At 27.6% G+C, this 72,089-nt stretch overlaps 2 protein-coding genes and 1 long non-coding RNA gene across 5 annotated transcripts in view; 2 read left to right on the top strand and 1 right to left on the bottom strand.

Moving 5' to 3' along the window:
* Positions 1-30,560: 30,560 nt before the first annotated feature.
* Positions 30,561-31,007, bottom strand: LOC136075801 (52 kDa repressor of the inhibitor of the protein kinase-like). Its single transcript, XM_065789239.1, has one exon. The coding sequence runs from the start codon at positions 31,005-31,007 to the stop codon at positions 30,561-30,563; it is 447 nt and encodes a 148-aa protein (XP_065645311.1).
* A 4,595-nt stretch (positions 31,008-35,602) lies between these two features.
* LOC136076369 (uncharacterized) lies at positions 35,603-37,284 on the top strand. Its single transcript, XR_010636210.1, has 2 exons — positions 35,603-35,829; positions 35,915-37,284. It is a non-coding gene; the product is annotated as an uncharacterized LOC136076369 (long non-coding RNA).
* A 21,806-nt stretch (positions 37,285-59,090) lies between these two features.
* LOC136076711 (uncharacterized) overlaps positions 59,091-72,089 on the top strand; it is a 30,036-nt gene continuing 17,037 nt past the window's right edge. Inside the window, exons 1-2 of one of the 3 annotated variants that reach the window (XM_065790080.1) lie at positions 59,091-59,246; positions 68,323-69,229. In XM_065790080.1, coding sequence (XP_065646152.1) covers positions 68,347-69,229 — 883 coding nt within the window. In that variant the 5' untranslated portion in view covers positions 59,091-59,246; positions 68,323-68,346. Of the gene's footprint in view, positions 59,247-59,505; positions 59,589-60,367; positions 60,566-68,322; positions 69,230-72,089 lie in introns of those variants that run through there. The other 2 variants (XM_065790081.1, XM_065790082.1) reach the window with 2 other exon arrangements.

Consider the following 72,089-nt stretch of genomic DNA (forward strand, 5'->3'; position numbering starts at 1 on the left):
ACTAGATGAACATATTAGATGAACATGTTAGATGAACATATTAGATAAACATATTAGATGAACATATTAGATGAACATACTAGATGAACATATTAGATGAACATACTAGAGGAACATATTAGATGAACATACTAGATGAACATACTAGATGAACATACTAGATGAACATATTAGATGAACATACTAGATGAACATATTAGATAAACATATTAGATGAACGTATTAGATGAACATACTAGATGAACATACTAGATGAACATACTAGATGAACATATTAGATGAACGTATTAGATGAACATACTAGATGAACATATTAAATAAACATATTAGATGAACATATTAGATGAACATATTAGATGAACATACTAGATGAACATATTAGATGAACATACTAGAGGAACATATTAGATGAACATACTAGATGAACATACTAGATGAACATACTAGATGAACATACTAGATGAACATATTAAATGAACATATTAGATGAACGTATTAGATGAACATATTAGATGAACATACTAGATGAACATATTAGATGAACATACTAGAGGAACATATTAGATGAACATACTAGATGAACATACTAGATGAACATACTAGATGAACATACTAGATGAACATACTAGATGAACATACTAGATGAACATACTAGATGAACATATTAGATGAACATACTAGATGATCATATTAGATGAACATATTAGATGAACATACTAGATGAACATACTAGATGAACATAATAGATGAACATACTAGATGAACATACTAGATGAACATACTAGATGAACATACTAGATGAACATACTAGATGAACATATTAGATGAACATATTAGATGAACATATTAGATGAACATACTAGCTGAACATACTAGATGAACATACTAGATGAACATACTAGATGAACATACTAGATGAACATACTAGATGAACATACTAGATGAACATGTTAGATGAACATACTAGATAAACATACTAGATGAACATACTAGATGAACATACTAGATGAACATACTAGATGAACGTACTAGATGAACATATTAGCTGGAAAGAGCATATCAAGTTGTTAGAAAATAAAATATCTAAAGGCGTTGGGATTATGTATAAAAATAAGTATATTTTGAATAAAGTAAAACTAAGTATATTTTAAATGTCTGAAAAGTTTATACTTTGCATTTGTTCATAGCTACATTAGCTTCTGCAATGTTTCCTTGGCAAGTACTTACCAATAAAAACTAACCTTAGTCTATAAAAAAGAAAAGCATGCCGCGTATTCACAAATGGATTTGCTAGTACTAAACAAATAATAAAAGAACTGAGAGTTCTTTATATTTTTGAACGAAACATCTATAGCATCCTTCAATTTAGGTTTAAATTAAAAAATAATTGGATTCCAAAAATATTCCATAATTATTTCCAACTTATTGATCATAAATACGAAACAAAACTTTCTAAGCAGAACTACTATATTTCAAAAATGTCTTCGAGACAATCTAAATTCTTAATTTTCCAAATTCTCAAAATTTTAGAGAAAGAACACAATTGTGGAACTCACATCTCACAAATAAGTTTAAAACGATAAACTCTTTACAACATTTTAAATGCGTTGTAAAACAACAGTTACCTGATCTCAACATTACTGAAACAATCTCTTATTTTTAAAAAACTTTTACGCATCTTGAAACTTTTTATTCATTTACACAATAGCTGGAAATGTTTATAATTATATTTATAAAAATGCATTTAATTGTATTTATATTTATAGAGATACACTTGGCTATTTTAATTATACGAGTTTTATATATCTAATATGTGCAAATATATTTTTATTTATATGCTATAAATATCTTATAACTTGTATTTATCTTATATTTAATTGATATTGATTGTAAAATATAATTGAAATTACCGGGGTAAGATAATAAGACCATCGTCTTCTGCTTGCTTCAGCCAATTTTTTACGTTAACAATTTTGTAAAAAATTATAAGTTGACGAAAAATATTATATATCTATCTATCTATTGATCTCAACATAATTGGAGTCACCACACCGTGCAAGCTAGTTGAAACAAATGGTCCAGCTATTCTCTACGGTTTTTATCTCGACCAAGGATGTTCCGATAAAGCAAGAAAAAATATCGCCAATACAATTTTTGGACTCTGCAATAAGGAATGGAATTGAAAGCGCTTTTTAACGAAAATGAAGCCAGAGCAAACGGAGGCTACTTAAAAAAAATTTATACTAGGCTATAGTGTCGTTAAACACTATAGCCTAGTATAAATAGACGTCTGTATATATCTGTTATAGCTCTTTGGATTAATGCTATAGAAGTCAAAACTGACGCAGCCTACATTCCTGCTGAGCATAAAAAGGGGCAGCCTCGGTTCTTAAATCTGCGTGATTTAAGTTTTCTGAAGGGGTTTTTGGTGGGATGTAGTAGGCGCATTAAAAATGACAGAAAAAGCATTATCAAAATTGAAATCAATAAATTTCGATGAAACTCCACTTGCATTTCAATCATTCCAATTTCAAAATTCCAGTATGCAAAAGAACTATTCTTTTAAACAAAAAGACTACTGAAAAAGAAAATTTGGACGAGGTAGACGCTTCAGTGCCAGCGCGATTTGTTTAATTAATTAATAATCTTATTGATTTAATATCTGAATTTAAATCAAACTGTATGATTCAAGGCCCTTTAGCTATCGAAGCTGCTGTACCAGGAGCTGATAAAACTTATCTCTTTAAAAGGTAGCCTGATCGCGCTCAGCAAAAAGATAACGTTGTTTTTGTTTGCACGTGGAACGCGTTTGTTAGTCAAATGTAAAAGAAGAAGGTTCCAGAGCTATTACTTTTCATAAGCTTTGCAGGCGTAGTGGAGAAAACTATAAAAAAGCTTATAACCTTGAAAATATAACCCATATGCATTTTGAAGAAGCTTATTTATCCACCAAATTGGCTGGATGGATGATTTTATTTCATAAAATTCTAATAAGATGAACCTCGCAGTGGCTGGAGACCTAGACCTGCCAAAACCAGTCTCACAAAGTTTATCTGTTAATAGGGATACTTGATATGAGCAAGCCTTCGCAAATCTCTTCCCACGAAGGATTTGTGTCCGCGTGAGTAAGCGGGTTAACTATCCAGCAGAACGAGCAAAGATTTTGCAACTTTGCGATAAGCTACGCGCAGAAAGCCAGTAGCCGTTATTTTTCAAGAAGCTAAGTTAAAAATTGTTAAATTTAAAAATCCTAGCAAAGAAGAAGCGTAATTTCCAGAAATCGCTGTTATGAGATCAACTATGAGTTGATCACATTGGAATGATCACTGGGTCCACTCGAGAAACCCTGTAATTCTTGCTAATTGGTCTCGATTTTCATTCAAATTCTAATTAGCTTTCATCTGAGACGAAGCCTCTGCGCAAATAACTTCAAAATCTTTAAAATTCCTTGATGAAGACTACGCCCAACAAGAGGGATTCGTTGAGAATATCTTGCTGATGTAATTTATTTGAAAGATTATGTTGGTGTTAACAAAAAAAGAGAGTGTATTTTAACTCTCTTAGAAGTAAATAGCCGCTATATTTATGCACGCAGCCTAACCAAAGCAACCTCAGCAAAAACCGTTGAGGCCCCAACTAACATTTTAAAACACAAAAATTGATTCTCGCAGCGGAAAATTTGCGCTAATTCTACCCATTAGAAGCATGGACCTGAATTTGCATAAGATTTTGCGTGACTTTTAAAATTACTTAACATTAAACCCGAAAGAGGCCAACCTACGCCCGATTTGGGCGATTAGATTGATACCACGGTTTCTTTCGCCATCAGATCGGAGAACATGCGTAATAATCACGTTTGGATAGATACTCTTCAAGATCTCGTCAATAATCACAACTCAAGTCCTTCTCGAGCTTTAATTTCAGCAAGGCGTTATACTTTACCTTCTGCTATCGGACCATCCGAAGAAAAATTATTGCAGTTAGCCGACTTAAGTCATGCAGCAGCACTAAAAAAGCTTGACACTCATAACATCAAACATCAAGATAAGGTACAACTACTTACATCTGCTTTAAAAAAAGCTCCAAAATTTGAAAAGATCTAAATAGTTTTTTGCACCTGTAAAAAATACAGATATAAAATATTTTTTGCACCTTTAAAAAAATGAAACTCATAGAAGCCCATATCTATTTTTTATCTCGGGGAAGTGGTCCCTTCTTTGTAAAAATTTTTTTCTCACTTGTAAAAAGAAGCTCTACGTAAAAAGTGAAAAAAATAGCTTAAAAATAAAAAATATAAAATAAGACATTTTTTAAAATCGTTGCCTTAGAATCTAAAGCAGGATCGTCTCTTAACGACGAGACATACTTCTGTCCATACTAATGTTTTACATCATACTTACATACATACATATCATGTGTATGTTTTCTTTAATAGTCATCGTCAAGTATGCTATTACATACATGACTTTTTACATGATTTTGTTCTTATTCTTTTTTGTTTTTATTTATGTTTATTGTAATTTCTAACAAAATAAATATTTAGTAAAATTGTTCAAAAAACAGATAAAAGAGCTGTATTAACCGATAAATAAAACTAGTAACTAATAATGTAATTGCATCTATATCTGATTATACTTTATTTCAACAAAATGGAACTTAAAGTCCTGGTAAATATGATATATTGATTAATAGTATTTTAATTGAAAATTTTGGATTAAAATAGTTGATGTGTCCACTCTACCCTTTGAGGTTTTGAACTTTTTTAAGTTTATAAATTTTATTTATCTTTTTAAAGTTAAGTAAAATCGGTTGTTGGCTATACATTATATTCTTTTTGAATTTGAAAAAATTTAAATAGTGTTTATTATAAATATAATGATTAAAAACTATTTTTTGAAAAGATTCAGTGCTAAATATTTTTCCTATCTAGCTATTACATAAAACTTTTAACAATAAACAATAAACATAATTATTAATTTAACAATAAATCGTAATAAAAAAATAATTCTTAAACAAGATGGTAGGTCCACCATTAGAGCCAAGGTGCATCATCAGATTTTTAACTTCTTACGTTTTTAAATTTATACGCAAATTATAATTTTAAAAATTTTTTACTTTTCACATTTAACTTTAAATTTATATGCAAATTGTAATTTTTAAAATTTTTTACTTTTTACATTTAACTTTAAATTTATACGCAAATTGTAAACTTATAAGCAATAACTAGCGGGTCTCATCTAATTAAAACGCTAATCATTATTTTGTGTTGTTAAAATTAGAGTTGATAATGCCGCCCGGCGGCAAAGTAGCTTTCTGCCAAAAGGTCAACGTTTAAGAGAGGTGGAAGCTGTTGGCGGCGGCCTCCCAATCAATTTTTAGCGGCAAAATGTTCTTTCTTCCGCCAGTAGCTTCTGCCCTTCTATTGGCGGCCGCAAGCAGAGTTATTAGGGTGGCGGTAGCCATTGATGGCCGCCTTCAGAAAAAATTGTAGGGGCAGAACCATTTATATTTGCTAATGTTTATTAAAAATTTGCGACCACGCTGTATAACGCTAACAGTTTTGCCGAATTACAACAAAAAAAAAAAAAATAATAATATATATACTTTTATAAACATTATTTATACTTTACGTTATACTTTTAAAACGTTTTAAAATATAGACTCACCTACTTTTACACGTTTTAAAGTTTTAAGCGATTAAAACGTTTAAAGCGTTTAAAAGTTAAAAATTTATTCGAAAGTCCGAGAAAAACAACCGCTCTGACAAAATTAAAAATTTAATTTTTTAAAATAGTCAATAAATAGTCATATAAAACAAAACTTTCATGTCAAATATTTAACATTTGTTATCAGTTAATTTTTTAATTTCTCGTTAACTTAAAGACAAACGTGCAATTATTTTTATTACATCCGCCGGCTGGAGGCGAATATTTCCGCCTCCAAATCGGCGGCAGCAGCCAGCTGGGAGGCAGAAGCTATTGAAGGCGGCCTTTAAATGGTTTTGCCTTCAAAAATTCTTTTGGAGGCGGCCACCATTGGTTTCCGCCTCTCTATTTGCGTCGGCCTTGAAAACATTTTGCCTCCAAAAAAAAACTCTTACTGCGGCCGCCAATAGAAAGGCGGAAGCCACTGGTAGTGGAATAATGGAAATTTTGCTGCTAAAAATTATTTGATAGGCAACCGTCGTCTGTTACGGAAGAAAAGTGGAGGCGAGAATATTTACAACTTGTAATGATGATATTTTAATCAACACTGATTAAAATAACATCATTACACATAAAAGAACCTGTGGCACGAAATCTTGGTGTTGAAATATAGATATTTAAAAAAAAAAAAGCTTATTGGCTGGCAGTCCGTTCCATTTTTGTTCGGGAAACAATTTAACAAAACATTTATTTTTGACTTCATTTTAAAGATTTTTGTGTAATATGAGCATGCTCAAATTACCCATGCGTTTTTCTTTGAAAGTACTTTAAAGTTCTAAAACTGCTGTGGTTTTAATTGCTTTTTAAATAAAAACAAAACGTAGTAACAAAAATTTTAATATTTTAACAAAATTAAATATCTTTTTTAATTCAAATAAAATTTTTTTGTTTTGTTTAAAGGTTTGAGTTGATAAAATTAAAAAAAACAAATTAATTTTTTTGCGTAAACAAAGTATTGTTTCCATAAAATGAGGCCTAAAATTTGATCTTCTAATGGTTTTTGTTAAAAGCAAATCATTATATTCCCCAAAACAGTTCTAATTGTCAGGTTTGCATTTCTTTTCTTAAATAATATTATTTTTTTGAGTTATTTTAAAGTGCTCATACTATGAAGTGGTCTGGATAATATTATCAAGTGGTCTAGGTAATATGAGAACTGTCGTTATTTAAAACCTTTGTGTTAATAAGAAAATATTTTCGGTGCCCAAATATCTAAGTGTATCATGAGCAGTGATCCCTAAAAATTGCTTGTTCGCAAAAATTGTGGATCCAGCATAATTATTTTTGAAAGTATTCGAATTTTACTTAAGTTGCTCAATATACCGTAATCTACACTATGAGCTATTCAACGTGATAAACAACTGGCTGACTGTTGTAGTATTGATTGTTGTTATTTTATTACGATCTGTTGTTGTACATGAAATTTACTAAAAAATTTTTTTTTTTTTTGCTTTTATAATTACGATAAGTGGCTGAAATACAAGAAAGTGCTTTTGACAATGCGAGATATCGATCACCATTATTAACTTCAAACATTTTTCAGACTATTGAAGTGAAATATTTTACTATTTTGAGGTGATTTTAATACTGTAGCATTTTTTAAAGCGGGAAATTATTTAGACTGTGCTCTTTAATTGAATTGCTGTTTTTATCTGAGACAAAAATGTCCCGGGTTATAGTGGATAGATTACTCATGTTTTCGTTACCCAGGGTTATAGTGGATAGGTTGCTCGTGTTATCTAATACAAAAATGCCCCGGCTTATAGTGAATAGATTACTCATGTATTCGTTGCGTCAACAAGAATTATCAGTTAGAGGAAATAAAAGAATGATGTTATATTGAAATTATATATATATATTGCAAATTAATTAATACTGCTTTTATACCATGCCTAGAGTTTTGTTTATAGTTCAATAAATTGTGTCACAAATTCAACTCCATAAAACTTAACACCATAAAATGTATTGCAATGAAAGGGTAATATATCTTAAAAACGTGGATTCCTAGTAAATCAAAGGTGCAGATAGCAAATTATTTATCACAACTTTTATACCATGCCTATAGTTTAGTCTATAGTTCGACAAATAGCGTCACAAATTCAACACCATAAAATTTTACTGTTTTTTTGTAGGGTATATATCTCCAGAACAAAAAGTTTTTCAGTATTGTTCTGTTTTCTAAAGGTTCTACATACTAATATAATGTGGTACTAATATAATATGGATAAAATATAATATGGATAAAATATAATATGGATTTTTTTTATTTTTATAATTGCATCATTGAAAAGAGCATTTCACAAATAATGAAAACCATTTTGGAGAGAGTTTTCCTATGAACTAAAACCATCAAGTTTTTATAAGCTTATAGGTCTACAAAGTCTTTGATATTTTTAAAGCGATATTAGGGTCCGTAAATTAACTTGGCGTGTAGAGCTACTTTAAGTAAATAAGTATATTTTTATTCTACAGACAAATCTCTCTATTTAAATTCAAAAGTTTAACTTACATTTATTACTAACATTGAATAGAATTATTAGAAGACGAAAATTAGAATTGAAAATAAAACAAGAGCCATTTTAAATCTACATGCTTTGTTTATTTGTATTTCATTTATTTTTCTGTTTAACAAAAATAGTTAACATACATATATATATAAAAGGAAAAAATATGTCCTTAAAACGATGAATAAAATCTTGTGCACAAGCACCGTTTATGTATATTTCTTGTTACAATGATCTTTTTAAATAAAGAATTAAATAGACAGGGGCTCAAGGAAGATGAAAATGACAAAAATACAGTTAAATCCTTTTTTGATAAATATTCCATATACTTGGATCTCGATATGCAATGCTATATTCAGTATATTTATAATAGTTTTGAGGCAGTTTATATGTGTTTCTTATATTTATTCTTAGATAACAGCTAAACTTATTTTAAACTTGTTGTTAAGGTTTTCAGATTATTGTTGAATACATAAAAATTAAATTTTATTTGAATACATAAAAATTAATATTTATCTTAAAAATATCTTATAAAAGTATTAATAATATTAATAAATCTAATATAAAATTTTCATATGATTCATTAAAGCTTTAGCGTGTTCACGCTTATTTTTAAAGTAAATGATTATGCACGCATGTTTTTGTAAGCTATAAATTTTTTTAAGTTTTGATGGTTGAGTACTTGCCCATAATATATTTGCAAAGCTGATGAAGTAATGAATTAATCCAAAGTATATTAGTTTAAGACTATCTTTATTGATATACGAACGAACTCGATACATCATATCAATTTTGTTAGCCCTAAACCAATTATTTACTTTATTTAGTTCAGTATTCATTCGTTCAGTAAAAGAACGACGGAAATAAGGAAAAAGTTGTTTTCAGAAGCAAAAGAGTCTTATAAATTATCTTCGAATCTAAGAATTTTCATCAATCACAAAATTATTTGTTTGGAAAAAATTTAGAGAAGTTGTTTCAAAAGAGTTCCGAAAGATAGGAAAGTTGCAAAGGTTATTTATAATAAATTAATTACGCGTGAGTTTTGATAGAAATTCTTTTATTTGTTTGTTAATTTCTAATTTTAACTAAAATGGCTTCGAGTAAACTAATTTTTAAAACAACTTCTCTAAATTTTTTCCAAACAAATAATTTTGTGATTGATGAAAATTCTTAGATACTTTATATGAATCTTAAATAATTTATACGAACCCAAAGCCCTTTGTTTGTGGCACAGGATACCAATTTAAAAAACGTCTTTAAATATATATACAAATATTAATTTCAATAAAGTTAAATAAAAGCTTATCTAAGTGTTCACTAGGCCGAGAAGTTAACATTACAGACTTCAGAAGTGGAGACCTGAGTTCGATTCCCAGTTAAAGCTATTGTATTTTTTTGTTTGTTTTAATGACAAATCAAAAAAAATGGCGCCCATAGAGGGAAACTCTACTCCCTTTACAACACATCTTTTTGTGTCGACAAACTAGGATCTTTAGTCAAAAATTTTAACTTTTCTATTGAATAGCTTGTTAATTGCGATAAATTAGAAAATCGAAGTACGTACTTTTAAATTGAACCCCCCCCCCCCCCCCTTCCCCCTCCCTACGGTTTTGTACGCTTTTTTTTTTTTTTTTTAGGTCCTCCTTACGGTCTTATCACGGAGCACCATGGGAGTGCATTTAACTAGAAGTTCACGACTCCTTCCTTACAAATGTCGCTTATTTGGCTAGAGCCGGCGTCGAACCCCGGACCTCTGGGTTCTGAGCCAGAATTCTAACCACTGCGTCACGGCTGCTCTTTTTAAAGATCATAACGAACAATATTTTTAATCAATCTTTTAAAAAAGGAATCATTAGGCCGTGTGAAAAAATAAAAAGCATCTGCTTTTACTCAGTTAAAGCAGATGTTTTTTTTTTTTTTTTTTTTTTTAAATACTGAGTAAAAGCAGTTGCTTTTTTTTATTCACCCGGCATATTAAATGCGATATCACAGATCATTTTCCGATTTTTTTCTCCATAAATACAGATACTAAATTAATACTAAATAAAAAATAACTTTTGTAAACGCATTTATAGTAAAGCAAATTTAGCATCATTTAATGACCAATTATCAATGCTTCATTGGCAACATATTGATCATTCTCAAGACGCAAACTTAGCTTATAGCAATTTTCTTAAAACATTCTACGATATTTATGACGCAAATTTTCCTAAAATTGAAATAAACCAAAAATTAAAAAAAATAACATCCCAATGGATAACCAATGGACTAAGAAAATCTTTCAAAATTAAACAAAAATTATATATTAAGTACTTGAAATCCAAATCAGTTGAAAATAAAACCATTTGCAAAAATTATGCTAGAGAATTCGAAAGACAAAGAAAAAATGAAAAAAAAAATACTTGACTTACTTGAAAAAAACAAAAACAACTCAAAACGCACTTGGCAAGTTTTAAGAGAAATCACTTAAGCTAAAGCTAAAAATCAGGCGCTAAAAGCTAAAGCTAAAAATCAGGCGCTAAAAGCTAAAGCTAAAAATAAGGCACTAAAGCTAAAGCTAAAAATCAGGCGCGTAGGTAAAGCTAAAAATCAGGCGCTTTGCTTAAAGGTATTAAAGTTAATGGTAAAATTTTGTACGTTTCAAGCGATATTGCAGTTGAATTAAATAAGCATTTTATTTTACCAGGGCCGAACTTAACAAAAAATATTCCATATACTAGTAATTATTTTGAACTTTTACCTCAAAAAGCAACAAATCTTAATTGCATTGAAATATCCTTTAAGAAAATTAAAGCTTCAAAACGATTTAAAACGATTAAACCAAATAAAATATTCAAAGGTATCAACGGAAACGTTGTTATAAATTCTTACAATTTTATTAAAAATATTCTATTTAAAGTCTTTTCGTCTTGTGTTTGCCATGGAGTTTTCCCTGACCAACTTAAAACTGCCAAAGTAACGTCGGTATTCGACGGTGGGGATGCAACAAATGTAAATAACTATCGCTCTATCTCTGTTCTTCCTATATTTTCAAAATTTTTAGAGCAAATCTTATATCACAAAAACAACACTCATCTTTCTGTAAATAAAAAATTTATTTCATATTCAATATGGTTTCAAAAAAATAACTCCATCGAACATGCAATACTTCAGTTTACACGTAGTATAAACGAATCGTTCAATAAATCTGAATATGCATTAGAAATTTTTATTGAATTATCAAAAGTTTTTGATACTATTGACCATCAAATTCTTATTAAAAAGCTCGAATTATATGGAATCACAGGAGTCGTTTTAAAATGTGTAATGAGTTATTTAAATAATCGTGCTCAATTTGTATACATTGACGATAAATCACCAATAACGTTACTTAACATTTCTTGTGGCGTGCCACAAGGTTCTATACTCAAACCTCTTTTTTTTATATATATATATATATATATGTCAATGATTTCCATAAAGCATCCAGCCTGAGGACAATAATGTTTGCCGACGACACAAATTTAATTTTATCGCACAGCAACATTACAATATTATTTGAAATTATGAACTTAGAACTTAAAAAAATTTCCGACTGGTTCAAAATAAAACTTTCAATAAATATTGACAAAAGTAACTGGACTCTATTTCAGCCACTTTCCAAAAAAAAAACAAATACTATACGAAACGCCATCTTTATTCATTGATAATATTCAAATAAAAAGAGTAAAAACTACTCAGGTTTTAGAAATCTATATTGATGAAAATCTTACATGGAGACAGCACATTAAAAATTCAAGCAACAAAATTTCAAAAAGTATTGGAATATTATACAAATCAAAAAGCAATTTAATGCAACTGTATTATTTACTTATTCACTGCCATATTAGCTAAGCAAAAACTGCGTGGAGCAGTACTAACAAAAGTAAACTTGAGCCTTTTCATCGTCATCAGAAACATATAGCACGTTTAGTCAATTCTTGTGACCGACGAACTCATTCAAAAGCCTCTCTTAAATAAAATGAATATTTTAAACATATATCAACTTAACGTATATAATATTCTTTGTTTTATGTACAAATGTAAAACGAAATTATCTACGTCTCTTTTTTATAGTTTTTTTAAACAAAAAAAAAAATGATCTACGAAATGATGATTTTTCGCAACCATTTTTGAAAACTAATCATTGTAAATTTTGCATATCATTTTGTGGACCGAATCTTTGGAACAAAACTGTCTTAAATAACTTTGATTTTTCTTTAGAATGGAATTACATATCTTTTAAAAAAATGTTTAAAGAAGTATTTTTTGAAATTGACAATATACAAATGTACTTTTAAAACCTTTTGAAATTCTTTTTATCTATTATTTATATGGGCTTATATAATTTGTTATGTATGATTTTAGTTGTATATTTGTATTTCAATCATTTACGATCTACAAGCCTATATTGCTGTTATATTATCTGTCAAATTATCTTTAAGAAATTTTTTGTGAACTTTTTACTTTTTATAAATTTTTTTATTTAAATCTTGTTCTTTCATTATTGCAAAACACTTTTTGATTTACTACGTAAAATATTTAACATGTAAAAATGCTACGTCTTTTTATAGCGGTACTCGACGACAAGACCATACTGTCTTCTACGAGTTTCCACGTTCTTTTTTTATATATATATTAAATATCTTCACTTGTAATCGTTTATATATATTTTTTTTAGCTTGTAAATTTTATGAAATGTTAACGTAATGTTTTAAAATGTAATAAAGAACAAACAAAAAAAACAAACAAAAAAAAGTGCCTTGAAGAACTTCACGTAAAACATTTAATACTGGAGTATTGTATATTACATACATATTGTTTTCTATTGGTAAGATTTATCTAATAGTTATTTATTAATTGCAATTGATCAACTGTGTCAAATGCTTTTGATAAGTTAATAAAAACTCTTAAGTTAAATTTATTTTGTTTAAAACCATTAATTGTTTAATCAACTTATTCAATGATTGATATTCAGTTGAGAGATTTTTTGAAATCCAAACTGGTTTGGGTAAAATAATTTGTTTTTTGTGAAGTGAAAATTGCACTTTCGAAAAGTTTTGAAAATACAGAAAGTATTGATATAAGTCTATAGTTGGTTATGTCCCAATGTTCATTACTTTTAATTATAGGAATTACTAAGTCTATCAGGGAAAATCCCAAAAGTTATTGAGAGCTTCAGTGTATGGATCAGAAGTCTGATTTTGTTGAAAATAACTATATCACTAGATATTTCATCAAACCCTGATGCTTTCTATTTTAAAAAAATATGAAAACTCTTCTTCAAATTCTTTATATTTAAGTTCATTATTGCAAATATTGTACATATCGTACTTATCGATAGGGTTATCTGTGGGTTTTAGGAAGTTTTTATATGAATCAGATGTTGAAATTATTTTATTAGAAAAGTTAGGACCAGTATTTATAAAATATTTGTAGTTTAAATCACTTGCGGTATTTTAAAATAAAAATCAATGAATGTTAGAGAATGTCTTTGAATTGAATTTGATTTGATTGATGTAACTGATTCTACAGTTTAGTTTATGTTTATGTTATAGTTTAATCAGTTGAATATGGTGTTTTGTTAAGACAAGTTTCCACTCATCCTTTTTTCTACGGGAATGGGAAAGGAAAAATAATCACGTGAGCATGCATAATAAAAGTTTTTATTTGTTTAAAGGAAAACTGCGCATGCTCACGTGATTATTTTTTGTTCCCTTTCCCGTTCCCTTAGAAAAACGGATAATCGGAAACTCACCTTTATAATGTACAAAACATTCAATCATAAAATCTGCTTTATTTAAAATATACATTGCTAAAGTGACGTAGCAAAGGTTTTTGCAACTGGGGCAAAAATGAAAAAAGCACCTTTTTTACAATAAAATTTTAAAAACTTTTAATGTTAAAATTAGCTTTTTTAGTTTTTGCTCCTCAATTTTTTTTGGGCCCCTTAAAGCCTTGGTGCCCGGAGCCATTTCCTCGATGGTCTTCCCTCGCTACGCTAATTTTTAAGAAAACCTGTTGCAAATATTCCTTTTTTATACATCGATATATGCACTGGAATGATAAGTAATGCTAATAAATATAAAATCATATTTAGTAGTCAAATAAAAAATGAACTACCATCACAAATCTGAAAAATATAAACTCTACTTCAAAGTTATAAATTTTCAGTGTCTTCAAAAGAGAAAGAAAATCAATATCATAATGTAGAAGCTAATTTCAGCAATAACAAAACCTTGTTGAACAAGTTGTAAACTTGTTAACTCACGCTTAATCACTATATTTGGGTATTGTTTTCAAATGAAATAAAAAAATTACACGACAAAATTCCAGTGCATCAAAATAGCAGCAACCATAAATATTGTTATATTAAATGGCGGCAATCGGACAACAGTATTGACTCTGATTTCACTGTCAATATTATGCTTCTTCAGAACAATAAAATTAGGAATCACACTGGAAACAGGTTCTTTACCAATTTTAGATGTCACAAACAAGTTGGCGTTGTAGCAAATGGCAATTTTTTGGTCATTTTAGAATTTATGAGCCATTATAATTCTGTCTAGGAAGAACATCTGAGCAAAGTTATGAAGTTGCAGAAATTAAAGAGAAGACGACAAGTAAATTAAATTTCACCGAAAATTCAATATGAGTTTACAGAGTGTTGTGCCAAAAAAAGTATTAGACGTTTTTCTAAGTGAACGAGAAGCAGCAAGGTATTATTCAATACTTGTTGATGCAAACCCTAATTCAGCGCATCTGGAACAAATTGTATTTAAATTGCGTTATTTTCCTTTAAATGAAGAAAATAATCTCTACAAAGTTCAAGAGCAATTTTTAGAGTTTGTTGACTTTAATCTTAAAACGGGAAAAGCCATTGCTGAATTAATTTGCAGTGTTATTAAAAATACAAAATACCAATGATAGAGTGTCGCGATGAAGATTATGAAAATTGCAGCAACATGAGCAATAAGTATAAGGGAGCTCAAGCAGATATTATTAAAAAGAAACCATTGTCAGTTTAATCTCCATGTGCTTATCATAGCTTCAATCTATGTGGTGTCTATACCACAGAGTGCTATGTAGAGGTTATAAACTTCTTCAATGTTGCGCAAAAGACTAATAATTTTTTCAGCTCTAGCTCGCGAAGATGGCAAATTTTATAAGAAAACATTGGATGCTCTTTGCATAGCATGTCCGATACACGTTGGTCAGCTAGGATTGACAGTGTTAAACCTTTTGCAGAAAATACTCCTGGTTTATAGAGTGCTACCTAAGACTTAAAGAAGCTAAATCTGACTGCCGAGACTCGGTCAAATATCAAAAGCATTGAAAAATACCTGGGTTCATTTGAGTGCATCATAATCGCGAGCACCTAATTTAAAGTTTTAACAACCATCACACAGTTCTTCAAGCCAAAGAGGTAATTTTAAATGTGGAGGTTTTAAATTTAAAAATTGATGGCCTCTTATTATTGAGATACAATTGGAATTCAATTTTAAATGAATTTAAACTTGTTGCCAAAAAAGTGCTTAAAATATACATTTTTTGTTTATTTCCTAACTTAGATACAGTTTCAAATTTTTATTTTATGAAATTGGTGATGACTACAGATTGTAAAACTTTTTTATTTTTGCACTTGTTGAAAACTTTTGTGTCATTAATGGAAATTGTGTTATCTACATCAGTAGAAACTAGGTAATAAACGCTTTGACTAATGATGTTGTTCTTTGTAAGATTTGTTTTGAGCAAATTTAAGCGTGTTTTTTTGGTTTTTTTTTTACATTCGAAATACTGTAAATGTATTTCTTTCTGAGGGAAGCTTGCTGGGTTGTTTTGTTCTTCCCTAATGCTAATATTTGACACTTGTTCCATTCTATTGAAATATGTACCCCTTTCATATTCAGAGAATCAAATTTTCCAGTTATTAATTATGCAGAACAAAAACCAAGTTTTTTGTTCTGCATAATTAATCCATCATATTTTTGTTTAAATGAATCATACTGCTTTATACTCCAGCAGTCTGGAAGTTAATGTTCTTGCTTAAAAGCGTTGGGAGCTGAGGTGGTACTTATTTCTTCCTGCAGCATAATATCCTGAGATGAATCAGCATTTTTCTCTTGTAGTCAGGGCCGACTCAAGGGTATATGACGCCTGTGGCCATCTTTTAATTAGCGCCGCCCCCCTCGTGTCCCCTCCCCCTCCTTCTTCCCTCCCGTATAAAAAATAAATAAATCGTATTATGGACATTCGTGGTGAACTTTCAATATTTATTTACAATTGAACCATTCTTGCTTTTACAAAAGCAAATAATTTAATCATATCTTCTAAGTCCAATTCTTTTTCAATTGCTTGTTCTATTGATAACATTGCCAGACCATCCATTCTATCCTGTGTCATTGTTGAGCGAATATACGTTTTGATTAATTTCATCTTGGAAAAGCTTCTCTCTGCTGTTGCAACAGATACAGATAGAGTTAAAAGTGTTCTGAGAGACAAATAAGTTTCCCAAAGATGCATTCAAATTGTTTGAACAAATAAAGTCTAAAATATTTCTTGGAGAGTAGTTTCCCTTATAATGATTTTGCAAATATTTCATCTCTTCAAACAAGTCAGTTCCAGAAATATCTTTCAACTCATTGCGAAATAATAATTTTTCTAAATCCATGCATCTTTTTAGTAATTCATCTTCAGTAATGTTCTTGGCATTTAAACTGTAAAGAAAGTTGAACTGATTATTGTGCTGCATAAGCATATATACTCTTTTTTTGGTACGACCACGCTTTTTTCAAATTCGGGCTCAATATCTAGCTCAACAGACAATTTTCTTGCAGTTTCTGACATCTTTTGAAGTTGTTCATCAGTTCTATAATCTTTAACATACTCCAAAGTGTTGGAAATTAATGAAACAGCCTGAGGGATATTTAAATTGACTTCTTGAAGAGATTTGCTTCTTATCTCAATCTGACTCAGCACATCATACCAAGTGATAAGGCAGCAAAAAAATTTAAAGTCAATATTCTGCAGTAGTGCTTTGGACTCAGATTTTTTTTTGGTTGCTGTTACTGAAGATACAGGTAATTCGATATTCCAGAAGCTTTCTAAAGCTTGTATTATCTCTCTCAGTTGATGTCTTAATGGTTTTAATGCATCAATTCTACTTACCCATCTGGTTTCACAAAGTCCTTTCAAAGTGAAACCTTTGACAAATTGCCTTAAAACGTTCCATCGCTGAGCTGAAGTTGGGAAAAATACAAACAAATCTTGCACAATGTCAGAGAATGTTACTGCGTCTAAACAGCTTCCAACAGCATCATTGACAACTAAATTCAGTGAATGAGATGAGCAAGGAACATAAAAGGCTCGTGATTTAAGAAGAAGGATCTTAGCTTGAACTCCTTTTTTTTTGCCTCGCATGTTCGATCCATTATCATACCTTTGTCCTCATAAACCTTGCATAGAAATTCCATGAGAATCCAAAGTTTCTAATATTTTTTCAGTCATTCCAGCGCCTGTAGTATCAATAATGTCAATAAAGCTTAAAAAATGCTTTCTTATATCAACGTAGCTTTCCTTTTCATCTGTTCAAAATAGGAAATATCTGGGGTACAGTCAATAACAATTGAATAGTATTTGCTTGCCTTCAAATCAACTACTATTTTTTCTTTGACTGCTTTAGATAAAATTTGAATAATTTCATTTTGAATATTTTAACCCAAGTAATGACTGTAAATTTGTTTGCTTTTTATTCTACTGATATGCTCTTTCATCACAGAATCAAACTTGGCAAGCAATTAAATTATTTTCAAAAAGAAACCATTATTGTTATCATAAAGTTTATCTGAAGTCCTCGCAAAGCTACATTTTGGGACCCATGAAATTTTATAATGGAAAAAAGTCGCTCTAAGACATGCCACCAGTGTTTTATAGTTTCGTCCATTTGTCTCTGCTGAACTGCATTAATTGTAGATGATCCTTTGAAACTTTTATTAAGATCATGCTAGCTCATATAGCAATTCAAATGATCTAAACTTGTCTCATGAGCATTCAATCTGTTATTTAGGTTTTTCCATTTTGATACGCCTTCACCAGAAACCTCAGTAACCTTTTTAGAAAAGAGCTTGCAACAGAAGCAAAAGGCAGCGTCTTTTGTTTTGGAATAAACTAGCCAATCACGTTTATACATTTCCCTATTTGGTAGCATCATTCCGAAAATAATGACTTATATTAAATCTTCGCTTTCTTCCTTCTTGACCAGTGAAAGGAAAGTCAAAATCCATTATTTGAATTGGACCAATAATGACCTGTAGATCTGTCAGTGACACTGTATTTTTAGGGCAGCTTCCAACATCCAAGTAATTATCAGTGATTTCTGGTTCAACTGCGTATGTTGTAGACTCAATGACGACGCCCATTTGGCTGCTTACTTAAATTTTTACTGCTTACTTAAATTTTTTAATGATATTCTAGTCAAATTTAATATATGATGAATTGTTAAATGTTTGGTTTTCTTACCTAAATGCTTTGAATACTTTTGGAATTAATAGATGGTACTGACACAACTTCTGAGCAAGTTTTTAAATACTTCTCCAAACTTCCCTTATACTTTAACAGGGTAACATCTTTTTCTTGTTTTCTTTTTAGGTTTTGAGCTCCTCATAATTTTTTCTTTCTAAACATGATGGTTGTTTTTATATCCTCTTTTGAAACATTTTTTTGTTCACTAAAATTTGTAAAGAGTAAAAAATGTAACATGCATTGATTTGAGTTTGCTTTATAGACAAAAACTTGTTCAATGTGGATTATACCAGTAGTACTGTATAAACTGGTTTTTTAGAGTTCCCACGATTATGGAAAATTTTCTTTCAAAAAATTTTTTATAAAATTGAAATCTTAACCTAAAAACTATTTTATTTTTAAATAATATTTATTCTTAATTTTTTCTTGTTTTCGAATTTTGAATTTTCTATTCTTTTGGCGCCCCCTTTGAAGCGGCGCCTGTGGCCAAAAGGTGCTTGGCCATGCTGTTCAGCCGGCCCTACTTGTAGTACTGCATTAGGAACTAATATGGTATCTGTTTCTTCTTCTACCATAGCGTCATGCAGGGATGCAGTATCAGTAACGGGTGATGCGGAATTTATCGGACAAATCCTAATTTTATTATTTGAGCATAATAATTAGATTTTGTGGTAAAATGAGGTTAAATGCAGCTGAACGAGAATCTTTTCGAAAGCGACTAAAAATGTTTTTTGTAAATAAACCTTATATAAAAAAAAAAAAAAATCGTGAATCATTTTGAAAAGGAAGGATATGCTCGAAGTATAATATATGATTACCTAAAAAGACTTGAAACTGTTCAATGGTTTTCTGATAGAAAGCACCCTGGTTGTCCGACATCCTGGACTAGAGAAAAGAAAGCCGAATTAACGAGACTTGTCAACAATCGAAAAGGGGTCAGTCAGAGAAAAATAGGTATTAAATTCGGTGTAAATCAATCGACAATTGGTCGTCAGTTAAAAAAAATGAATATTAATTATAGAAAACGTGAAAAGACTCCAAAATACACTATAGAACAACAAATAAAGGCAAACAAAAGAAGCAGAAAACTAGTTAACCAACTCTATAACATTAAATCGCTTCTAGTCATTGATGACGAAAAATACTTTTGTTTTGCAGGGGACAACATGCCTGGAAATTCTGGATACTACACAAACAACAAAAAGACATGCCCAGAAAGTGTTCGTTTTATAAGAAAAGAGAAATTTCCAAAAAAATTATTAATGTGGATAGCCATATCTGACCGTGGTATGTCCGAGCCATTGTTTCGCACTTCCAAGTCTGATGCGATCAATTCATCAATCTATATTAATGAATGTTTAGAAAAACGACTTCTTCCATTTATTCACAAGTATCATGAAGACTTTAACTATTTATTTTGGCCAGATTTAGCAAGTTCTCATTACTCTAAAGATTCTCTGAATTGGATGGACCAATATGTCTACTACGTTGATAAAGAATCCAATTCCCCAAATGTGCCTCAAGCACGACCAATTGAAAATTTTGGGGACATTTGGCACAGAAGGTTTACGAGGGAGATTGGCAAGCTTCAACAGAGCAAGTTTTGATTAATAGCATTAAACTAAAACTACAAGAAATTGATTTAACTTTTTACAATCGCGTATGAAAGGCTTAAAGGCTTAGGCTTAGGGTGTTAGATCTGCCAGATCAGGGAAAAGTCAGGGAATTCAGATATCTGTAAAAAATCAGTGGATTTTTAGGGAAACTAGGTTAAAATTTAAAAAAATCAGGGGAAAATCAGGGAAAATGGCTCACCAAACTTACATAACTTAAATAAGTTGTATATGGTACACGTAATATAAAAGGTTAATTGGCAGATAGGTTTATAAACTTCTCTAGATACATTTAATGTGAGTTATATTTTTTAAGACTAAATATTACACCATGTGTAATATTTAGCCTTAAGAAAGAAAAAAAAGAAGCAATAAGATTATTTTGAAATCGGCAGCAAAGTTATGAAAATGCATGCATTGGCTTTGAAAGGATAGATTCACTATCTATCAACTTAAAATATTTAAAATTTCAAAACAAATTTTTGTTTAAAATATTGTGTTTTACAATTGTTTATACTTAAATTTTTGGCATGGTAGTCTTTTATTCTTTATCAATTGTCTTGTTGTACTGTTTAACTTAAAAACTCTGTTTGTTTTCCCCCGAATCATAATGGTTGCTATTTCCGTGTTTTCGCATGACACCAAGCCGACTTGAAGGATTGGATCTCTTGCCTTAACAAAACTTGGACAAAAATATATTATTACAATTACTGATCATTGAAGTGAATATTTTGAAAAATTAACAATTTATGTAACTACATTATTTTATAGATTTTTGGTACTCTTCAAAAAACTCTAAAATTTTAAATTATTTGATAAAGTCTGCTTATTTTCCTCAAACCAATCAACGAGAAAAAGGTTCAGAGTTTAAACTGGTAATGGTAAAGCTTTGAAAAATGGTAAAGCTATTTGTTAATGATAGTATCATTTTAAAAAGGCGTTATCGAAGTTCAAATTTTTCTAAAGTTTTCTTTAAAGTTTGTCAATACAGTCTAAAGACAAGGCCTTAGATATTTTAAGAGACTCATCTGGCTAGCTTGATGACACCTTGATTGATATAGCACAAAGTTTGTTTTTATATCAGTTTTCTAAAATATTTGAGTTTCCAAGTTTAAAATATCTGAGTTTTGTGCATTTTTAGTTGTTTTAATTTAGGTGATTTTTCAGAAAGTTACAGTTTTATGCAAATGATTAATGTTAGAAAATCATATTGGGTGTTTCTAAGTAATGTGTCCTGATGTTGTTTTACATTAGAAGTGTGTTCAGTTTTATGATTCACTCTTTAATAGTTTATGTAAAGATGATGCGCCATTGTTAGTGCATAGAGTTGCTCATGAAAATGATTGTGATCTACATTACCTGAAATGTATTGAGAATGGTAAAGATGTTTTCTTTTGTTACTGTGTTATACTGTTATAAAAGGTGTTCCTTTAGTACTATCATTGTTGTGAAAGTATACTACTTTTTCTGCTGTTTTTGTTTTTATGACTTATTTGAATATTTAAATTCAATCAATATACATAAATACGTTTTTTTGTTTTTTATTGTTGGTTTGTTTATGTTTTTATGCTTTATGTTTTAGTTAATATATAAAAAGTTCGTTACTTATTTTATTTTTGTAGTGTCTTTTGATGTCTAAAGTTATACAATTGGCAAATTTAGGTCAACTATTACTTGTTCTTTATTATGTTATTGGCATGATGATTTGTTTTGCTCACTTTGTAGTTATTTTTTTCTTACTGTCATCAATTATTCATTTTATCAACTAGGGTTATTGATACAAGATGTAGTTAATACGTACAGTTAATAAAGTCAGTTCTTTATTTACATACAATTGTTGCAGTTGCAGCCATGGTATCAGCATTCTGGTATGCTGATACCATGGCTGTTTTAACATTTTTAACATTTATATGATTTAAAAATTCAAATCCTTCTGGCACACATTTAGAATTAATTTTGTAAATCAATTTATTGATATACATTGATCAATGTATTTATTAAGTGCTCTTATGGAACAAAAGCAGGGTTTTTTTTTGGTTTTTTTTTATATTAGTTGCAATTTTATGATACCATTTATATTATACTATATTTCTATACTATATAGGCTTAAAAATTCATGTGGAAAAATCGAATTTCTTCCGAAAATGCCCAAGTTTCAACCAAGTTAAATTTTTTCAAAAGGACTTTAAAACCTTGTTATTTTATTTTGCTATTTATATTGTGTAAAGATATTTTGATCTTATTTTCAAAATAAAGTTTTAGTGTAGCATGAAGTGTGTCGTTTCATTAACATTTCTTTAATGCTGTTTTTATTTAAAACATTCACATAGTAAGAAATAGTAAACTAAGTTGGAGGTCACATTTTATTATTATTGTGCTAAACATAGATTAAAACCGCTAAAATCGTCGATTAATACCCGTCTAGGTTGTTATTCAACGGTAGTACAGTAGTGGTGTAGTGGTAGAGCGCTCGCCTCATAATCGAGAAGTTACGAGTTCGATCACCACCACGTCCCTGGTAGTACCGTGCTCAACTTGTTTATCCGCGTAGCGGTCTTGTTCGTCATGGTTTGTGTTTCAGAGTTATAGAGTTGAGAGAGGGTTGAATCAACAACTAAAGAAGCCTCCTCGACTGTTGTGGCTTTTACGGCCTTGAGGTGGTAAATTAACACACAAAAGAAGGCTAGATACGAAATAATAAATTCTCTTCTTTTTTTTTTTCTGCCATAACATCAGAATACTTGCCTTACTATTTACCTGCGTAGAATCAAGTACAAATTTTACATTTGATACGGTTTAAGGGTTAAAAATTATTAATTTAACGTAAAACATTTTTCTAAAATGCAAAGTCAAATTATTTAGGAATACAATAATGCTACCATTATCCATGCAATAACAATATATAAGTTTCATGATTTACAGATGATTAATTATATTATTTTATAAAAATTTGCAATTATTAATCGTAGTTTAACAACTTAAAATTATAAACTTGATATGTGAAAAAAGATTTTGAAGATCTTATCAAAATTTCACATTAAAAAACATAAAAATTGCCAGAAATTTGTTGACCTAATCAATGGGCTGCCCCTTAAAAACGAAATTGTTATAAAATCAAATTGCAAAAAAGTTTTAAAAATGAATTTAGTCAAAAAACTTACTTATTTGTAGTAATGCACCACTTTAAATATTGCGCTTCACATTTTGCTGATTTGTTTATTTTTTTGAAATAACTCAAGCAAATATTAAAAATATATTTTTGAATATAAAAATTTTCGATTTTTTTGGTAGAACAAAGTTTATTTCTAATGCAGTATGATAAATCCTTATGTTTAGTACAAAATCGTATATTTTAAAAAATCGATATATTGACCTAATACTTTTTGTTCATAGAAAAAATGTCTCCATCTTGATTTTCATTGTTTCTAGAAGTCTAAAATAAGCTCTTTTCGAATAATTTGATTAAAAAAACATAAATAATTTGCCCACTTTAAGGTTCAAACACATGTTATTTTAGGGTATTTTACTTTTGTCGCTAAATTATTTTTACAATAACTCAGCTTGGGCATTTTTAAAAAAGCTGATTTTTTATCCACGGTGATTTTTGTTGCCTTAAAAAAAAGCTTTTTTTTAAAGAAATACGAATCTTAGTTCAAAACGTCCGCAATTTTTTAATTGTTATGAAAGTTGCAAAAAATTGCCATCTTTAGCATTGAATTAGGGCTATAAATATAAGTTTATTTTTTATTTTTTTAATTTTCATTAAAGTGTAAACCATGCGTTTTTTTATAAAATCATGCGTTTTTTCATAAAATCTGCTCTTTAAAAGTTATATAGATATTGAAATTCAATTTATTTAAAAAACTAGTTCAAAAACTAGAAAGAATCAGCTGGATAGACTAAATGACGGTTTCCTTAACTACCAATGTTATTACTTATAAAGATAAATTTCATTTGGATCTCAAATTCCAGTTTACAACTATATGTCTAAATTACATTTTAAATAGTAGTTTCAAGCAAAATAGACATAGAAATCACTGTTTTTGAATGAAATACATATATATTTACGGCATTAGTCATCAGAAGGTAAATGTTGTGAACTGGAATCCAAGATATACACATTATGAACCCACGTGTGAATTTTTAGATCAATTTTTTTGATGCGAAGAAGAAAAAAAGTATTTTTGTTAATTAAGTATATAGATTTAAGAATACTAAATAATCTAAATAAACAAGGTTGACTACCTAGGGTAAAATCAACTGAATTTAAAATTATTGTTGATAACCAACTTTTAATCAAAAATAAGAACCCTTCGTCTTGGTCCATTAAAAATGAAAATTTATTTAACGTCATAAATGAAATTATTCATAGATAATCATTACTGAAAACAAAACTAAACTTGTAGTTAGAAAGTAAATATAATAGTCTAACAACAACAACAACAACAACAACAACAACAACAACAACAACAACAACAACAACAACAACAACAACAACAACAACAACAACAACAAATTAATTGTTTTCATTGTTTCAGTTGAAAATCGGGTGGTCCGCGTAAATAAGGTGCAAAACAAACTTTAATGACGGCTAAAAGTTCAGAAGATTTGAATCATTATGAGCCCATTTTTTAGATGCATCAAGACCAGCTTGATTCTATTTTTACAGTTATTGACCAGGATTTGTTAAATGCTGTTGCTGAAAAACAACATGCTTCAGATATACTACAAATAACGCTTTTCTGTATATTTTGTAATAAAAGTAAGAATTAAAAAAGTAAATATTTTGTAAGAAAAATTTAGAACAATTAGAATTTTAGATGCCTCATGGATTGAGTCTATCCATCGATCCGAAAAGTGAAGCCACTTTTTGCCCTTTTTACAAATGGCGAATTAAATTTGTAAACAATTATTTTTAACTTTTCTTTTCTTAAATGAAGTAAATATATTTTAAACTTAAATACTTTTTACGTAAAAGTGTTAAGCAGAAACTATAATAATTGTAAATTAAAAATTTATGATTCCCTAATTTATTTACAATTAAAAAAGGATTAAAGTTTTGAATAGAAAAGTAAAACGACAGACGCTTTTGAAGCATTTTTATGAATTAAAAAACTTTTTAATAAACATAGGCTCATAAAAAAACTTTTATAAGTATTTTATAATTATTAAAATTTATTATTGAATTATCTTTAATTTATTGGGAAGTTTTGAATTGCATTTTTAACTTTAATTCGACACTTCGGCTTCAGCTTTTGCCCTATGTACAAATGGCGGACAATTGTTATAAACAAAAAAAAGCGGCTTCATTTTTTGTCCAATAAAATCCCGAAAGTTGGACATCTAGTTATATATAATTGACTTGGCGCGTTAAAATAAAATAAACTGTTTTTGTTACATTCGTATCCGAAAAAGAATTTGTGATAATATTTGTTGAACCAAAGACTTAAATCAAAGAAATGATAGCTGTAATAAATAACTTGCAATCTGCACCTTTGGTTTACTAAGAATGATATATTATTATATATTATATATATATATATATATATATATATATATATATATATATATATATATATATATATATATATATACACAAATATGTATATATATACAAATATGTATATATATATATATATATATATATATATATATATATATATATATATATATATATGTATATATATATATATATATATACATTATATAGGTATATATATATATATATATATATATATATATATATATATATATATATATATATATATATATATATATATATATATAATTTGCATTTATTTTAAACAAATATGCTATTCCTGATAATCCGACAATGGTGAAACTACAAGTTGAAGAAAAAAGTTAGATAAGTGTTTTTTACTAATTTATTATGGCTCTGTTCTTTAAGAACATTGAGCACTTTATTTGTAAAATACACTAACATGGTCGTATAGAGGGGTACACTTTCCTGGGGCCCAACTATGTTCAAGGGCCTTGACTTATGAATTATAAAGTATTATAATTGCTTTTTTAAACAAATTGCATTTATATATACAAAATAAATACAAATTCCATTTATTTTAAACAAACTGTATACTTCAGTTTTGTTGGTCAAAACAATATTATAAGTTAGTTTTTATTCGGAAATTTTTCCAAAAGGAAATATATAAAAAAAAAATTATGTAGAAAATACTTCGAACACATTATTTGGTAGCAAGTATAGTTTTTATTGTTTACCCAGGACAAAAAGTTCTATAGAACTTCTATAAACTTTTGAAACATATGGTCTATATAAATTTTATAGAATTCTATAAAATTTCTATAGACCATATGTTTCAAAAGTTTATAGAAGTTCTATAGAACTTTTTGTCCTGGGTAAGTACTTTAAGTTTAAGATCTTTTACTTTAAATCACTTATTTTAAAATAATTTGGTATTTTAAAATAAAAATCAATGAGTGTTAAAGAGTGTCTATTTGATTCTACAGTTTAGTTTATATTTATGTTATAAATTTATCAGTTGTATATGGATTTTTGTTAAGGCAAGTTTTCACTCATCCGTTTTTCTACAGAAACGGGAAAGAAAAGGCGTATTTTTGTATCAAACTTTGTTAACATCAGTCATTTTGCTTACATAAAATACAGAAAATTCAATGGAAAAGAGTGGATCTGTAAAAACGATTTAAATAATCGCGTGAGCATGCATAACAACAGCTTATCAATTGTCCAAAGGAAAACTGCGCATGCTCACGTGATTATTTTTCTGTTTCCTTACCCGTTCCCTTAGAAAAGCGGATGATTGGAAACTCATGTTTATAATGTATAAAATATTCAATAATAAAAATTGCTATTTTTAAAATATACGACGCTAAAGAACATCGACGAAGATTTTTTGCAACCGGTGCAAAAGTGAAAAAGCGCCTTTTTTTACAATAAAATTTGAGAAACTTTTTATGTTAAAGTTGCCTTTTTTATCTTTTGCTCCCCAATTTTTTTGGGCCCCTTGAAGCCTTTGCGCCCGGAGCCATTTTTTCGATGGTCTTCCCTCGCTACGCTAATGTTTAAGAAAACTTGTTACACATATTGCTTTTTAATACATCGATATATTCATATCAATCATATACAAAATGTTTTATTTACTGGAATGACAATTAATGCTAATAAATATAAAATCTTATTTAGTAGTCTAATAAAAAATAAACTACCATCACAAATCTGGAACTCAAAAAAGGAAAAATAAACTCAAAGTTATGAACTTTCAGTGTCTTCAAAAGAGAAAAATTTAGAAAATCAATATCATCATGTAAAAGTTAATTTCAGTAATAACAACAACCTTGTTGAACAAATTGTAGACTTGTGGACTCACGCTTAATCACTATATTTGGGTATTGTTTTCAAAGGAATTGGAAAACATTACACGACAAAATTCTAGAGCATCAAAACAGCAGCAACCATAAATATTGTTATATTAAATGGCGGCAATTGGAAAACAGTATTGACTCTGATTCCACTTTCAATATTATGCTTCTTCAGAACATTAAAAATCAGGCATCACACTGGAAACAGGTTTTTCTCCAATTTTAGATGTCACACTGTTTTTAGCCAAACAAGGTTTGGGATTTGGAGAAAGGTTAGGGTTAGGGTTAGTCAAACTAGCCAAACGAGGTTTGGGATAAGGAGGTTTGGGATTAGGAGATTTAGTTGGCGTTATAGCAAATAGAAATTTTTTAGGCATATTAGAATTGATGAACCATTATGATTGTGTCTTAAACATCTGAAGCAAAGTTTAAGAACATCTGAGCAAAGTTATGAAGTTGCAAATTAAAGTTATGAAGTTGCAAAAATTAAAGAGAAGACGACAAGTAAATTACCTTTTTACCGAAAATTCAAAATAAGTTTATAGAGTGTTGTGCCAAAAAAGTATAAGACGTTTTTCTAAGTGAACGAGAAGCAGCAAGATAATATTCAATACTTGTTGATGCAACCCCTAATTCAGCACATATGGAACAAACTATATTTATATTGCAATATGTTTAGTTAAATGAAGAAAGTTTAAGAGCGATTTCTAGAGTTTGTTGACTTTAATCAGAAAACGGGAAAAGCCATTGCCGAATTAATTTGCAGTGATTTTAAAAATCACAATATACACAATGGTAGACTGTCGCGATCAAGGTTATGACAAAGGCAGCAACATAAACAACCAGTATAAGGTAGCTCAAGCAGATATTATTAAAGAGAAACCATTGTCAGTTTTATCTCCATGTGCTTGTCATAGCTTAAATCTAAGTGGTATCTATACCACAGAGTGTTATGAAGAGGTTATAAACTTCTTTGGTGTTGCGCAAAAGATTTATAACTTTTTCAGCTCTAGCCCGCAAAGATGGCAAATTTTATGAGAAAACATTGAATGCTCTTTGCATAACATGTCAGATACACGTTGGTCAGCTAGGACAGTGTTAAACCTTTTGCAGAACATACTCCTGGTTTATAAAGTGCTACCCAAGACTTAAAAAGGCTAAATGTGACTTTAAAGAGACTTTAAAGGCTAAATGTGACTGCCGAGACTCGATCAAATAATAAAAGTATTGAAAAATACTTGGGTTCATTTGAGTGCATCATACTCACGAGCACCTAATTTAAGTTTTTAACAACCATTGCACAGTTCTGCAAGCCAGAGATGTAACTTTAGATGTGGAGGTTTTAAACTTAAAAATTGATGACCTCTTATTATTGAGAAACAACTAGAATTCAATTTTAAATGAATGTAAACTTGTTGCCAAAAAAAGTGCTTAAAATATACATTAATAGGACTTCAAAAAAAGTGCATTTAAAACATTTTTATTTATTTTTTTTAAAAAATACGCTTTTTGTTTATTTCCTCACTTAGATACAGTTTCAAATTTATTTTTTATGACATTGGTGATGATAACAGATTGTTAATTTTTTTTTTTTTTTTTTTTGCACTTGTTGAGCCCTTTTGTGTCAATTAGTGAAATTGGTGATAAACCCTTGGACTTATAAGGTTCCTTTTTTTTTTTTTTTGAGGCTTGTTTTTAGCAAATTTATGCGAATAAAACTTATAGAGTTTTTGAGTAACTTATTTTGAGTGACTCTTTACATTAAGTTCGAATTACTGTAATTTATTTTAGTGAATCGATTAGAATACGTTTTAATATTATTTATTCATGCAAGCTTTTGGTTTTTTCTTTTTTATCACTTTTTTATCACGTTTTTAAAAAATTTTACTAAAAATTACTCAAAAATACATTAAAAACGTCAGACAATTGTTAATAAATGTTTAAAAAACTTTGGAGTAAATGAGTTGAATATAAAAATATTTTACGTTCAACAATGTGTTAAGATCAACATTATAATTTGGGGAGACTGCCAATTGAGACGCCTCTTACAAGTAAATTAGACTTTGATGCAGTTATCGAACTTTTTGGAAGCAAAAAAACTCGCAAAGCTCATTTTGGCTAATTGTAATGCAATTAAATACGACTATTTATTTTGAAAATTTAAAAATCAAAATAATATTTTTTTTAAAGAAAACCAGAGAATATTCTTGTTTTCTAAAAGCATATTTGTTTGTACAACTTTTTTAAAGATGGAGATTTTGTTAATATTTCCTATTTTCATTTACAATTTCTTCTTTTATATATTTCAAGAAAATTACTTATAGTATCAATATTAAAGAAAAGGCAACTTAATTAAAAGGCTTTTTATTACAAAATATTTTGCTAAGTAAACTAATTTCTAACAACAGAAACTTGTTTAAAAATATGTAAGGATTCGTTGACCAACCTAACTTTTTATATATATTGCATATACATTTATAAATATTTGCATATACATATATATTGTAATTTGCATACGCACACACACAAACACAAACTCACACACACACACACACACACACACACACACACACACACACACACACACACACTTACAAACAGTGGCGGATTTACCATATGCGAGGCCATAGGCAAGTTTTCTATTATATTAGTTGAGTTTTTAATTCTTGTGTTCTATTGTGTTTTGGATATTTATTAGAACGTAACGAAGCGAAAAACGCACATAGGTTTTAAATGTACATTAAGTATTTTTTTATTTTGGATGAAGATGCACTAATAAGACTACTCAAAATGCGATACCATTTATTTTTTTCGCAGATTTTAGGAGGATTGATTACATTGACTTAAAACTTAACCTTTCTGACTTTTAAAGACGCAAACTCATCAATTAAATCAGAACAGTCCAATGACCGACTTATTTTATTTTCAATGGAAATTAAAGCTAATGCAGATAAGCGGTCTTGACCCATAGTGGAACGTAAATAGTTTTTTATGAGTTTTAATTTGGAAAATGACCTCTCTGCACTTGCCACTGAAATAGGGGAAGTTAGTAAAATTCGTCGGGCAATAAATAAATTTGGAAAAATTTCGATTACAGAATTTGCAGTAATATACTTCAAAATTTCCAGTGCATCTTTTGATTCCGCCGAAGCTTCCATTCTTAAAAATGTATTTATTTCCGAGTATAACTCTTCATGACTCATGTCCGATTCTTCTGTGCTAGGATTTCTCAGTGATATTTCTAAATTTTTACAATCATTCAACAATTTATTTGCATCTAAACTTCGCATTTTTTCGGTACGGGTTAAAAAACCTAATATGGTACGGGTTAAACCTAATATGGTACGGGTTAAAAAACCTAATTGTATGAATCAAGCATTTTGAATCTTTCATTTAAGCTTACTAATGCAACATCAATTATTGCATTAAAAAAATCTACTTTATATTTAGACTTTCCATTTAGAGGTGTATCAGTTCCATCATAATCAAAAAAACGTCTTTTTCGGCTAAGCCGCACTTGAGGGAATACTGGCTCAGTACCTAATTTTATAGCTATTTCTTCAGATATTTTAATAATCGCTTCAAATGATTCATCACTTCTGAATGATTCTAAAAAAATTTTCGTAGTTTCCACCAATTTTATCATAACAGAAATATCTGCCGAGGGATTCTGCATAACTTTACTTACTTTGTTAATTTCAAACAATAAATCATGCCAATAAATCAACTTTGTTAATTTCAAACAATAAATTACTCTTTCTCTTTCATTAAACGAAATAGGCCATAACGCCGGGTCGTCGGAAACAATAACCACATCAGTTATGTCTTGTTGTGCTTCATGCAATTGAGGATTCGAAGCTAAAACAAAATCATTAGAAGCTAACGAAGACTCTTGAGACAAATTCATTTCAAAATCTTTTTCATGGCTGTCCGGTAATAGGACAGCAGAAACTTCAGAATTTGAAACATCAAAAGATAAAGACGCTAAAGATGTTTCAGACTGGTCTGATAAAATATCTACCAATTTTTCTGAAACATCTTGCGAAGTACTAGCACCTGCATCAAAAGTTGTGTTAGTACCTGATGATATATTAAAAAAACTTGTCACTGGTTTAATGGTGTTCCACAGGGTTCAGTATTGGGACCACTGCTTTTCCTTCGTTATATTAATGATCTTCATACGTCCATTAAGTTTGCTACTGTTTACCACTTTGCTGATGACACTAACCTAAGGCTAATTAATAAATCCTTAAAAAAAATTAACAAAAACATTAACCATGATCTTGCCAATCTAGTTCAGTGGCTTCGCTCCAACAAACCTTTTCTAAACTCTAATAAAACTGAACTTATTGTCTTTAAATCAAATAAAACAAAAATCTATAAACATATGAACTTTAGATTAAGTGGCAAAAAAATTGAACCTGTTAACTCAATTAAATATCTTGGTATAAAAATTCAAATCTTTCCTTTTTATCCCACTGTGAAGACTTAGCAATGAAACTAAGTAGATCTAATGGTATGTTGGCCAAAGTTCGCCATTATGTTAATCTTGAAACACTTTTGAACATATACCATGCTATTTTTGGCTCACATGTTATATATGCATGCCAAGTATGGGGGCAGCCCCATCAACAAGCTTTTATTAGGTTATCCCACCTCCAAAACAAGGCTTTAAAAATTATTTTTTTTCAAAATATTAAATTTAATTCTAATGTGCTCTATCTAACTTCTAAAGTATTAAAACTATGTGACTATATTCAATTTTCAAACTGCCAATTTGTCTGGAACCACTAACACAATAACCTACCTTTAATTTTCATCAATTTCTTTTCCAAAAGTGCCAACACTCGTTATCACCTTTGTTCCAATAGTAATTTAAAGCTGTCTGTCTCTAAACACTGCTCTCATAAATACGGACATAAATTTATAAAATATCAAAGCATTAAAACTTGGAACAACCTTTCTTATGAACTAAAAGCTCTCAACTCATTCTCAACCTTTAAAACTAGATTATTTTACTTTTTATTAAAAAAATATAGTTAGTGTTTATAATTTCTATAATCAATTTTTGTTGTCTTTAGTATTTTTTTAATTTTTATTTTTTTATTTTTTTTTATTTTTTTTTCATTTCTATTATAAATTTTGTTGTCATTACTATTGCTTATTGTTATTTCTATAAATATTAACGTTACTATTATTAACTACTCTTAACTATTACTACTAATATTAATATTGTTATTATTATTATTATTATTATTATTTTTGTTATTATTGTTATTATTATTATTGTTATTATTGTTGTTGTTATTACTGTTATTATTATTATTATTATATTATTATTGTTATTATTATTAGTGGTATTATTAACACCGTTATTTTTATGTTATAAAGTTATTATTAACACCGTTATTTTTATGTTATAAAGTTTATTATTTTTATTATATATTATGAAAATTAGCATTATATTTATTTGAATTAGATATTATTAACATTAGCATGTGTTCACTTTATATTAGTAAATTTACTATTTGTAAACATCCTTGAGAGTGAAATCTTATTTCAGAAATAAATTATTGATTGATTGAGAAATTCTATTATCAAAGCTGTATCATTATGGTGTAAGGGTAATTGCTCTGAACTAGTTTAAGTCATATCTAAACCGTCGTCCACAAAGTGTTACTATTGATAATATCTCATTCACTACTAAGTTTACGTTTATAGGAGTTCCTCAGGGTTCAACTCTGGGTCACCTTCTTTTCCTTATCTACATAAATGATTTAAACACTTGTATTAAATACTCAAAGGTGTACCATTTTGCTGATGACACTAACCTTGCGATAGTAAATAAGTCTTTAAAAACACTAAATAAGTACCTAAATTATGACCTGGCATCACTGGTTCAATGGTTGCGATCAAACAAAATATCTTTGAATATCAAAAAACTGAATTAGTTCTATTTAAACGTCAAGGCAAAAAATTTACCAAAAAACTTAATTTTAGAATTAGTGGCCAAAAACTAAATATTGTAGATATAATAAAATATCTGGGCATATTATTAGATGAAAATCTTTTGTTCATTCAACAAATTAAACGCATTTCAAACAAACTAAGTCGAGCAAATGGAATGCTTACCAAAATAAGGCATTTTGTGAACTACGAAACCCTTGTGAATATTTGGCATGCTACTTTTAACTCCCATCTACGCTATGGTTGTCAGATATGGGGAATAAATTCAATTAATTATAAAAAAAACCTTCTAAATCTCCAGAATAAATCTTTAAAAATAATTCACTTTATTTCTGACATACTATATAATCTTTCTAAAATTTTAAAGCTTGACGAAGTTATCTACTTATCAAACTGTGTTCTTGTATGGGACATTTTTCACAATATTAAGCCCAGCTGCTTCACTAGCTACTTTAAATTCACAAATGATATTCATAGTTATAAACTTAGGACTGTATCTTATTGTAGTCTCTCTATGCCTTTAAAACAAACACATAAGTATGGTATAAAGTCAATAAAGTCTCAATCAATTCACTGTTGGAACTCTTTTCCTATTGAAACTAAAAAAAATTTTTTTTAAAATAACAAATAGAAATGCCTTCATAACCCATGTAAAAAAGTTTATCCTTAATAAAAAAAATCAATGAACTATCAGTTATGCAATCACCGCCAAGCTATTCTCTATAATTAAATTTTTATATAAGGTAAGTATGGGTATTAAGGCCCACCTAAAAAAATGAAAATGTAAAGAAATGCTGATTTTTTTTTGCTGCCAGTGATAAAACCAGATAACTCTAATATTTTAATGTCGAAAAAAAGTTTCACAATTTATTTTTTCCCTAAGTTTGGATTAGTGGGCCTTATTACCCGCCGGGCCTTAATACCCACACTTACCTTACTAAAAGTATAAAACTCATAAATAAAAATAAAAAATAACAATAACAATATAAAACCAAAAAATAGAAATAAAAATATAAAACTCATAAAATAAAAATAAAAATATAAAACTCATAAAATAAAAATAAATATATAAAACTTTAAAAATAAAGCATAAAAATATATAAAAGTTCATTTAGTCACAACCAAATACCCTCATTTTCATCATCCTGTACAGTTTATATGGCTCTAAAATTTGTGGCATTGTTTCAAAACCATGAAATATGTAATTAATAAACAATAAACTATTTTCTGTGCAATCGCCCCGCTTAATTCTTTATAACAATTTTTTTTTTTATCAATTCTTTTTATTATACTTTAATGCATATTCAATATTTCTATTTCCTCATAAAATACTCATGCTTAAAATATTCTGGTACATAACAAAACTCTCCCAGGACTACTCCTTCTTTGACTTTTCTTTTCAAGTCATTAAACTTCTCTCCATTTTCTTTCCTTCTTTTTACCTGTTTTTTTTTGTTATTGATGTTATTATGATTTTTATATTTTTTATTTTGCATTATTATTAATGATTATCAATATTATATATATAGATAAATATATAGTAAAATATATATCTGTATATAGTAAAATATATATTCAGATTATACTTTTTATATTACTCTATTTAAAATTGTTATTACCACTTATCACTATTAATGTTATTATTATTACTTATTATTATCATTATTATGCTATAATTTATACCATCATAGGTCTTTACACGTCATCAGTTTATAACTGTTTGTAAATGTCCCGCACGATTGTATATATATACAGTTATTATTAAAGTAAAAATATATTGATTTAATTTTGATATATATATATATATATATATATGCATTTTATATATAATAACTTTTGTAGAACAAGTTTTCCTTGAGAAATTTATTCAAAATAAAAAATTAAACTTCTTTTTAATTGTGTATACTTGGTTAATTTAGGTGCTAGAAATTACACTGTTTTGAAAGAGTGAATGCAGATATCAGAGCGGAAGTATTCGATATGTTTTACAAAGTGGAAACTAAAAATGAATAAGGTGTTTATTTACCTGGTTGTATTGAAGTGATAAACATAAAAAAAAGACGTTCAAGAATAAAAAGGAACTTGAAAGATGTAATTCCTATTAACGATGATATTTACATGCATCCAGCATCTAACAAGTATAAAGTCAGTATTATTATTCCTGATGCGTCTTATAAAATACATACAAGTCCTCATCATTCTTAATAAAAATTATTCTTATTTGTTTTAGATAAAATCTTCAAATTATGGTCTTAGCTATGAGATTTGTATGAAAGCATTTTTATCAATTCATGGTATTTCTCATCCTCGACTGAGACGTATTCAAAATCACATCACAAGTACAGGATTAGCCCCGAAAGATAAAAGAGGAAAACATAATATTCGCCCACATGCTGAACCTGATCAAATGATACAGCTCATTCATATTCAATCCTTCAAAGGCCTTGAAAGCCATTATTCTTTTACCAAAAATAAAAATGTAAGATACCTTCCAGAGACATTAGGCATAAAAAAAATGCACGAACTCTTCTTTCAATTTTACAAAATCCAATTAAAATATGCTACATACTACAGAACTTTTACAACCAAATACAATCTATCCTTTGGATCTCCTCGCAGCGATACATGTTCATACTGTGATTCAGTTAAAACAAAACTTCAAGTTTTTGATTTTCTTGAAGAAGACAAACAAAAACTGGAGATAGAACACAAGCTCCATTTGGCAAGAGCGCAAAAAGTTTACAAATAAAAAGCGACGTTTAAAACTACTAGCGAGCTCTTCTACTGATATAACTGCCATATCATTTGACTTCATGCAAAATTTGCCTTTGCAAAATATGGTTACAAATGCTGTATTCTATTCTAGGCAGTTGTAATATTATGTATTTAAGATACATGATATAGCTCGAAATGATGTATTCATGTATTCTTATTATGAAGAAGTGGCAAAACGTGGGCAAAATGAAGTAACATCAATGTTGCTCCACTGGTTAAATAAATATTTACCACAGGGTACAAAAACCTTAAATACTTTGAGTGACGGGTGTTCTGGATAAAATAAGAATTTTGTTGTGGTTTGGTTTTGGTATATGGTAGTACATGTACTTAAAAAAATTGGTTGTGTAGTTCATATTTTTCCTATAAGAGGTCACTCCTATTTGCCAAATGATACAGATTTACATCTGTTTAGCAATGCCAGAAAAAGAATCTTGGCAGACATCCCCGAGGGCTGGGATAAGGTTGTCCTCGAAGTAAGGAAAACACCAAAACCCCTCATCCCCGAAAAACCAAAACAGGAAGACTTTTTTTAATATAAAAGACATGCTTAAGCCTTACTTTAGGGCAAATTATAGAAAAAACTTCAAGCTAAGACAAGTCAGAATATATAAAATAGACAGTGATAATGTTGGCAAAGTTATGTCATAAAACTAAGTAAATACTTACAAAATCTTCAAAAGGCCAACTTTTATGAAAATTTGCCTCGTGAAAACGATACGGTAGATGCTGACGAGGAAGGTAGAGAGGGATTAACTGATATAGATTAAAATTCATATTTAATTGAGACAGTATTTTCGATATAATATTTCAGTTTACTAAAAATGTTTTGTATTTCATGCTTTTATCTTTTAACTATTTTTATTTTTTTTTGTTACTTAAAAAAGTAAAAAATATTCATAAGATCTTTTTCTTCCACTTTATAAACTAAAAGAAAAAAATAATAATAAATTTTGTTGTTTTTATTACTCCTTTTATAGTGAAATTTCTCCGTATTTTGAAGCAAAAACAGCAAAAGTTTAAATCTTTTGGAAAAACCTCAAATGTCACTAACTTTTTAATCAATATTTAATTACGCATACTTAAATAATAATATTAGTTATACTTATTTAGTGCGCAAAATGTGGTTCTATGATTTGACATTTAAAAGATAGTCATATATATTAGTGGAACCATGAAATTCAGTTTAAATGCTCTCCTGAAAAAAAGATCATTTGTGACATTTGAGGTTTTCATTCCAAGGTCATCAATTTTACATAGATAATAATTTTATATAGATAACATTTCATTTTAACTTTGGATTTTTTTACAATGGAAGTTTTTAATATAATTAATTCCCAACATCCAAATGCATTATAATTAATTTGATCATTTATGCAAATTATTTGTTTGCGGAATTTATGAAAATCCTCAAAAAACCTTACAGTTTTGCACAAAAACACATTATTAAAATTACAAAAATAAAATGCTTCCATGGTTACCAGGCCTCCATTCTGTCTTTATTGCATTTTTTATGATTGGCTATATGTTATGTAAAATATGTTATGTAGAATCGCTATTTTTTATTTATAAACTTTGGCATATATATAATTCTGACATATATAAAATTTGCCGAATGGTCACACACGAGCAGTGAACGCCTGAGGGAAGAAATGAAGTACACTAGAATAAAGGAGAAAAATAAATTGTTATATAAATACTAATATGAACTAAGATAAACAAAAAATATATCACCAAGCATAAAATAAATAAAACAAAAAATACATTAAAAAATAAAAAGTATGCAAACAATAATGAAAGGCCTCAGAATGGAAAAAAAACATTAATGCCAATGTGTAAACATAATTTGTGTAGTGATTAAGTAATAAACATTTCCTCAGAGTCGCGTCTATTATTACTGGCGTTTTGATGAGGATCAGCACTTATAACTAGTTTATCCCGTCAGACAAACGTCATCACCACTTATGCTTTACCCTGCGACTTACGCCTATTCCATACTGCAGTAAAAAAGGATTCACTACAAATAGCCAAAACCCAACCATACCCAAATTTGTAAAACACTAATATTTTTTTGATGATATGATATAAAAAGTGTTGATCTACTGCACAATATAAATAGTTAAATAAATCACTTACCATTCCACTGGTAGAAAAAACTAAGCACTATAAATTAAAATTCAAATAAAAACACCAGAAACAAAACTAAAACAGCTAAAGTGTGCAAACAGAAAATACTATTAAATTTTCCCCTAAGACCATGCAATATGTCAACGATTTAAACCACAAAGGTACTTCCAGCACAAATAAACCAAAAACAATCAAATGGCAACATACCCTATTAAAAACTCTTTTAAAATAAAATAAAACATAGTAGAGTCTTCAAAAAACTCTAACGCTGTCATAGATACTTCATTCGAATTTTGTTAACCAATCTAAAGTGTAAGAAAATGAAACAACCCGCGCATCTTAAAATCATAACTAAAAATCAAGTAATATTTGAAAGTAGAAAAAAACATATATTTATATCGACTGCAAAAATGTAAAGATTAAAACATGTAGTGAAGGATATAAGAAATTCTCCGAATAATAATAAAAGACGAAAATTGCGCCTTTGAAAATTAAAACAAAGCTGAGTAATGAATGTAAGATAATATAGCATAAAAGTTCCTTGATACTAGTAATAATATGAAAATCAGCGGATAAATCATATATTGAAAAATATTGCAAAAAGATTAACTAAATACTAAAATAAGACCAGATAAATTTAAGCCAAATGAGTGGTTAAAAAATTATTTTGGGTGATAAAGCAATAATAATAGTCGTGATATAAAAACGATGTACGAAGCGGGAAAAATATTGTTTAGAAGTAAAGTCTTCTCTACGGTCCAAATTTAAGGTAACTTTGAGACCATATCTAAATCGAAGTTTCCGAAATATGTTATGTAGAATCGCTATTTTTATTTTACCTCAAATTATTTTTATAGCAAGTAAATATCATATTTTGATTCCTAGTTCTTAAAGCTGTATTTGGTGCTTTTCATCACATTAATAGTTAACAGTAACTCTTAAAACAAAATTGTACTGGTGCTTTTCATCACATTAATAATTGAACAATAACTCTTAAAACAAAACTGTACTGGTGATTTTCATCACATTAATAGTTGAACAGTAACGCTTAAAACAAAACTGTACTGGTACTTTTCATCACATTTATAGTTGAACAACAATTCTTAAAACAAAACTGTACTGGTGCTTTTCATCACATTAATAGTTGAACAGTAACTCTTAAAACATAACTGTACTGGTGCTTTTCATCACATTAATAGTTGAAAAACAACTCTTAAAACAAATCTGTACTGGTGCTTTTCACCACATTAATAGTTCAACAGTAACTCTTAAAACAAAAACTTTCAAAAATAAAAATGATTTAAATGAAAATTTTAGTAAAAAATAAGACTTTTAAGAGCTAGCAAGTAAAAAACTTTTAGAAATAAAAATTATTAAAAAGGACTTTATTAAATTAGAAATAAATTATAAAAAAAAGCTATTTTACCCTTAAAACTGTAAATTTTATTAATTTATTAAATTAAAATCATTTATTTTATTTACATTATCAACAAATCGAAGTTGAATGATTAATTTTTTTGGTTTAAAATAAATTAGTATAACAGATATATTGTTTTTATTTATATTAAATTTTATTTTACAAAGTTTATACTTTTAATGATTTCTGGTAAATAATTGCAATAAACATTATTCTTTGTTATGGAATATGTTCGTAACTGTGCAAACATGTCCTATTGTTTGTACAGTTTAGAACGTTGGTTTACAAGAGATATAGTGGTATGCAAGAGGTATAGTGGTATACAAGAGATGTAGTGGTATATAAAAAAAAGATGTAGTGGTTTATAAGAGATGCAGTGGTTTACAAGAGGTGTAGTGGTTTACAAGAGATGTAGTGGTTCACAAGGTGACTTTGTTATTTAAAGTACCCTTCATTGCAACTTGGGTTTGATAAGCAGGAATGATGCAACCTTTATTAAATAATACGCTTACTGTTTATTGAATAATACACATATTAAATACACCTCACACACACACACAAAATTTGAATGAAATTGGAGGTCAAAAGTGAAGTGGAGGCGGAAGCATATAAAAGAATAGTTAGAGGGTTCAAACTTGAATTTGTGACAAGTAATTGAATTGGTAATTGAAACTGGTGACAATTAAATTTGTTTGTAAGTATAGTTTGTGACATATGGAGTCACATACCATACTTACAGTGGTAATATTTTTTTTTTTTTTGTATTTTTGCATTTTTTGATATGTGATATACAAATTCACACACAAAAAAACAATAACATTACCACTTAATTGTTTTATCCTTTTCAAATATTTGTGATCTTAAAAGTATCTTTTTATAAGTTTAATATTTCTTTTTGCAAAATTTACCAGATCTATTTGCTCTTTGTGAATTTAGTTTGAATTGGATTTGTTTCATCTTTGTGACTTAGAAAGGATTGGTTTTTTTTTGGAATGACTCTATAATTCCATACTATACTTACAAACAAGTTCAATTGTTTTTCACAAGTTCCAAAAACCTATTGAATTATTTGTCACAAATTCCAATTACCACTTGAATTATTTGTAACAAGTTCAAAAGACCTATTGAATCATTTGTCACGAATTCCAATTACTGATTGAATTATTAGTCACAAGTTCCAAAAACCTATTGAATTATTTATATTGAGCTCAAGTTTGAATCCTGTGACTATTCTTTTATATGCTTTTGCCTCCACTTCACTTTTGACCTCCAATTTCATTCAATTCACCTCTTTGGTAAATCACGTTTTCATTATTTCTTTTCATTATTGTTTTCCTTCTTCCTAAGACTGCACTCTTTTTGATGTTGTTTCTTACCAAATGGACCAAGCCCTTTTTTTCCTTTGCCATTATTGTTGTATTGTTGTACCAATGACCTTGTTATCTCTAAAGCTCATAACTTTTTACATTCTTAATCTCTTCCTCAATTAGTCAACTTTGTGACTTGTTTTCCAGGCAACCCTAATCACTTAGCGTTACTCCTTAGCCCTTCTTATAAAAGTGATCATTTTAGTTTTGGTTACTATGGATACCTAAGTTTGCATACCAACAACCTATATTTGGTAGTTGCAGATTTATTAAGTGTAATATATACACTATATTTAGTGTGTGCATTAATATGAGATTCACACTTATTATAAAGGTGAAATATTTTATATTTGGTTGCTATGGATTCCTAAATTTGTATAACATTAACCTATTTTTAGTAGTTGCACACATTTTATGTGTGCTATACTCACTATCATTAGCTTGTGCATTAATATGAGATTCGCACTTCTTATGAAGTTGAAATATTTTATATTTGGTTGCTATGGATACCTAATTTTGCTTAGCAACAACCTATTTTACTAGTTGCAGATTTTTTATGAGTTCTATATACACTAAATTTGGCATGAGTACCAATATGAAGCTGCAAAATTGATAATTTATTTTATTTATTTGTTATGGGTAATTATATTGCTTAACAGCCAGATACTTTTATTAGTTACAGAGAGTTCGATAAAATTTTATTCTAAAATTCATGTAATTTTTAGAATAAATTTTTATCGAACTTTCAACCATCTTTTTTTAAAAAACAATTAAGTATTAAAGTAATTAGTTTTAGGTAATTATTTAGGTGATAAATTATAAAAACAAAAAATAGTGCAAGAAAACATTGACTATTCAAAGTACATCTACAGTTTATAAAACATGCATGCTAGGCCTATTCTAGTATTAATTTATTACAGCTTAGAATAGCATTAAAATTTATAACTGTGGCTAAGAATTACCTTTTAAATGTTAAATTATTTAAATAAAATGTCTATAGCAACCAATCAAAAATATCACCTTCATAAGTCAATTTCATTTCAACAAGTCTGAATTTCATGGTAATACACACGCTTATTATTAAGACAATTCTAATTACTCGTTGATTTGTGTCTTGTCTTTGAACCTAGTTTGTGTTCAGTTTCTTCTTGTTCTCCTTAGGATGTTTTAAACCATGCTATGATCTCACTAATACTTGATAGTTCCAACATAATGGTAGTTCATGTTCTCCTTTAGGTCTATTATTTTTAGATTACTATATTTTTAATTTTACCTTATAAGCTAGATTCTAGAGACTTTTCAAAAATGTAATATCTAATTTTATGAAAATTTAAAATTAACAATGACATTAATAAAGGCTAGCATTTTGCATCTTGTGTATGGGTCTGATCTTATTGATTCTCCCAAAGTAAAACTATTTGCAAACAACTTTTTCTCTAACCTATCTATTGAATCTAATACTCTTCCATGTCATCTTAAAAAACTGGTTGATACACTATTAGAAAAATTTTGAAACTACTTCAAAATTAATTTTGCTTCTGCTATTTTCTACTTGAAATTTTTTACATCTTTTTCAAATTCCTGTCAGACAGATCTGTTGTGATTGAGTTGAAAGGTTACAGTAATTGCAAAGTAATACGTAATTGTAAAACATATAAAGTTATCTGGAACAATTAAGGTTACTGAAATATAGGGCTAATGAAATAAATTCAGCTAAGGCACAGTAACACCTTACTTTTAACTTATTTCCTTTCTTGTAATATTTTTTAGCTACAAACATTGTTTGTAAATCCATTTGCACTTTGTTGTGCACTTGTAATATTTTTTAGTAAAAATTAAAAAAAGTTATATAATACAATGTTAACAATTGAGTTACAAGGTTGAAGTACAAATCTGTTAAAATAAATAATGCAAAAATTTTTAAATGTTGTGCAATTGTAAGAACTTGCACAGAAGTTACATGAAAAGTCTTTTATTTAATCAAAGTATTTTATTTACTATATTAAGTTTCAAAATCATCGCATTTCAAAAGTTTTTTTCATTCATGTCATAATTTTACATTCCAATTTACTTTTGTTGTCATTTTTAGCCCATCAAACCCTGACCCGTTTTGCTTCTATCACATTTGTACAGCGTATCTTTTGTGTGATAAAAACATAACATCATGTAAACGCATATTTTATACCCATTTTATTTTCATCATTTTAAGATTTTACTTTTTTATTTATTATTATTTATTTTTGTTGTATACTTTATTTATTATTATTTATTTTGCTTTTATTGTTATTATTTTTTTAAACATCTTCACTTCCAACAAGGCTGCAAGCTTAGTGTTGGAAGTTACTGGAAGAGAAAAGATGAAGTTTATAAAGGATTAACGATTAGCAGTTAACTTAAAAGATTGCAAATTATATGAAACAGAAAAATATAGAAAGGCTGCAAATTGAAAAGAAAAACGACTAGGAAAATAAGAATTTTAACTGCACTTAAGAACAGACACAGTAAAAGGATGAGATTCAATAGCATGACAAGTTACACAAGAATGAATTTAAGTAGATGCCACAAGAGACGCTAGCTCTTAAGAGCAGCTCTCGTTATAGCTCTCCTATAAACACTAGTTTATAGGTAATATAAAGAAAAGCAACATCATGACGATGTAAAAATGGTTGAATCTTGGCTGCAAGAGCAGGTCCAACTATGTTTAAAATGTGTTTTTACACCTTATTTTAAAAGAGAAAAGGCGTCATTTTAAGATTCGCTCCAGCTATTGCAACAGTTTTTTATCTCCCTGATTGGTATAATTTAGGGATTTAAAGTTTTTTCTCATTTTCTCTTCAACTTTTCCTTAACTCTAACTTTCGATTTAATAGGTGCTTACAGTCTTGTTGGAAACAATATTTTTAAAAAGTTACATCAAAGATTTGACAATATATAAGATATACATATATAAATATATCTTTTTATTTTTTTAATTTTTTATTATCTTATGTATTATGTACTTTTATTTAACTTTTTCTTAATCAGTTTATTCTAGCATTTATACTTTATCTTGTTCGATGACAAATAAAAAATATTATAATTGCAAAAAGTTGATGTTGTCTGTTGGGAAAACTTTTGATCTTTTTTGTTTTGCATATTTGTGAAATTTAGCGTTGCGTAATTTATAGACAATATTTTAGCAGAGTTGATAAAAGGTTTTTTTTTCAAAATTTTTTAATGTTTGAAATGTAAACAGTATGAACATACATCTGTTTGCGTTTTTGTTTTAAGTTTATTAGTTGTGTTTAGAAACACAGTTAACTTTTTTTTGGAAACATTATTTAAAGAATTTTTTTATAAAACTATTAGTTAATTTTAGTGCCAAGTCCTCCCACAAAGTTTTGTGTTCTTTTTTCTAACACATCAAAATTGAAACTTAGCTAAGATGAACCTTTGGAAAAAAATGGTGTAATTATAGGGTATACCATTATAACCTTCCATTCTCTGTTGAAGCTATGATGGCATTTTTTTCTTTTTATGCTAAATTTTTTTTTTTTGTTGATAAATAAGAATAATAATATAGCTATATTGAAAAAATAATCTATTCTTTAAATAATAAATAATTTTGCATTTAGTAAGTGACCGAGGTTGAGTGACTCATGATTTTGCATTTAGTAAGTGACCGAGGTTAATATTTGATTAGGGCCGATAATGATGGTCATCATGATGGTGATGATCTTGATAAATCATCATCATCATCATGAGAAAAAATACAGGTTGTTGATCGTGATAATCATTATCATCATGATCAACAACACGTGTTGTTTCTAATCTACCTCTTGTGTTGTTTCTTATCTAAAATAACAATCTTAATGAAATCTAAAGTAGTTGACGACTCAACTTTATACTCTTATCTTATCAAATAATCTTCACTTTTTTGTCGCTAAGGATAAGCAGCTGATTTTAAATCTGTTCTCTTTTATAAATCCAGTTTTTTTCCTTGCACATCAAAAAAATCTTATAACTCTTACCCATCTTCATATTTTCCTTTTTTATACAACTTACAACTTTTTAAGTCTTCAGTTTTACGTTTTCTAGTATTTTAACTTATTCTCTATTTTAGAGTAACTCAACTTATTAGTGGTTGCTTGCAATCTTGTTGAAAATAAATTAGAGTTTAAAAATATATAAATGTATCCCAGCATTAAATTATAATATATTAAGTACAATAAATTTTTTTTCTGGCCATGGCTGGAGCTGGGGCAGGGTTTGCAAAAAGTCTCATTTTTAGTTAGAGCTGTGCACCTTTCAACAAATGCAAACTTTCAACAATGAACAAAAAACTTTGCATCTAGAAAAATGCTTGGCATCTAGAGTTATCTGAATAAATTTTCTTTGTGATTTTAGACCTTGTTTATAAAAGAAAGTGCGTTGTTAGAAGTACTTGTCTCTATGACACCAGCATTACGCACTAGGATGGATAAAAGATTTATAGATGTAGAGAATGGGATCAGAAGTACTAAAATGACAAACAAAGCAAATGATGAACTAAATATATAAATATTATTATGGTCGCTGCTCTTTGAGCAGAGCGCCATTATAGTATTTGTAAAAAAGAGAAAGAAATGCATCTTTACGACAATGGGAGAGAGGCACACGTTCGGCAGATAGATCATTTCTAACTGCATCTACAATGCACTTTTGAACCTTGTCTAGAAGAGAAAGAGGATTATTAGAAAAACTAGCCAAAATATGACAGCAGAGATTTGTAGAGGTAAATAATGGAATCAAGAGTAATGAAATAACAAGCACGATAAAGAAAAGCAATTTTAGCAGATGCTACATTAGCAATCGATTGTACATAGTTTTCATGAGAGGTCAGTAGTGAACAACAATCCAAGAAAATGTAAAGTAGAGGACTCAGTGAGAGAGTTACCATTCATCAATATAGGAATATTGACAGTATTGCGATAATAGTTTGCAGTGAATAACTGAGTTTTGTTGAATATAAATGGAATTTTAAAACTCACAAGCCACTGCAAGCTCTAATTTGTTACAGTAGTGAGATCAAATTCAATATCAACTGCCTGTTCTTAGTGATTGAAAAGAGAAGACTTTTTGTCAAGACAGAAGTATAAAGTTGATCAGCAAATATAGGCACTTTAGATATAAGGTTGTCAGGACAGACAGTGCCAGTGTAGATAATCTAGATAAGATACAAAACAAGAGCAAGGATAGAGGTTTGACCTTTAAAGTTACTGGAAATGAAGAAGAGTTCATGTTGGTCATTAAGGATTACTTTAATAAAGCGGTTAGAAAGAAATGATTTAATAATCTCAAAAACTTTCCCAGATACTTCACATGAAGCCAGCTTATGGAGAAGTCCTTCTTGCCAAACTTTATTGAAAACTTTAGATATATTAAGAGCAATGGGCTATTGCCTTGCATTACTGCCTTCATCTAATGTGCAATAGAATCTTTCAATCACAGCAGTTAGCAAGTCAGCCATAGAGGGAGAAAATTGAAAACCGTATTGATTGTCTGACAATAAGCTATCTGACTCAAGATGGGATGTTAAAAATTTGTTGATCAATGACTCAAAGACCTTGCCAATAACAGATAGAAGACTGATCGGACTGTAGTTAGAGAGGTTATGATGTTGTCCAGAGTTTTTAAAAATTTTATGTTACTGATTGATTAGTTAAAAACCTTGCTTTTTAACTTATTTCTAAAGATCGTGTAGACTAATTTCTACTTTTTGACAACATTTAAATAGAATTTAAAATATTTATATATTAGACTGTTTCATTTTGGGGTCATGAAAAAATTTAAAGTACCATGACGTCTTACCTGCTGCGCAGACCCTTATTTTATTGATAGAATTCTTTTTTTGAACTTTGACCATTTTTAGGGGTTGCTTAAGTGCCCCAACTGACTGAATTTAGACTTTTTTAAGCCTATTTTTGGCATATTTGAACAAGTTATAAAACTTAAAATAATTAAATTTTTTTTCTTTCCGGAGTTTCTTCTAAGTTAGAAGAAACAAATAAAAATGCGTGGTGTTTTTATTTATCTGAAATATTTCATGCAAATCTATTTATAAAATTGCAAATTTATGCAATTTTTTCCGATTTTTACGCAACATAATAACTATGTTAAGTTATTTGGAAAAAACACCAGGTATGTTGCATAAAACGTCTAGCAATTTCATTTTAAAAATTTTTTAATAATAGTTTATTTTTTACAAATATTATGTTATATTTTTATATTGTTTTTTTTGTTTTTCTTGGAGGTATTGCTCTTTCCTACATACTTCATTTTGTAATTGTGCAAGAATAAAAGTGAATCTTGTCTTTTTTCTTCCTTTCTGGCAATATCAATGTTGTCTTTTATGAGTTTAACAGTTCTTTCAGAGCAATCATTAACAACTGCAAGATTAAAAGCAGTATCTTTAACTTTTAGGTAGAAATTGTTACAAGTCCAATATTCTGGCGGGGTTTTCATCCATTGACAGTCACTTTTACCCTATCATAAGGAATAAAAGCCACGAGTTTTCTGTGATCAATTCAACTAAGCTTGGCGGCTTCGGTCCACTGAAATCTAAAGAATTGAGGACCACTATGTTAGCTTTTATTCGGGCTAACGAATATTTATCTAAGCTACGAAATTCAAAGCTGTATAGTTTTTGAGCAATTTCACCCCTTTCTTCACAGTTTTCATCAGCTAAGGCTAGAACAATAAGGTAAGGGTCCAGAAACCATGTGTGCCGTTTGATTGATTCAATGACTGATTCTGCCCAAATCAGATTGTACTCCTTAAACATATTCATTTGCAAAAGAGCTCTCATATCCTGAATAAACAAAAAATTGTTAAGCAACTAGCTTTCCCTAAAAAAAATTATATTTTAGAAACTTTTAATCAAAACTTTTTATTCATAATAGAATCCTTATATACATATATATATATATATATATATATATATATATATATATATATATATATATATATATATATATATATATATATATATATATATATATATATATATATATATATATATAAATATATATATATATATATATATATATATATATATATATATATATATATATATATATATATATATATATATATATATCATAATTATTAACTTGGTATTAACCTGACGAGAAGCCACAACAGGTAGTTCAGCTTTGAGAAACTAGGTAGTATAGAAAACAGCCACAAAAGTTGCCACTTCAGTAATTTCATTTTCCAGTCAATTTGTCAGACTGGGTATTGCATCCATCATAATCTGGAGCTTTAGTTAGTAGATATCTATAAAAATATACACTTTTATTTTTTTGAAAAGCTAAATATTTGATCGTGTATAACAAATTCATTTTTTTTTTGCTATAAAGCTATAATTTTTTAACTATGGACTTTTTCCTATCATAAACCTACAACTCCATATGCCATAAAACGGGGACGATGGATTGTTCCGGGTGTACGAAGCTTGTACTTTTCATCAGAGTCAGCTCAATGTAGTCCTTCCTTGTAGCCTCATCCTAAAAGTTAAATTAAATCAGAAGTATATTGGTATAATGCAATAAACAAAGGTATGCATATTTTTGTTTTATAAAGAATAATAGAATTAAATAAGAAAAATCTAGGATATATTACTACTTCATAGTACATATTGTATACATAACTACATATTAAAATATCTAGTCATCGGGCTACTATTTTTAGAGACCCATGGGTGATAATATTTCTGCAGAACGTAATAGTTTCATGCTTTTGATGACCAAGCCATGTTTTATCTGGAATAGCCAATCTTCTCAACACCTTTATATTTAAAATGTCAAAAAAAAATCAAAGATCTCAAAATTGAAAAAATACTAGGGTACAATAATATTTTACAAAAATGTTAACCAATTTTGTAAAACCCTACCCGGTTCTCTACATCAAGATCATTCCATGCTAATTTTAATATTTTAAACAGCATATTATCTGGTCCAGAAGTAACACTACTTGGATAATTTTACCACAAATATGTTACGTGTAGCTCGTTTACATGATGTCAGCATGCAAATGATAAAATTGCTCGCTGAAAAACTTCATTTACCAGTAAAGATACAGCTCCATTTTTGTTTCCATTGTTGATTCTGGTTGTATCAAATGTAACAGCTTGTATGTTGTTTGTAAGGTTAAAGAAATTCAAGATCTGAAATTCAAAAAAATGCGATCTCTGATCGCATTTTTTTGAATTTCACCAGTTCCGGAAGAAATTGCTGGAATTCCCAACAGGTGCGTTTTCATGTTACCCTTTATTAATATTGCTATTCGATCTTTTTCCAATTTTTTTCCATCAGTATATTCATGACATACTTTTCCATCAAAATGGAGTTGAACTAAATGTACTTATTATTATTTCTGAAGTTTCTCAAATGGTCATTGATCCTCTTTGATTCATCATAAATGACTTTATCTGCTGCTCTTAATGCTGTAGTGGTCGAACATTTAAATTCATCTATATTTCCACCTTTAGCAATTATACATTTTAGCAATTATACTATTAACCATGGCAGTATGCTGCCTGTGACTTATTCCTTCCCCAACAGCAGTATCATCAGTTCTCTTGAGAATATCTTTTGAAAGTAGAACAATATCTGCTTTTTTGACTTTCTTCTTTAACTCTGGATCTGGATATGGGAAATCATCATTATCTTCATTTTTATTGGATTCATTTGAACTGAATTCACTCTCTGAAATGGTTTCATTCAAACTTGATCTCATTTCAAACTTGAATAAACTCCTGTTAACAGAGAAAATATACCTTGTGTCTAATCCACCTGTTTTTGTTTTTCTATCTCCTAATTAGTCTAATAAAAAAGCAATATCTTCAGTCTTGTCTCGACAACTTCTTTTCTTATCAGCTTTAATGATTGCAACCAGAGTATTGAGCTCAGGTGCAATCCAAAAGATCCTTTTCATCTGAGTTAAAAATTTCCTCATTTTTTCAATTTCTGATAAAGTTTGTCTTTATTTGTTTTTTTTAAACAGTTTCCAGGTTTGGATCAGCTTCTCCATCTTTTTATTAAAAAATGTGATTTGTAGATTCTGAATATTTTACAACACATCTATTTCTGTTAATTAATTTAGTTAACAGCAGACATTTGATATATAAATTGTTATCCTCTGATAAATAATAATATGCAAATAAAAAAAAACATATACAGTGTGGTACCTACCTATTTGTTTGTAATTGCATAATCTGAAATCCACCCTGCAACCAAGGTACAAATAACTTTGAAAGAGTGCAGCATAAAGAGTTTTTATTATGGCATCTGATTTCAAAGTGTTTTGTCAAAGGACAGTGGATAGTTCTACTTTCTTTTTGTTTTGGATGCTTCTCCTTTAAATGCAAGAAGTATTGCAAAACCGCTTGCTCTGTAGAAAATTTGTCTTTTAGTAAGGATGACCTGGATTCCCCAACCAAAAAATTTTCTTTTTTCTTACTTTTTCCTGACATGAATAAAGTTGTAGTAAATAGCTCTAATAAGCATATGAAGTAAGTATATCATGAAAGTTATCAATAATTAGTTCCCTCGTTTTTAAATGAAAATTATATATCGTCTTCGCTAAAAAGTAATTTGCATAACGTGTTTAAGCAAGTACGCAAAAGTATTAAAGTAAACGCGAGGCGTAAAAATTGGTAAAAATTCGCATAATTATGCAATTTTTTAGTTAATTTTATACAAAATATTTTCAAAACATATAATATATATATATATATATATATATATATATATATATATATATATATATATATATATATATATATATATATATATATATATATACAATCAGGGTTGCTACAGGTCATGGAAATCATGGATATATCACGGAATTTTTAAAATAATCTTCATTTTATTCTACTTGTGATATTTTTAAGATATTTGTGAAAAGAATTCGCATTTTGAAAAAAATTCTTCTTTTTTGGATTGGTTAGAACAGGCAACCAGACTTAAATCTGATCTTCCTTTTGTAACAGCTTGAAGCTTGCAGTGGCTTAAGGATTTTAACCCCTAAAAAAATCAGCAATTAACTTTTTCTCTCAGATCGTATTGGCTTTGGTATTTGATATTTATTCACTTTGGGATTTGTTATACATACTCATATAAGACTTTGTATTGTATTTGATTTTAAAATTTCTTAAAGATTTGTATTTGCATTTGATTTCAATGTATTTGTTACAGTGTTTTTCCCCAAAAAAATAAAAAAACCACCGTAAACGAGGTGAAAACCACCGTAAACGAGGTTGACCGGTGTTAAATAAGTTGAAACTTAGTTTTTCAAGGACATTTAATAAAGACTTGTTTTCATTCCTCTATTTAGCATACCATTTCATCAAAATTGTATTTAAAATAAATCTATGTATTTTTTTTTAAATTTAAAAATGCCAACTAGATATATTTGTATTTTTGAATTATTATTTGGAAATCTGAAATTAAAGTATTTGTATTTGACTCCAACCCTGTCTGCTATTATTATTTTGGTGTTAAGACTTTGCAATGACATCGCAAATGGCGGTCGCTTTTTTGTAACGGTGAAAAAGAAAGAAAAAAGAATCATCTAGAAAAAAACAAAAACTATTAAAAGTAAAAAAGGAAAAAATATATATTAAAGAATAAATGAAAGTATTAACAAAATTAAGCCTAAAGAAAAAAAAATGTCAATCAAATACAACAAAAAAATATCTTTAAATTAAAATGTATGAAAAAAAAAAAGAAGTTAAACGCTAAACAAAGTTAAGAAAAATATGAAACGTTTTTATAAATTCGAAAAGTCGAAGATGTAACAAAAATATATAGTTTTTAAAATTTATTTCTATATTTAAATGTTGTGTAATTTTATTTTTTCTGTGATTTTGTCCCTATTTTTATGTTTTTTAATATTATGATATATGTTTTGTTTTGTGTGTGTGTGTGTGTGTGTGTGTGTTTGTATTGTGTTTTAATGTTCCTGATTTTCTCGTTTGTTGACTTTTCCAATTTTTACCCACCTAATCTATTTTTATCTGTTAGTTGGAGATTTTAATTATTTTATATTAGAGTGTGACGTGTTTATTTTAAGTTTTTTGGATTATTATTGTAACGGTTGTATTCTAGTAGTATTGATTATAGTTGTTAGCATTATTATTATTTTTATTTTTTATATTCAGTCTAGTTTTTCTTTATTTTTTTTTTATTTTATTTTTTTTTTTTTGTTGTTTATTATAATTTTTTGTATCTAAAAAATCTCCTCTGATGTACTTATTCTTTATTTTACTTTTTATATATGTTAAGTATTTAAAACTATTTAATTCTTTCTGTTTATTTTAGTTAATTGGTTTTATTTAGTGTAAATTTATAAATATTATACTCTATATATTATTTTTTATGATTATAGTGTTATCATTATTATTAATTCATTGTTCATCATTTTTATTATTATTTGTGTTAAAAAATATTTTTTTATATCAACTTATATTTACTTAATATTAGTTTTATAACTATTTGTAAATGACCGTGGATGTAATATCGTTTTCCAAAATACATTGATTGATAAATGATTGATTGATTGATAAATGATAAATGTTAATTGTTGATATCTTCATTCCCAGATTTTCAATTTTGAAATCTGTAAAGTCATTGTCATATAATTGCAAAATTTTCAAAATGGCGACTTTTTTTACAACTCTTCATTAAATTTTCTACCGCTAAAATAGGGAAAGTTATTTTATTGTTGTTGTTATGCTTGTTATTTCGTTATGCGTCGTGTATTAATAAAAAATGATATATTGCAATGCTAACTTTATTGATTTCTCTATCTAGTTCTAACCAGGTTTAGATTTTCTATCTACCGGTTAAAATTCTCGATCTACTTTTTTAACTCGGATTAAATTCGTACTTGTTACTAAAGAGTTAACATCTTAACTCTTTAGTAACAAGTACGAGTCGTCAAAAATCCAAAATCCCTTTCAACCTCCCCTCCCCCCTTCCCCTCTCCCCTAAAGCATGACGAAGTCTATGGAAGACCCCTAAGGTGAAAATACGTTGTTTAGTTGTTTTTTTTTCTTATCAAAATAACTGTAAGAACAAATTTTCTGGTAATTATTCATATCTTACGTCATATCTTACCTCGAGTTTGTAAAAGAATGATAATCTTATGTTTCAATTGGAAATTGTAATCATTTAACTTGACTTTTTATTAGTTAATAAATCCTTATTAGTTATTATATTTTATGTCGGATTTACTATTAGTTCATAAACCCGACATATTATGTCGGATTTATTATTTCATAAATTCGACATATTATGTCGGATTTATAAATGACTTGTTAAAATTTTGTTATTAAAAAAGTACTGGAAATGAGATAATAAAAAATAAAATTTTGACATTTGTTTTTTTTATTGTAGCTACGTCATCGTCTATTTTAAAAAGAAGAGTCTCTCTCAAAGAGTAATTTATATCGCAATTCAACGAAGTGTTAGTATGTGACTATATGCAACTTGTAAAGGTTAAAAATTTAAACCTAAAATTATTAGTAAAAATAAGAAGACAAAAGTGCAAAATAAAAATGTATGCAAATAATGTTTACAGTTATTTATATAAAGTTTACGTTTTCACAAAAGTTTTTTTCGCAAGATGGTATATTGTAAACTTAAAATGTTTTAAGGATGGAGATGAAATTCCGGAAAAAAAGCAGAGTGAAATAAAGAGGTTCGTTCCAAAAAGTTCATAAACCTTATTCGCGATAGACGCAATCCAGCTAAATCAGGAAGATCAGTTGCAAAATAATTTAAAACCAACTCAAAATCCATCAGAAATTTGATTAAAACAAACTTAATGATGAAAGCTAATAACAAAATAGTTATCTCTGGGCTGACGACACGGGTTTCGAAGCGGAGGGGCACAATCGTCTTTTTATAAAAAAAAAAAACGAGGGGGAGGGATCGGTGCCGTCGGCTCTGTTATCTGCTGGTCTGACAATCAGAAATAAGCTTAAGGGTTTTAAGAGATGAAAATTGATAAAGAAACGGCACCACCGACAACTTTTTCTAATGAAAAGTTATTCCTGCTTAAGCGCCCTGTTAAGTGACAAATTGATTGAGTTTTTAGAGTTAGTTTGAAAGAGATCCCACATTATGTAAGAGCTTTTCCGAAATGCATAAGGGATTATGTTTTTCGGTGCATTTTCCAAGGACAAAAAACTCGCACTAAACTTTTTAATTTATATAATAATTTATTGATAAAGAAGTTGATTCTTTGCAAGATCATCGTAGATAGCGGTCGTGTTTTTTAAACCGTTGAAAAAAAAAGGGAAATAAAGAAGTATGTAGAAGTTTTTGTATTTGCATTTTCGTTTTGTAGTTTTTGCTTTCATTTTGTAGTTTTTGTGTTTTGCTTTTTCCTTATTTAATATTATTTGTGCTGTTGTTACTAATTATTTTTATTGTTTTTCGCTGTTTTTCAATTTTACTAATTTTTCTACACCTTCTTTTTTCGCACAAGTAACAAAATATTGTTTTTATTATTAATCTAACTTTGTAGAAGTTTTTGTGTTTGCATTTTCATTTTGTAGTTTTTGTTTTTGCCTTTTCGTATGCGTAAAGTTTGTTTTATTTGTGCTGTTTTGCTAATTGCTTTTATTTTTCTTTGTTTTTGTTATTAACTGAGTGTTTTCATATTTTTTGTCTTATTATTTAATTTATTATAGATTTATCGTTATTTTTATTATCTTTAAATCAATTTAATTTACAAATGCTTTTTTTTGTTGTTTTTTGTTTGTTTGTTTAATTTATTTAGGTGTCACTCCAATAACTAGTTTTCAACTATATGAGTGACACCTTACCTAGTTTTGTAAAATTATAAAAACATTGAATTTTTTAAAAATTTGGTTGAATAAATAGATTAAAAAGAAGTTAAATTTAACTTGGAGATTTTTATGGCAAAAGTAAAACCTCATACGATTAGAATGTTTGGCGTTTATTTACTTTCCAACAGGATTTAGCCTCCAAAAAAATGCAAAAACCGTTGAAAAGAAAAATTTCCCTTGATTCATTCCTGTGTCAGAATGGCCTGCCAACAGTCCGGATTCGAACCTAATGGTTTTTTTAAATTTAAAGGAGGAAAAAAAAAGGTTATTCTTTTATGTTAATTTTTTGTAATTTTTTTTATACAATCATATTTACAATATGATTGTATAAAAAACTTTTTCGTGATTTTAGAGCTTCACAACTTAATTTTGCCCCAGGGTTCCGAGCCAGCTTTAAGCGGCCCTGTATGAAAATCAAAAGCATCGAGTAAACAAAAAAATTAATGAAATACATAACCGATCGTTTAACTACTTATAATTGTTTTCCCTTATTATTTTATGTAGTTATTAAGGTGCTTTTATAAGTCCGTACGGCCTTATTACAGATCACCGGAAAAAGCCAAAACATTGCTAATATGCGATGAATTCGATAAAACTTTATAAGAGTAAACAAAAAATAAGTAATAGTTATAATTAGAGATGTTATACTTCCTAAAATAGCCATTCGCTATGTACACTGCCGCCGGCAAATAATAAAATTATCTAAGCAAGTTCTGTAAGGATACTGTTTCGCATTTGTTGAGGAACACTTGTAAGAGTTTGCTGTCCAATTTAAGCGAACGATTTGATTTAAAAACTAATATCATTTGCAATTAGAGTTAATCTTTCTCATATCTTCATATGTACGCATTTTTTCCTAGAAATTAATTTGATCGTTTTCATTTACATTCCTTTTTCTTTCGAAGTAGAGCTGAATCATCTAGTAATCTGAATCATAATAATTCATTAATGTTTTATGTTAGTACTGGGCCAACGACAAAGGACAACGAAAAAGGAGAGGGGGGGGGGGCGGTACAATTGTCAATTCTTAAAAAAAGTCTTTTATATCTAAATTTTTTTTAAAAAAAAGATAAAAAATAAAATAATCCTTTAGAAAAAAAGTGTGCTGGGTAAGGCCCAGAGCCCCCCTCTCCTCCGGTGTCGTCGGCCCTGTAGTATACCCACGATACACCCTTCAATTTAACAGGTTGAAACCCTCAACATAGGAAAGTGTCATATGGATTGAGACTTTTTACGTAAAATGCTACCTATAAAAACCATTATTATTTACCGTGTGGTTTTACCAACCTTTTGTAATTAGTAATTTTATTTTTTGTTATTGGTCAATCTATTGAAAAAAGTATCTTTAAAAGCTATATTATATATATATATATATATATATATATATATATATATATATATATATATATATATATATATATATATATATATATATATATATATATATATATATATATATATATATATATATATATATATATATATATATATATATATATATATATATATATATATATATATATATATATAGATATATATATTTATAAGTTGAACAAAAAAGAGATTATAAAAACTAAAAAACAGTGTTTTTCAATTGGTCGCTTTTATTTTTTAAACATTAAAAAAAAGTCTTATTGGGGTTTGTATTTGATAAAAATTAAAAATTTTGATAATTTTTTGTGACTTTCTTAACAATAAAATATAAAAATAAATGCATCCAAATCTTTCTATAAAAAAAAAAAATTCTTTATTAAAAAAGATATTGTTATATTTTCTATAACAAAATATGTTTTATATAACCGAAATAATCCTTTAATAATCAAAGTATTCATCATATAAGTAAAATACCAAAATAATTCCTATATAACCAAAATAATCCTTCAATAACCAAAATAATCCTTCTATAACCAAAATAGTTTTTATATAACCAAAATAAACCTTCTATAACCGAATTAATTCTTTTACAGCTAAAATAATCTTTCTATAATCGGCAAAACTTTTCTTTAACAAAAAATATTTTATCAATAAATAGTTAATTATAAGAATTAAAATTTTTTTATTATAAAAAGTATTTTAATAAAAATTTGTCATACTTCTGATTATTCTTTAAGTAAATCTTCATTTAATTTTTAAAACAAAATAATTAAAAATCAAAAGCTGCTCCATTATTTGCCCGCTGCTTACAAAATGACAAACGGAAGTTCAAATTAAGAAGAACAAACAAAGTTGAATAAAAGAATAAAACTAAACTTTGAAAGTTCTTTAATAATAATAAAAAAAAAATTACCAGATCAACGCAGAGAAACTTTAGTATCTGACGATATCCCTTAAAAGGGGGCTGTGAGCTTCATCTTCTTTGAACCACTGTCTGTTATATTCTTTATTTTATGACAACCATTGTAAAAAAATTTTTTATTTTGTAAAGAAAAAACTTGCTTAGTGACAAGACCAATTTTTTAAATATATTTTGTATATATATATATATATATATATATATATATATATATATATATATATATATATATATATATATATATATATATATATATATATATATATATATATATACTGATTGCATTTATTTTTAAATATATATTGAGTTTAATGCATTATTTTAAATGTTCAACACTATTTGGTACATAAGTTTGTAACTGGTACATAAGTTTGTAAGACTGTTCACACAAGCTGGTTCACATAAGTTTGTAAGACGTTCATAGGAGGTCTTTGAATCTTTTTGTTACGTTTTTTTATGGTCATATCGTTAAAAAGTCACTGGAAACTGGGAAATTAATTAAAAAGTAAGCAACTAAATAAAATCTCAAAGAAATTAGAAACAAGTTTCAAGTTTAAAATCTCAAACCTCAGAAACCAAAAATCAGAAATTAGAAACAAGTTTAGTACCGAAGCATTAAAATCTGTTTGCGTGGGTTGTAGCAATGCTCTTTAAAATAATTCTAAAAATCGATTTTATCGATTTCATTTATTTTCTTTTTTATTGTACGCACAGTCTACAAGGTTTTTTATATGATTTAAAATCGTAAACTATTGTGAAAAAATATCTGGTATTTATTGCTTATTTATATATCAAAAATACGAAAAAATAGTTTAATTTTTTTTTTTTAGTTCGTAAGCACATTGGTTGTTAACTTGCATTTTTCTACACGTGCAGTTTTAGTCAACCTATATATATTTTTTTGTTTGCTTTAAAGTTTTAGGTAAAAATAGCTTGAATACAAAATTATTTACTAATTAGTTATAATGTTAAATGTATGTTAAAAGCAATTCGAACATTCAAGCTTTCAACATGCATTCAAGTAATCCCGTATATCAGAGTTTTCTAGAGGTAGAGGACTTTTTAGAAATTGACAAATATCAATTTCTAAAAAAGTCCACAACATCTAGAAAATTCTTGAAAAAAAATGTTGGTATGTTCCGGTGTCGTCGGCTCTAATTCCTACCTAAAACTATTAGGCTAACATGAAAATACAAACATTAACTGAAACTGCACGTGTAGGAAATTCTAAACAAACCAACATATGGGATTTGGTTGCTGCATTGTTAATATATGGTTTCTGAAATTCTATTGTAAATTTTTATCTTTTTTAAAGTTATATATATATATATATATATACAGATATATAATATTATATAACATTATATTATATTATTTATAATATATGAGCAAAAGAAATTAAAATTTAATATATAAATTTAACGAGTAATAAAAACTACAATGTTGAACGCAAAAGAATATAAGTCGACGTTGCAAAAAATAAGCTATTGTGTTTACAGAAACCACGTGGTTTGGGAGTACTTGAAACTGTTTGCTTTACAATCTATAAAATAAAGAAGATAATTTAAAGAGAAACGAGACATCTATGATTTTAAAAAACTTTCTTTGAACAAATTTTTTTTATGAATTTGGCATTAAAAGCTGTGTTACTTAAAGTGATTTTTTGTCCAGAAGCTAACTTTATGTGATGACATTTGTCAGGTTCATTAAAAATTTTTTTGATTGTTAACGTTTTTATTTCAATTTTAAGTTATAAAGATTTTTTTATATGACGAAAATATATAATCGGTTAGAAAATTATTATATGCATATTAAAAAAGATTACTAATAAAAGATTTATAATATTTTAACTAAATAGATAAAAAGTTTTAATTAAATATACCATTAAATTTGTACTTAAAAAATAATAAATTATTTAATCTATTGAGTTGTATTTATTATTTATTGATGGATAACTTGATTTTTAGTGTAAAAAACAACTAAACAGCTATTGATTTTATAATAAGTTTTCAATTGCAAAGACTAAACAAATAAAACAATTGTGTAAGTATCACTTCAACATGTCGTTTAATATTCAGTTATTATTTATTACTTGTTCAGTTATTTTTTCATATAATTTCTTAGAGCCAACATAAAAAAATCAAAATTCTTTAATGAACATTTTCAACCTCTTTAAGTTTAAAAAAAACTTCTCTGAGATTTAAATTCAATTTAAACATTCATTGAAACTCCCCGGGTATACAAAAACAAAATTTTGCGCAAACTATACGCCAATATACGCCAATTTACGGTCATTGCATTTTTAATAATGTGATAATAGTTCTGATGCATTTTCACAAATTAGTAAAACATTTCCGGTAATAATCAAACATAAACTTATAAATAATGCAATATTTGAAAAAGATTGCTTTATTTTTAGGATTTGTCTTAACTTTTCAATTCCAATTTACCAGACAATTCTAGATACTTTTAGAGATTACGTGAGGTCTAGGCTCTAAGTTCTTAGTACTGATGGCGAAGTACCAACTTAAGCACAAAACATTTTTATACAAGTTTAAAAAGTATGATGCTGAACTACTTGTTGCTCAGTTCTACATGAAATAATGGCTTTTGAATCGTAAAAGTCGTTTTAAATCATTAAGTCAATGTTTGGATTATTGTATACAAAACTTTGGATTACGATACTTGTTGCTAATAAAATAAACAATATTTAACAAAATGAAACAAAAGTTAAAAATCTCTGTTAAATTTCTATTCAAATAATTAAAAGAAATATAAACGTTTTTTCTTCTTTAATAACTTTAATTTTCTTTAGATTTTTTAGTTTTTTTTAGATGTTTTTTCCAATAGTTTTAACGTTTTCTTTTAATGTTTTTTTCGTGAACAAAGCACTAAAACTGTTGAAATAAACTTCTTTATTAGAAGTCGTAATACAAATAAACTTATTGATAAGTATAATAAGGTAGATTGGGACACATTGGCTATTGGTAATTGCTTTAAGAAGTACGCATTGGCTGTTGGTAATTGCTTTAACTAGTACATTTTTAATGATTTGTTTTGATTAGCGACGGAAAACTGTTTTTGTTATAAAAATGTTATAAGTTATAAAATATATATAAATTAATATTTGTTTTTTTAGTATTATGAAGGCATTAAACGTGAATAATAAGAAAATAATAATATTTAAATTTAGACATATGTCAGTTTAAGTATTAAGTACTCATTTACATTTAACTAAAATTACATATATCCAAATGTAAATATTATATAATATACATACATTTGGATTTGCAAATTTAGTATTATGTAATCATTTACATATTTTAGAAACTTTTACCGATCCAAATGTAAATTTTATGTAAATTTACACAATATTTATATTTGGATCTATGCAAGTTTAAGTATTATGTACTAATTTACTTATTAATTTAATTTAGGGTAGACCGGGGCGATTTTGCCATTTTTGCTGCTTTAATACCGTCTGTTTAACCTGATACACTCTTTTCGTGTACTATTAACTAAATTACATTGAATAAACTATATTTAGTTCAACCAAGTTTAAAAATATTTTAAAAAAAATTATTTATACTCATGAACACCAATTTGTATTACCCACTTATATGGGGCGATTTCGCCTTTTATGATTGTGTCAATGTAAAAAGAATTAAAGCTTTATTATATTTTGTGGAATTACACACATTCTGTGCACACGTTAATGCAAAAGCAGAATTCCACATGCACTTATATGACAAGAAACGCATTGGAGCCAGTCTTCTGATGAATCCACCGATGCCACACTGAACACACAGCAGTGAGTTGTTTTTTTGTTTCTGTAATAACCTTTCGATGTACTCGTTAGCATTTGATTTAATAATGATTTTAAACTATGGGATTTTCTCTTCTTTGAGCCATATGAATTTATTTGATTAGGCAAAAAATTCCTTTATAGAATTTTTTGTGAACTTTTTAGAATTTTCTTTCTTGAGCCACCTGCTTTTTTTGTTTGATAAAGAACTTCTTCTTCTTCGAGTCACTTGGATTGGAAAATACATCCAGAGATTTTCTATTTTTTATATAAGTAAGTAATCTAAGTGAGATTTATGCCATGTAGTGGGCAAATCTTTTTGAATTAATTGACGAAGATGTATTTTTTTTAGCATATAAATAAGCATTACATCTCAACCAGTTTGTTATCAATGGAAATCCACGATCTTCCATGTAAAAAAGTCTGTTTACTAGCGTTTGTTCCTGTTGCTTTGTAAAGACTTTTCTTCCCACAGAGCTTGATTGTCGACGTCCATTTATCTTATCTTTCAGTGTTAATCTCGGAACTTCAAATGTTTTTGCTGCCGTTAATATTTTGCTGCCATAATATTAATATAGGATTTCTTTTTCTTTGGAACATGCGTAGCATCTAAAACATAGGTAATATATAGCGAGTTTTAGATTTTGGCACTTATGGTAAAAATGCAACAAACAATTATTACCAGTTGGCATAATAATTATCTTTTTAAATATCGATGCTTGGATTTTATAATGGTGTATTTTAAACATGCTACAATTTGTATAGTGATATAAACAATTGATATAGTGGTTATAAACAATTAGCGACATTTTTAATAATAAGAAATGCGAATATAAGAAATGCATTCGATTGCAACAAATGGCATTTTCATATACAAAATTTTAGGAGAACTTTAGAAAATTTTTTTTAAGTTAAATTATAAAGTACTTTAGCTTTAAATGTATATCTAAAAATTATTGATTTATTATATCTTCAAAACACTTCTAATAAATTTATCATTCTATAATTTGTGATTATATGCCCAATGATTTTATAAAATTGTTTATATAATAATAAATATTATTATTAAATATTGTTTAAAAGCAAAAATATTGTACATTATAAATTTTTTTTAACTGTGGAACTGTTTTATCATTCTGTGGCGAAATTACCCCACAATATTCTACTTGGACAAAAACCTATTTAAAATATATACCACGAACGCCAGTTAAATATTTTTAACAAATTTATGAAGCTCTTACCTTAGCAGTTATTCTCAAATGTAGTTTCAATCAAATTCACAAAATTAATAATAACGCCAATTGGAGCAATAGTGACACAATAATATCAATTAATAACATTAAACAGCAAAGTTTATTCAAAATTTACAAAAACCGATCAAATTAGGCGGCAACTATGATCAATTGTTATAATTTTAAGGTAATAATTATTTTAAATCATCTTGTATAGTGATATGCCAAAATAAAATCTTTTTCTCAAAATATTAAAAGAGGCGAAATTGCCCCGGTCTACCCTACATGCATAAGTATATATTTTATACATAATACACTTACTTTACATTCTTAGCACTTAAATTTATATGCATAACAATTAATTCCTCTTTTACCAGTCTAACCCGATAACAGGGTACGTTGGCCCACCCGACATAGCAAAAAAAGGTTTTAATGTATTGAAAACCAATTATAAACTTTTAATAATGTTTTTTTTATAGTCTAGGGTTTCCTTTTAATAATTAACCCAACGCGCTAAAGTCTATCCTTTACTTCAACGTTGCAATAGCTTTTGCAAAAAAACTAATGAGATATTATGATCTCAAATTTAAAGCATTTCGATCACTCATAAACATGTAATTAAATATAACTCATAAAAATGAGTGATACTAATTATATGTTTAACAATAAGCTAATAATTTAGAAAAAAATAATTTAAAAAGTTAAAATAACACAATATTCATTAATAAAGTTTAAAATGTAGTTTTTATATATCTTTGATTAAAGAGCTGCAAAAAAGTCTTCAGAGAAACCCCGCCATTGGAGCAAGTTGGAGCAGGCAATGGGGTTAGTTAAAAATATAAAATATTAATAACAAATTTTATATAATAAAAGTACTAACTATATAACTAGTAGAACTAATAATTACTAATGCGCCTATATTAGTATTACTTAACACTATAGTTTATGTGTGTGTGAGTGTGTGTGTGTCTGTGTGAGTGTGTGTGTGAGTTTGTGTGTGTGTGTGTGTGTGTGTGTGTGTGTGTAAATTAGTAAAAATAAATATATATGTATATGTATATATTTATATAATATCAATAAAATATAAAATCAATTAAAAAATTTTAATATAATATTTTTAAAAAACCAATTAAAAAAGCCATTAAAATTCAACAAATTTCAATTTAAAAAATAATAAAATCAATTAATAAAAAGTAAAAAAAAATGAGAGAGAATAATGACTATTTAGACCGTAAGCGTCACTGTAGCATGATTAACTTGTTTGTCTTTTATTTTATTATATATGTACAAACTTTTTCTAATTTAAAGGTACCTTTTAGTAACAGCTTCATCTAGAACTGAAATGCAGTCTATTAGAAAAAGCATGTTTTATTCAAATGAAGGTATTAAAATATATAGGAGGTTTTATCCCTTTTATAGTATTCGAATATTTTAGTTTTAAAATGACGAGATGTCTCACCAATATAACAAGAGTTACACCCTACATAAACTAAGTTGTATTTGTTAAAAATAAATTTTTTAATAATTATTTATTTTAGGGTGAAGATTTTGGTATCTAGTACTCTATATATCTAATACATTAAACTAGTACTCTCCTAAACAGTATGTTAAGGTATTCCATGCACAAAATTCTATAAAAAGTACTTTTAAAAAAAGACCTCAAAAAATACTACTTAAATGTGTTATCAAAGTCTTTTGTTAGTCTTTATAATGAAATATTACAAATAATAATACAAAAATCACAAAAAATGTGTAAAAATCTCTAAGCAAAATCTTAATTTTTACATTTTTTATTTGATCTAACAATAAAATAGCATGTGTTTCAGTTCGTCAAATCTTCAATACTTGTTTGTGTTAATAAATTGCTCGTTAGCTAGCATAAAGCTCATATTTTAACTACCCCAGAGTTCCAACTAACCCCAATCTCCTTTACCTAACTGAAGTAAATAACTAAATGAAATGATACTTCTAAAAAATTGTACGTAAAAAAACAGGAGTAAAATCTATTACACGTGATATCAATTTTAATTAAAAGAATATTCTAAATTGTATGTATCTAAATATAGCTTCTATGTAACCTTTTATATATGTACTTAAATATGCTTTTTTATATGTGTTCTTATTAAAATTTCTAAATGGAGAATCTGTCGAGATCGTCGTATTTAGCTGCCTACTTTTGACATTACTTTTTTTAAGGAAATGATGTCGGTAAAGTTTTTAAACATAGTTAAACTATAGAAGTCGACGTTTGCTAATCCACTTTCTTGATCCTCTTTCTGGATTAAATGACTTGTATGTACATCGGACAATAATAGACAATTAAAAAAGTATTGTAAACGAGTAGAAATCTCGGTTTTATTGCCATCTAATTGCTACTTGCAGCATTGTAAAAGATTTTCAATGGTTCCAAAAATTTTTTTTCTAACTTATAGTTTTGGCAGCTATAAATTTCTGGGAGTTAAATCAGCGCAGTGATTCCGCGTTGAACTGCAAGATCCGCGTTGAACTGCAAGATCCGCGTTGAACTGCAAGATCCATGAGATTTGTCTGGAAATATAACTTTTATTGCTTTTCAAACAGGTTGCAAATCCCACGCATCTCTATAAAGTTCTTTTTATTGTATAATCATGAAACTTTCTTGAATAAAAAAATATTGGAAAAATCACACAGTTACCAATGTTCAGTTATTTCGTTCAGCAGATCTAGTTTTTCCAACTTTTTTGCTTTTTCTAGCAGCTAAAAACTTTACTAAATTTTGAACGGTTGTAATAGTAGTTTTGTCTGAAATTTTCTCAAAAATCTCAAAAAAGTGTAAGAAATTAATACAATAAGGGATATATAATTGATCCTCACTGTATATCTGATGTAGGAAAAAAAAATTCTTCGTGTGCGTCGGATAAACGTCGGTAATTGGTTGTGCAAAGCTATATGCTTTTGATGTTAGTAAAAACTTTGGCTGTCTCTTCTATAAAACATTGTAACAAATAATGCTTTTTTAGTTTTGATTTATGATGATAGGCATTGTTTTTTTACAGAAAACTCGAGCTAATATACGTGTTATTTTAATTAAAAGGCCAATATACGTCTTAATTTAGTTGAAAGACGTGTTTATTTAGTTGAAAGACGTTTTTATTTAGTTAAAAAGCTATAATTCATTTTTGAAACGTATTAGGTGTGTTGGTTAACTTAAGAATATTATTTCTGTAACCTGCTGTTTATAAAATTTGTTTATTTTTGCATTTGGAAGAATCAAATGATTTAAAGATCCTAATGATTGAGCTTCATTTAACAACAACACCTTTTTAAAGATATTTGATCCGTACTAACTTTACTACTATCTATACTAACTTGGCAAAAAGATTGAACTTTTTTCCTTCTAAAACTTAATTAACAGCTTTTGTTCCTTATTACACTTAGTAAAGCAGCTCTATCTATCTTTTCCATTCTATTCTATATCAAATCTGAAATTTTTTCAAATTTTCAAAGATTTTTAAAATAATCAAAAGAAAAGGAGTTGTTTTAAAGAAGTATTTTCAACACTCGATGTCCTACCTTACCTCCTTCCTTGAAAATTAAATTGAAATGGAAAAAATTTAAATAGACCAGTTTACAACTAAAAAAAAAAGTGATTAATAGTAAAATGTGTAGAAAAAAACAAACTTTTAACTTAAGAACATATTTCCAGTTTATAACTACAAAAGTTTACTCTAAACAAAAAAAGTTTAAAGGGTTCAGAAAAATGTATAGACTTAAAACGTTTAAATTATGAATATTTTTCCAATTAATACAATACTTCAAAGACTCTGTTTCAATACTTACAAAGACTTATTTGAACTTCAAGCAGAAACAAGATTAAAAAGTTAAACAAACAGTAAAATATATTTTTCTATTTACCAAACTTAAAGTGCATTAAAAAAATTGAATAAACCAGGGGTTGGCAACCTGAGACGGAAGACCTAAAAGTTACAATTTACATAATTTACATAATTTTTCAGTTTTTAAAGAACTACCAACATCTTTATTTCAATATTGTATCAATATTTGTGCATGGAGCTAGAGAGCTGCATCTTGGCATCTAAAGAACCATAGGAGGCTTGCGGGCCGCGGCCCTGTAGGGGTCGGCAATACCCTGCATTATATTATTTAAATGGTTATACCAGGGTCCTGGTATAACCATTTAAATAATATAATGCAGGCTATGTACTTGTATAAATATTTTTTTTTTGCACAGCAGGCTAACCAACAACAAAGTTAAAAAAAATAATAGTGTAATGATTAAACATCTCGTGTGTACTTATTAAGTTCTGTATGTGTCAGGCCTTTTTAAAGCACAGACAGTTTTTAATGCCTAATTTCCTAATTTTCCTTTTATAAGTAACTAAATTTATTTTTAAAAAGTAACTTTTTTGGCGTCAACTTGTCTTGCCTCCCCCCTCTAATTACTGCTTAGATTACTGCTTGTTTGTCTTAACTTGCTTGACATGTTTTTGGTGAGATATTTAACTGATACTGATGCCAAGCCTGTCACTGACAAATAACCTGTATTAAACACAGGCCAAGACTTCTTCACTAAAGACAGCATTCTTAAACAACCTACAAAAAATAGAATAAATAGATCATAAGTCAACCACCAGCCAAGATACTGCTCACTGAGGCTCACCTACGAGGTTTCCACAGAAAATAAAACGAGAGGCATTTGGTTAAACATTTAGCAAGCAAGAAGGTTGCTAAAAAGCGGAAAGATATAAAAGCAGATGAGTGTTTGTTTTCTCTTTGAAAATTAATTATATATATATATATATATTATTAATATATGACATCTAGTAGTTATTGTTAAAATATGTTTATAGCTATAAATTAATAACGATACATTTTTAATTAATAAAACATTACTAAGATGTTTTAACAATTAGTTTTTATAATAAACAATATTTTTTTCCGATAAATTATTTCAATATTTCAAAAATTTATAATATCTTTTTATAACTATTGTTACGAAATTTCAAGAATTTATTGTATTATTCTTACAAATATTTGTTGTAATACAATTTTCCAAAATCAAACCCAAAACTGTTAAAATTATTTTCAACCTCAAACCCACCTTATGTAAAAGTTATTATTTTGTTAGCGCAATGCTAACGGTACCGTATATTATAGAGTAATATAGTAAAATTTTTTCTTCATAACATGATGGCAAAAAAATCTACATCAGATGTTTTTCCCTGCATCTACTCAACTAAAAATTTTTTCATAAAATTTTTAAGTTTACATCTTTTTTTTTTTAAATTCTTTTATGAATTTTTTTTAAATAGAATTTATAAAATATTTTGTAATACTTTTAAACATGAAAAAATTTCCATATATTCAGTTTATTATCTTGTGTCAACTTACCAAATATTGTCATGCCATTTCCATATTTTAAACATAAAATGACAATGATTTAAAAAGTAGAACTGAATTTTCTTCAAAAAAATATTATCTTTGTTTTATAAATATGAACATTTTCCAGTATATTTTATGTTACCTAATTTTAATTAATATTTCTCCTTGAGTTATTATCGCCTATTATTGAGTTATTATCGCCTATTATTATGAGTTGTTATCGCCTATTATTATGAGTTTTTATCGCCTATTATTATTTTGCTGATTACTGTAAAGCATTGTGTTCTTCTGCTTATGCTAACATTTTTAGTTTGTTTTAAAATTTTTGTGAATATATTTTTTTACAACTTTGATTTAGGTTGTCCTAGTTTTGAAAGTTATCATGGTTCATACAAAATCTCTAAAAAGTATTAAAAATAACAAGTTACACTTAAAAATTATTGCTTGGGAAAATAGACACAAAGAGCTTGGAAATGAGCTTGGAAATGAACTTGGTCTAAAGAAGCTTGAAAGAAATCACTCAAACAACAAAGAAGAAGAAAAAAAGGCATCTGACGTTCGTTCATTGTCTAAAAATCCTGTAAAACTTTATAAAGCTTCAAATAATGGAAGCATTAAATTTAAAAATAATGAAAAGCATTTAGAACCTTCCGAACTTATTAAACAGAAAGAAACACACAAGAGTCGTTGTAAAGAATTTTTTTATAACGAATTATATAGGCGTCCAATTTCTGAAACTTCTGACGACGTTTTTGAATGGAATGAAAATGGTTCTGGTAAAAATCAAAATAATAAAATAAATAACGATTCAGATAAATACCTAAAAACCGGAGTAAAAGAAAATGGTTCTGTTAAATATAAAAATATTGGAGTTAAGGAATATGATTCTGTTAAGTATATTAATACTGGAATAAAAGTAAAGTCTTTAAATGTAGCTGAAAATGATAAATCTTTATTAAAAACTGATACTTCTAAGTTATCTACAATGTCACATGCTGATGATTCGTATTTAGAGACAAAATGTTTTATCTATGACAATATTTCAAGTGACTTTCTGATGGAAAATATGCGTGCGGCAACAATAAGTTGTATAGAACGTAGAACACGATCTCACACAGTAGACAATCATTCTGACACATCTTCTTCAACAAAGATAATAAAAAAGCCATTTTATTTCAAAAATCAATTTAGGTCCTCCTCTTATTCTGAATCAGATAGAAGAAGAATCAGCAGTAATAATAAAAATAAATGGACTATCTGTCAAGGTATTTTTTTATATCTACTTACCTTTTTAAAATTTTTCAATTGTTTAATATTGTTTTTATGTAAATAATAAGCAAAACAAGGTAAAAATGCCAGAGCTTTGTTCAATTACTTACCATATATAAGCATTTATGCATATATATACATGTATGCATATGTATACATGTATGCATATATATATACATGTATGTATATATATATATATATATATATATATATATATATATATACATATGTATATATTTATATATATATATATATATATATTCATATATGCATATATATACATACATGTATTTATATGCATATATACTTATGCAAATATATACATGTAAGCATATATATATATATATATACATGTATACATATATATACAAGTATGCATATATATATATATATATATATATATATATATATATATATATATATATATATATATATATATATATATATATATATATGTATATGTATGTATATATATATATATATATATATATATATATATATATATATATATATATATATATATATATATATATATATATATATATATATATATATATATATATATATATATATATATATATATATATATATGTATGTATATATATATATATATATATGTATATGTCTATATATTTATTTATTTAAAATTTGAGAAGATACGATCGTTAAATTTATTCAAAGTTTGAACATAAAGCAAAAAACATTGAAAACATTTATTTTATCAACATACAGACTTATTAATAAAATAACATTCTTTTTTAATAAAAAAGCTTTTGCATGATTATTGTTTTGAGTATAATCTTTATAAATTATAAGACGTCGTAGATGCTTCTGCTGTCATGAAAGAGGGTAAAATTTACTTTTTTTTAGAGCTACTCCATGCAATACTAATAGCTTACATGCAATGGATAAGTAACTAATAAACCTGAATTAATAAATGTTTTTCTTACAAAACTTCTCGTTCTGCACAATATTCCAATATTATTCAAAACTTTTTTGAACAAAATTTTGATGTGATTTTTCCATGTAAGATTTTTATAAATAAAAACACCAAGAAAGTTTATTAATAATTTTTTGTTTTGTTTAAACATTTATATGCTAAAGATTAATCATTTAATAAAATACTTAAACTTTTAATAAAATAACCCAGCACGTAAAAGACGTCTTTTAAATGTTTTCTAAACGTCTTTTTAAAGTTCAAAAAACGTCTTTTTAGGTCCCGTGCGCACTGGGAAAGTAATTTGTTTTTCTCAATATTAATTGCAAGTTTTTTTTTGACATAAACCAATTTGAAACTTTAATTAGCTCCATGATCGTGTCATAAAAAAGGGTCATAACAGTGGTAATAAATGTAAGGTAATAATGTAAAACTGAAAAATGTAATGGTAATAATGATAATAAAAAATCAGCAAACATTACTGTCATTAGATTTTATGTTATGTTATGTCTTTTTTATTATTTGATATACAATTAATACATTTAATTCAAGTTAATAAGGTTAGAAAGGGTGTCCATGTATTTTTAAGTATTAAATTCTAGGTCAACTTCAGACATTTCTTTGATTTTTGAAGTTTTCAGAATTAAACTTAACATCGTATTTGTATTACAATCTGAATAAATTTTAAAAAAATCAAAATATTGATAATATAATATAATACACTCTTAATAACAAAAATTACAACTATGATGCAGTCCTAATAAAAACACTTTTGATAGAATAATTAGTAACTATTGTTGAGTATAAAAGAATAATTAGTAACTATTAGGAAATATTATTCAAACAATCAAATCATAAAAAACAATTTATAATTACAAAAACTTACGTTCAAACATAGATTGATCTTTTTTTTTTTTTTAAACCAAAAATTGATTGAAGACTGTAAGCAAAATAAATTTGGAATGTTTTAAAGTACTAAATCGCTTTTCAATTTTTTTAATTGTTATATGTTTTGTATTTAGTTTTTATAATTATTATTTGGTTAAAAGATTGACTAAAAAAAATAGGTTACAGTAGAAGAATTGTTTTGCAGAAAAAGATTAAAGTAAAAATAAACTATTAGATTGATACCTGCATATTAAAAGAAATGGATATTACCCATGTCCAAAACAAAATACAAACTTTTTTTACAAAATATTTAAACATAAATTCTAGGGCTCCATTTTTGAGCTAAATAAAAATCTGTGTTCTGAAAGATATTTATCAAACAAACATTTTAAAACTAAGGTTGATGAGTATTAAGATTGACAGGACACTGATGGTTTAATACCGCAACCACCATACGATTTTAAAAAGTTAAGTTACACACGGTACAAACCTGTATATGGGTTAATTTTTTTATTTAAAATTTAGACTCGCCACTATATATTAGCCAATATTGAAACTTTGATCTCTACATAATTTAATAATAATGTTGCCTCTACTAGAAAATTAACAAAATTCTCTAATCTCCCAAAACTAATCTCATTGACGCAAATAAAACAGAAAACAAAATCAAACTACAAAAACAATTGAAATCTAAAAAAATAGTAACGGACAACAATACTAATCTAAAAAAACAATAACGGACAACAATAATAATCTAAGAAAACAGTAACCAAAGTGGTAATTTAAAAAAAACAGTAATAGAAGAGAGTAGTTTCTATGAAATCAGTAGCGGAAATAGTAATTTAAGAATACAGTAATAAAAGTAGTTATTTAGAAAAACAGTAACGGTTAACATTAATAATCTAAGAAAATGGTAAAGCAAAATAGTATTATTCTAATAAAACAGTAATGGAAGTTGTAATCTAACAAAACAAAAATAACAAACAGTTGTAATCTAAAAAAACAGAAACGGAAAACAATATTAATCTAAA

Source organism: Hydra vulgaris, chromosome 02, assembly GCF_038396675.1.
Source record: "Hydra vulgaris chromosome 02, alternate assembly HydraT2T_AEP".
In the NCBI taxonomy this organism is placed as follows: Eukaryota; Metazoa; Cnidaria; class Hydrozoa; order Anthoathecata; family Hydridae; genus Hydra; species Hydra vulgaris.

Coding starts and splice junctions, on each gene's coding strand:
- LOC136075801 (XM_065789239.1), bottom strand. CDS start 31,007: ATGCGAAGTTTAGATGCAAATAAATTGTTGAATGATTGTAAAAATTTA.